The sequence below is a fragment of the Urtica dioica genome, chromosome 3 (assembly GCF_054948205.1).
Source record: "Urtica dioica subsp. dioica isolate 48M chromosome 3, U.dioica_male_clone48M_v1_H2, whole genome shotgun sequence".
Lineage (NCBI taxonomy): Eukaryota > Viridiplantae > Streptophyta > Magnoliopsida > Rosales > Urticaceae > Urtica > Urtica dioica.
The window spans coordinates 50,376,350-50,445,641 of record NC_142758.1 but is presented as its reverse complement, the minus strand read 5'-3'; the positions used below and the strand labels follow the sequence as shown (position 1 = coordinate 50,445,641).

Here is a 69,292-nt window from a genome sequence, read left to right as displayed (position 1 = left end):
CTGTCAAAATTTTATAAACCCTCTTCAAAGTCAAAGGGGTTAGTACACAAAAAACTTGCGAACTTTGAATATACCATAACACTTTCATATGGTGCGAGATTTTGAAGATTCTTGTTTTTTTAGAATGATGGTTACCATATTTTGCATAATAAATAGGCATATAATCAGTTTTCGATCCCTGTAAAAAGTTTATAATTCCTCTTCAAAGCCAAAGGGATTAGTATACGAAAAAATTACAAAATTTGAAACTATCATAATTTTTTCATATGGTGCGAGATTTTGAAGATTCTTGTCTTTTTACATTGATGGTTACCATATTTTAGAGAATAATTAGCCGTATTATTAGTTTTTGATCCCTATAAAAAGGTTTAGGGATCATTCTTCGACATAAAGATTAGTCTTACAGTTTATTTGGTGAGAGAATTGCAGTTGTGCAGACTTGTGTATCGTCGATGGATGTATCGTTTTGAGAGATTCATGCAAGTCTTGAAATGATATGTTAGAAATCGAAATCGACCTGAAGGATGTATCGTTGAAGGGTACTTGACCGAAGAATCTGTGGAATGTTGTTCCGAATATTTGCACGATTTGAAAGCTGTTGGACTTCGCACTGATGCTGTTCGAGATAGTGTTATAAGTATATGCATAAACAATGAGGTTTTTGGTCGGTTTCCTACACACAACTTTTGCAAGCGCGTCATACGATCTTAGAGAACTCCGATTTAGTTCAGCCATTTATCGAGTAAGTTATATATCAAACTTTATTATATATCTTAACTTCTAATCTTATAAAATGCAGAGAACACATGAATTTCTTGCAACAGACGTCGATAAATAAAACTCCAAAATGGATACAAAACGAGCACGTGCGCACATTTTCCAAATGGTTACGAGAAAGAGTTCTGACAAAAAATGATGTTATTGGCGCACTTCGTTGTTTATCAATAATACCAGTACATAAGTCATCAAGCATTCAAGTTACATCAGTTATGGTGTACGGTTCAGCACAGAAGAACGTGATCGTAAGAGAGTCACGCAAAATAGCGGGATTAGTTTGGTTGTGAAGACTATGTAGATATCGAGTGCAAAAGTCACAAATCCCATATATTCAGACATGATATATTACGGAATTATCAAAGAAATATGGAAAATCGATTACGTGTCATTTCGTCATCCGATTTTTTTGTGTGACTGGGTTGAGAGTAATAATGGAGTTAAAGTGAACAAGAATGGATTTACAGTGGTAGATCTAAATAGAATCGGTCATCGTAAAGAACCGTTCGTGATGGCGTCCCGCGTACAACAAGTGTTCTATGTTTGTAGTTAGACCAGTTCAAAATGGTCATACGTATTCACTACGCAAAGTAAAGATTACGTAACTGAACTTCAAGATGAAGTGCATGATAGTGATATTTTAGCTAAAACGTTAACTCCTACCAAAGGTCTATGTTCGGATGATGATATCATAGTTGACAACGAGAAGTTATTGTATTTACGTGAGAATGGAGAGGGCATTTATGTAGATTAAAAATATGATGAAGTAAGTTTGTTCGTTTAAGAGAATGATGAATTTGTTAGAAAAGATTACTTCAGAATATTTATTTTCTGGAAAATAAAATGACAGCTTAGATGTAAGGAAAATAAAATTACAACACAACAATATTATGAGCGGGGAATAAATAAAACAAGATAGGAAAGCACAGGCCGAGGACCGTTCGACGGTCTCCTTAAAGTAATATTGCCCTCCCCGTGGGTGCCGGAAACGACGAGCAATTTACCTCCCAGGATACAACGGCGGAAGCGAGAAGAGGTTTGCACCAAACGGACTTCTCCGGCGAACTAAACCTGTAACAGAGCTGAGCACCGACTACAAAAGAAAGAACAATTTCTGGAGAGAGGAGGAGCTGAGAGAAGCAGGGAAAAAGTCTATTCGAATGAAATGAGCAAGCCTCTATTTATAGGCTACTATCTCAGAGGTTACATCCTTTACCCTCACACAAACAGTCCGGACATTATGGCAATTAACCACCATTAACAGCCACTAATGCTCCGGTTACGAACGTTAATACCCACTAAACGCAGGGATACGAATGGTTGCTACGTTAATACCCACTCAGTATTATTGCATGCGCTCAGAATTATTGCATGCATTCATGCATGGTACAAAATTAATTCCGACCATAATAACACAAGTTATTTGTGGAATTAACAAATTATTGAAGTGGAAATTTCAATAAAAAGATATAATTGGCCCAAGGCCCAAGCCCGAGACCGAGACATTCCCGAAACCCGAAACCCGAAACCCGAAACCCGAAACCCGAAACCCGAAACCCGAAACCCGAAACCCGGGCCCGGGTCCGGTCCGGTCCGGTCCGTCCCGGCCCGGCCCGGCCCGGCCCGGCTCGGCTCGGCGGCGGCGCGCGTGTGTGTGTGTGTGCGCGCGAGGGGTTAAGAGATAACCCACCCACACTCTCCTCTCTTGTACTTGCTTGACCACTAAATAAAGAGGAGAGTATATAAACACTACCAAAACACTCATTCCCAACCCATGTGGGACTCTTGATTTCCACTTCAATTACACATATCTAATGTGTTCTTTGAGCATACTTTAACCATCAATTTCTCATTCATTCTAGCTCCGATTTTGGCAAAATTATAATCGATATTATACCCCATTCCGCAAGGAAGAATAATACGAAAGAATTATCAAATTCCGTTGAGTGGACCCCACTCAAACTTTTGCCTAAAGTCAGCAGCTTAATAGACAATAAATATTCAATATTGTCTATTTACTTCTCTAATACTCCAACAATCCCCCACATGAATGAAATTGCATGACGACAACAAAAAAGACTCGACACGACTCAATATGGTGATCAGTTCTACGGTCAATACCAGTATAGGATAGGTAGACAAAGTCCTTGAACCTTCCCTTGTAGAAGTATGTCATGTTTACGGACTACTCAGTAGACACGATGTCCTTGAACTGTTAGTCGTTTGTATATAAACGATGAGCATATATCTCGCTGATATCTTCCTGCCACAGGTTTTAGTTCTCATGGTTATGTTCATTTCGGCCCTGAACATGCGCCTGGTTCTGTAAGAGTTTCTAAAGAATTACGCCCCTTTAATTCTCTTTCGAAGCGGCCTCACTTCTCTCTCACATAGGTGATCCTTACACCAAAGAGTAATCCCGCATTACTCGTTCGGAATCTCAAAAATCCGATTTCAAAGAATCATTAAAAGCACAATGCTTAGCCTCGTACGGGTGTCACCGTTTTTATCATAGGAATAGGACCGGGGTTTCCCCCCCCCCCCACAGTGACCTCACTTTGTTTTAGCAGTTAGGTTGTCCCTTTGAACCAAGTTCTTGGGATCTCCAGTCATCATGGTTGGGTTTCCTTTGCTAAAACTTTTATATCATGGGCTTTAGTCCCATTCCTATTGACATCTTCTCTACTTGGTCCCTATTTAACCCCTTGGTTAGCGGATCCGCAATATTGTCTTTGGACCTTACATAGTCAACACTTATGACTCCAGACGAGAGAAGTTGTCTTATGGTATTATGTCGTCGACGGATATGTCTAGACTTACCATTATACATAACACTTTGTGCTCTACCAATTGCAGATTGGTTATCACAATATATACATATTGCAGGCACAGGTGTTGTCCAATTTGGAATATCCTCTACGAAGTTTCTTAGCCACTCAGCTTCTTCACCACACTTATCCAACGCAACAAACTCAGATTCCATCGTGGATCTAGTTATCACGGTTTGTTTTGAGGATTTCCAAGACACAGCCGCACCACCTAAAGTGAATACATATCCACTTGTGGCTTTAGAGTCTTGTATATCAGATATCCAACTCGCGTCAGTGAAACCTTCAATGACTTCGGGATGTCTAGTATAGTGTAGACCGTAATCACGAGTGAATCGTAAATACCTCAGTACTTTCACGATTGCTTTCCAGTGTTCAGAACTTGGATTACTCGTGTATCTCGCAAGTCTACTTACAGAGTAAGCTAAGTCAGGTCTCGTACAATTCATCAAGTACATTAGACTTCCTATTATTCGAGCATACTCGTTTTGAGACTCGCTATCTCCTTTATTCTTAGACAAATGGTGACTAGTGTCGATTGGAGTTCTAGAGACTCCACTATCATTCTTTGCAAATTTGTCTAGAATTTTATCAACATAGTGTGATTGACTCAAAACAAGTCCATTAGATGTTCTTTTAATCTTGATCCCCAAGATAACATCGGCCAATCCCAAATCTTTCATATCAAATCTCGAGTTCAATATATCTTTTGTGGATTTAATCATGCTTTCATTACTTCCAACAATAAGCATATCATCTACATATAAACACAAAATCACATAACCGCGTTCGGTCGTTTTAATGTAGACACATTTGTCACACTCGTTGATCTTGAAGCCATTTGACATCATGACATTGTCAAATTTTTCATGCCATTGTTTTGGGGCTTGTTTAAGTCCATACAATGACTTAATCAGTTTACATACTTTCCTCTCTTGCCCATGTGCAACACAACCCTCGGGTTGGTCCATATAGATCTCTTCTTCGAGATCACCATTTAGGAAAGCAGTTTTCACATCCATTTGATGGATTTCAAGATTGCGCAAAGTGGCAATGGCTATAATCAATCTTATAGATGTTATTCTCGTCACGGGAGAATAAGTATCAAAATAGTCAAGACCTTCTTTTTGTCTATAACCCTTAATTACAAGTCTCGCCTTGTATTTATCAATTGAGCCATCCACTTTCATCTTCCTTGTGAATATCCACTTAGAACCAAGAGTTTTACTTCCAGGAGGAAGGTCAACTAGTTCCCACGTGTGGTTATGCATTATCGAGTCAATTTCACTTCTTATGGCATCCTTCCATAAGTGACCCTCGACTGAATTTACAGCCTCTTTATAACTTAGAGGTTCTGCCTCTAACATATAGGTAAGGAAATCAGATCCAAATGACTTCTCCACCCTAGCTCGCTTACTTCTTCGAGGTTGTTCAAATTCTATCTCATCCTCGGATTCCTCATCAAACTCTTGAGATATTTCTTCTATATTCTCAAATTGTTGATTTGAAGAACTCGGTTCATCTTCCTTAGTCTTATACGGAAATACATGTTCAAAAAACGATGCATTTTTAGACTCAATAATAGAACCTTTGTGTATATCAGGATTCTTAGATTCGTGCACAATAAAGCGATAAGCATTGCTATGATGTGCATAACCAATGAATACACAATCTACGGTCTTCGGACCGATCTTCATCCTTTTAGGTGCGGGAGCCAAAACCTTGGCCAAGCACCCCCACATTCGCAAGTATTTATAGGAAGGCTTCGTTCCTCTAAACAATTCAGACGGGGATTTATCCTCTTTCTTCCGAGGTATCTTATTCAAAAGATAATTCGCAGCCAAAATGGCTTCCCCCCACATTTCTTGTGGTAACCCCGAGCTTAGCAACATTGCATTCATCATCTCTTTGAGAGTACGGTTCTTTCGTTCGGCAACGCCATTCGATTGAGGTGAATATGGTGGAGTGACTTCATGAATAATTCCATGTTGAGCACAAAACGCACCAAATGGTTCCACATATTCACCTCCACGATCACTACGCACCATTTTAATCTTTTTCCCAAGTTGATTCTCAACTTCCAATTTATACATGGTAAATTTCTCAATTGCCTCATCTTTGCTCTTAAGCAAATACACATAACAATACTTCGTACTATCGTCAATAAAAGTCACAAAGTATTTGTTACCACCTATTGTAGGCATGAATTTCAAATCGCATAGATCGGTATGGATTAATTCAAGTGACTCACTTTTCCTTTCAACACTATGAAAAGATGTTCTCGTTAATTTGGCTTCAACACATATCTCACATTTGTGTTTAGAATCAATATTAAATTTTGGTATACAATCCAAATTAATTAATTTGCGCAAAGTATCATAATTCACATGACCAAGTCTACCATGCCATAAATTAGATGACTCAAGCATATAAGCAGAAGAGGAAGCATTCTCATTATTATTCTTGCCAGTAATGGCGATTACATTCATCTTCCACATATTGTCTTTGATATAGCCTTTACCCACATACATCCCATTTTTACTAAGAACAATCCTTTGAGACTCAAAAACCATTTTAAACCCATGGTTACAAAGAAGAGTTCCAGAAATAAGATTCTTCCTAATGTCGGGCACGTAGAGAACGTTGGTGAGCTTCATTTCTTTCCCAGAGGTCATTTTGAGGATGACGTGGCCAATCCCCATGACGTCGGAGGTGGCCAAATTTCCCATGAACAGCTTCTCCCCAGTCGGGCGCATGTCGAGCGAGCAAAACGCGTTCTTGTCGGAGCAAACATGGCGGGTAGCACCAGTATCTAACCACCACTCCTTCGGGTTTGAGTCTACCATGTTTACTTCGGAGACCACGGCGACGAGAAATTGGTCATCTCCCTCGGTCTCGACGGCATTGGCCTCACTCTTCTTCTTCTTTTGCGGCTTTCGGCAATCCGCGGCGCGGTGACCTTCTTTGTCGCAGTTGAAGCACTTTCCAACAAACTTTTGTTGGTTCTTCTTCTTGAAAGCAGCCCCTTTAGCCCCAAGCTTGTTGGCGGGCTTCTTGCCTCTCGAGCCTTCACCATGCTCGACGATGTTGGCTCTCTCGGACGTGGTTTTGAACCTCTTGTCGGAGCCACGGTTGTCTTCCTCTATGCGAAGGCGAACCACCAAATCTTCAAGACTCATTTCCTTTCGCTTGTGCTTCAGGTAGTTCTTGAATTCCTTCCAACCCGAAGGTAGTTTCTCGATGACGGAGGCAACTTGGAAAGACTCGCTAATGGTCATTCCCTCGGCTTGAATCTCGTAAAAGATAAGTTGCAAATCTTGCACTTGACTCACGACCGTCTTATTGTCCACCATCTTGAACTCGAGGAAGCGGCCCACAATGTATTTTTTCGAGCCCGCGTCCTCGGTCTTGTATTTCCGATCGAGTGATTCCCAAAGCTCTTTAGAAGACGCCTTGGAACTATACACGTTGTATAGGGAGTCCGCTAGACAATTCATCACATAATTCCGACACAAATAGTCGGAATCCTTCCAAGCGAGAAACGCCATTCTCACTTTCGGATCGGTCTCGTCCTCTTGGAGAATCGGAGGATCGTCGGTCAAAAACCGTACAAGGCCTATGGTGGTCAAATAAAAGAGCATCTTTTGTTGCCATCTTTTGAAGTTCAAGCCATCGAACTTCCCCGGTTTCTCGGCCGGCATCATCACGGGAGGCCCTCGGACCGCGCCCGCATTTTGAACATGACCCGCGGGTCCGTTCACGGCCATAGCCGCCATCGATTGAACAAGACCCGCGGGTCCGTTCCCGGCCGAAGCCTCCGCCGAATTTTGCACGACAATGTTCGGGTTCGTGGCGTTGGTCGTCAATACCTCCATGTTGGAAGGCAGCGGGATGATCGGATTCCCCGAAGCATCCACTCCGTTCACAATGTTGTTGTTGTTGTTTTCCATTACTACAAAGAAAACAAATCAAGTTAAAAATTGTTGATAAAATCAACACAAACAGTAAAAAAAAAAAATTTTAAACCTCCTTCCACGAGCAAGCTGTCTAAGAACGAATATTACTTTAAGATTGTTAGAAAAGATTACTTCAGAATATTTATTTTCTGGAAAATAAAATGACAGCTTAGATGTAAGGAAAATAAAATTACAACACAACAATATTATGAGCGGAGAATAAATAAAACAAGATAGGAAAGCACAGGCCGAGGACCGTTCGACGGTCTCCTTAAAGTAATATTGCCCTCCCCGTGGGTGCCGGAAACGACGAGCAATTTACCTCCCAGGATACAACGGCGGAAGCGAGAAGAGGTTTGCACCAAACGGACTTCTCCGGCGAACTAAACCTGTAACAGAGCTGAGCACCGACTACAAAAGAAAGAACAATTTCTGGAGAGAGGAGGAGCTGAGAGAAGCAGGGAAAAAGTCTATTCGAATGAAATGAGCAAGCCTCTATTTATAGGCTACTATCTCAGAGGTTACATCCTTTACCCTCACACAAACAGTCCGGACATTATGGCAATTAACCACCATTAACAGCCACTAATGCTCCGGTTACGAACGTTAATACCCACTAAACGCAGGGATACGAATGGTTGCTACGTTAATACCCACTCAGTATTATTGCATGCGCTCAGAATTATTGCATGCATTCATGCATGGTACAAAATTAATTCCGACCATAATAACACAAGTTATTTCAATAAAAAGATAGAATTGGCCCAAGGCCCAAGCCCGAGACATTCCCGAAACCCGAAACCGGGCCCGGGCCCGGGTCCGGTCCGTCCCGGCCCGGCTCGGCTCGGCGGCGGCGCGCGTGTGTGTGTGTGTGCGCGCGAGGGGTTAAGAGATAACCCACCCACACTCTCCTCTCTTGTACTTGCTTGACCACTAAATAAAGAGGAGAGTATATAAACACTACCAAAACACTCATTCCCAACCCATGTGGGACTCTTGATTTCCACTTCAATTACACATATCTAATGTGTTCTTTGAGCATACTTTAACCATCAATTTCTCATTCATTCTAGCTCCGATTTTGGCAAAATTATAATCGATATTATACCCCATTCCACAAGGAAGAATAATACGAAAGAATTATCAAATTCCGTTGAGTGGACCCCACTCAAACTTTTGCCTAAAGTCAGCAGCTTAATAGACAATAAATATTCAATATTGTCTATTTACTTCTCTAATACTCCAACAGTATGATATTATTATAAATTATTACCAATTAATAACTATTGATTGTTTGTGCAAGTTTAAAATGTCCGATAACGAATCTTCGGATTCCGGTGATGCTTCGACTAGTGGGAGAGCAAAAAGAGGTCCAACGAAACTCCCGTCGATAGTACATGCCAGGAGTCAAGGAACTAGACTCGGAGTTGACGTGGACGAGTTTGGAGCGCCTATCGGTGATACGGCGAGAAGCTTTGCAAGCTTTTTGGTTGTTCGAGCTAGAAGATTGTCCATTCTTTACGATGATTGGCACGAAGTTCCTCTGCACCTTAAGAATATTATGTGGAACGATATTCATGTAAGTTTTTCTTTTAGTATAAACTATTTATATGACATTTACATAATTGTTTATTATCTAATAACATTCATTTTTCAGACAACGTTTGAAATCGATGTGATTTATCGACCTGCGGCACTGCAAAAAATTGGAAAAACGTTTGAAATCGTCGTATTGTCAACATTTTTTTTTTTTAAATTGCTTTAATGTTATCAATTTATCTATTTTTGGCTCAAACTAATTCCTTTAATGGTATAAAAGCATAATGTTTACGTGGTTTCCAGTTTTAATGGAGAATGTTGTTGACGCATATTTTTTTTATTTTTTTATTTTATAACAGAGTGAACACTTCGTTCAAATAATTGTAGCCAAATCGGCATCTGTTGTTGATGCATATTTGCAGAGACTTGACTTGGCCAACACACATAAATTTGACTTAAAATTATACGTCTTGAATTAGTCCAACTCACATATTTTGACCTACTATTTTCCTTTAATTATGCCTTTGCGAATTGTCACTATTAGTGACGAGGTAATACAAAGAAACAGCCTATTTTCACACAAAAAAATAAAAATACAAAGAAACAGCCTAATCAGCAAACACTTTTAGAGCGTTTCGACAACTCCTCACGCAACGCAACGAGAGCCGAGTATTAAAAAAACAAATAATTAGTTGTTTAGCCATCTAAAATACTAGCAATTTAGTTTTAGTCAACCTTTCGTTAATTTCCCGTAAATAGCCATCTTGCTTACGTGGCAGCTTATTAATTGATTTAGTTTTACCTTTTTGTCCTTACGCTATTTTAATTAGGCATTTTTTTAAAAAAAATTCGAATTAAATATTGAAACCGAATAGGGAAGTTTTCAAATTTGAATTTTGAGCAGATTTTGAAAGATATCAGCCATTAATTGTTATGTATTTGGAAATTTTCAACGTTGACTTTAGGTAATTAGTTTCTATTTTCGTTTGCAATTCATTAGGTAATTAATTTCGAATTAATTCTTCATTCATTGATATTATTTTGTCTTCAATATATTCATAATTTCCAGACTTTTCGTGCTCAAAATATTTCCAGAATTTTTCAGTTTATTTACACGAATACACTGTAAATAGGCTTTGTATTTACAGTGAATATACTGTAAATAAGTTTCGTATTTACACGAATATACTGTAAATATAATATCTATTTACACGAACATACTGTAAATAGGCTATCAATTTACACGAACATAATGTATTTAAAAAAAAAAAAAAAAAAACTCAACTCCTCTCTCACAGGGACACAAAACAGGGAAAATGGCGTCCAGTTCAATCTCGCTCCTCTCGCCGCCGTCGCTCCGCCTTAGCCTGCGCACCCGGACGACCCAAGACGACCTCAAAAGGCTCGCCGCCGACAAGGCCGTCGAGTACGTCAAGTCCGGCATGATCCTCGGCCTCGGAACCGGCTCCACCGCCGCATTCGTCGTCGCCAAGCTCGGCGCCCTCCTATCCTCCGGCGAGCTCTCCGACACGGAGGAGCAAGCCAGATCGCTCGGAATCCCGCTCTCCGTCCTCGACGACCATCCCCGCCTCGACCTCGCCATCGACGGCGCCGACGAGGTCGATCCCGACCTGAACCTCGTCAAGGGCCACAGCGGCGCTCTCCTCAGGGAGAAGATGGTGGAGGCGGCGTCGGAGAAGTTCGTCGTCGTCGCCGACGAGACCAAGCTTTCCAAGACCCGGAAGCATCCGAGCCCTTCTGGCGACCCCGACGCGGTCGGTTCACCGATACTGGCGCAAGTTCGACGACTCCTTCATGCGTCCCGTCTTCGGCGGCCGCGGATTCGTCCCCTTCGTTCCGAACGAAGGGGACGAATCAACTTTTTCTGTTTGTTATGGCAATGATATGCACAAACAGCTATTCAGGCCAATTTCGAACCCAAAATATGTAAATGTGGGATGTCATGTTTTGAGGTCCAATTTCTCATCTTACCATTATGTTGAAATTTTGTTTTTATGGTAAATTCGTTGTAATAATACTGTATTTTATTATAAAAATCCTCATAAAAATAGTAAATACTTAATTTATTTTAGTTATATGATGGAATGAAAAATGTTATCTCTTCCGGAAACACTTTTAGATTGGAAAAATAACTGTTTCGACATTTTGGTAAAAAAAAAAAACATTAATTTTATTATTATTCGTGTCCATTTCTATACTTTTTTTGTTGACATACCTGATTTTGGATGAATAACAAATCTTAATTACCAACATGGGACGGCAAAATAAAATCAAAATTAAATGACGGTTGTTGCCTAAATTGAAGGCCACATCATAGTTCTTCACTCAAGTACAGTTTATTTAATCTACTTGGAACTCAAATAGTTATTGGTAGGTATGGCTTACTCTGATCATAATTAAAGTAAAATAATCTCGAATTCAAAGGACAAGTTTGAAAGAAAAGACAAAAACAAACCAGACAAATGTTGAATTTGGATCCCCTGCACGTTGTTTTTTTTTTTTCTTCGTTTATTTCATTTTTCTTTTCTTTTTCAATAAACTATGATACGTTTCATGTCATTATGCCTTTATTTTTCTTCGTTTTCTATTGATTCAGACGGAATGAAAATGTCTTAATTTAATTAAATAGACATAGAATGAGAGTTACAAGAGAGTAATAGAGATTCATCTATAATAATTAGAGATCTCTAATAATTATGAACTCCATTGCATGTGGTTCGTACTACGATGAACTAATTTCAAAAGAATATATAATGCATTAACTGTTGTAGTTAGACAAATGTCATTTCACTTTGTCATTCGAGTTCAAAATAGAAAGAAAAAAAAACATTTATTTGAAACTTTAAGTAGTCTGTTGTGTGGTCTATCACCAAATAAACTGTCATATTTGTTTGTATATACGTACGTACTACGAAAATGCATTTATGTAATTTTTACTTTTTTTGAAACAGGGATGTATCTATGTATGTATACATTAAATGATTCCATGGTTAGATTAGATATAAAAATGACGCCACGTTTGTACTTTTTGCGTACATGAACATGATATCGCGAAACACGTGAATATTTACATATTTTATTTAAAGTTAAACTGAGTGAGAGAGAGAGAGAGAGAGGATTCAAAAGAAAAAGAGAGGAAAATTAACGTGTACAACTCAAAATGCACGTGACTGCTTGTACTGAACCCACGTGTTTTATATTTAATAAGTATTTATTACGAAAGTAATTCATCTCCTCCACCATTTATTTTACATCATCCCTTATTCCAATGGGAGGAGCGGGTCCAAAACCAAAACCGCTATGATATTTACAATAATAATAATCCTCTTAGCAATATAATAGTAATAATAATGATTACTTATACTCATTTTTATTCATAAAAAACAGGAGCAAAAAGTAAAAAATAATATAAAAACAAAAAAAGTACAATAATGATGAGTTCATATCCACTATAATATGTTATATCATATATGATCCTGGCCCTTTAATTAATTAATCAGGCTAAGCCATACAAAGAAAAATATGCATTACGAGCTTTGCGAGCGAATTACAATTCATTAATTAAACAATCTTGAAACCATGATTTCGGTCCTCTTTTTATTTCTGGCATAAAGGAGTGTTATTACTCGTGCTCTACGTTGTTTGCGGTGATGTGTAGAGAAAATAAAATGTTTTTTGTTTGCATGTTTTATCTTATCAAAAGTTTAAAGGTGTTTGAAATTGAATTGACATGTATAATGCAAAAATAAAAACAAAAGGACAGATTTACCTAAACGTATAAAAATAGATTATTTATTTGTCAAATTAGTGTTAAGACTAATGAAAATATTGATGCTTAAAGACTATTAAAAAATACTATAAATTTGTGAAAAGAAATGGATATATATAAAACAAAAAACTAATCAATTAAAACGTTTGAGAATGCTATATAAAAACTCACATATACTTAATCATAACTTATTTTTATACAATTCTTTCTACTTTATGATACTTGTAAATAATCTCTTCATATGTGAATACAAAGTACATTTTTTTTTCTTCCAAAAATCAATTGAAATTTTCTTTTTCAAAGGTTAACCCATTTTAAAAAAATAATGAAACTTAAAAAACTCGTATTTACCTAATCGTAACTCATTTTAATAAAATTATTTCCACCATACAATACTTGCATAATGATCTCTAGATATGTTAATAAAATTTAATTTTTTTTTTTAAAATCAGTTGAATTTTAAATTCCAAAGGCTTACCCTTTTAAGAAAATAATTAGATTTTTAAAAGAATTTACAAGCAACTAAGCCAAATCAAACTTATTATTTGCTAAATAGCCAACGTTATGTAAATTAGAGTTAATTAGCCACTGGTTTTATTATCTGTAATTAAATTAACAATTATGTCCGAATAACTCAAAATTTAAGCAAGAATTATTTGGAAAAAATTGTCAATTTAATTGTAATTAATAAAATCAAAGGCTAACTAACTATAATTAACTAAACGTTGGTTATTGTGCAAATTTAAAGTTTCTTTTATGGCTATATAGCTAATTAGCTATAGAACTCTTTTTAAAAAAACCATATTTACGTAATTGTAACTTACTTTTATATAATTATTGCTACCTTCTGATACTTGTAGAAAGATCTCTCACTGAATAAGAATTATTTGAAAATCAAATGAAATTTGACTTTTCAAAGGCTATCCCCTTTCAAAATATTATATTTAAGAGTAACTAATTTTTATACAATTCTTTCCACCATACCATATTTGTAAAAAGATCTCTTGATATGTGAATAAAATTTATAAATTTCCAAAAATCAGATTAAATTTTACTTTTTAAAAGCTATCCCTTTTAAAAAAAAAAATTAAACTTCAAAATATCATATTTACTTAAGCATAACTCATTTTTATACTATTCTTCCCACCATTCTATCCTAGTAAAAATATCTCTTGATATGTAAAAACAATTAAAATTTTCTGAAAATTAGTTTAATATTTACTCTTCAAAGGCATTGTAAAAATATAATGAAACTTAAAATCATATTTACTTAATCGTAACTCATTTTTATACAATTCTCTCAACCATACGATACTTAAAGAAAAATCTTTTGCTATGTTAAGAAAAATTAAATTTTTCCAAAAATTAGTTGAAATTTTACTTTTCAAAAGCTAACCTCTTTCAAAAATAATGAAACTTGAAAAAATTATATTTACTTAATCGTAATTCATTTGTATATAAGTCTTTTCACCATATGATACTTGTAGGAACATAAAACCATGATTTCCAAAACATAAGTATATAAGCATCTTTTGTAATTGTGAACGAATGAATCAAAGAGCCGAGTATACAACCCTGACTTCCAAGAGTACCTCATGATTTAAGTCGATCGATACAAGGCTATCAGTTGTGATTGCGATATGTCACACCCTAATGGTCACTCAAACGATATACATATAATTGCAATCTATCCAAGTCATGTACAGATCAACTGTACAAAGTGCTCCCACTCAGTGAAAATCTATCAATTGGCGAGCGACATATGTGATCTCAAATCTAGCTACCTAGGTATAAATTGATCACTTGCCAGTTTAAGTGCTCCACCCGAGACATAATTTAGTAACTCATCAATTGTGGATCGCATATTAACAATTCTTTTCATTATACGATGCTCATGGAAAGCTACGAAATTCTAATTATAATTTTTCAACAGTCACCCGAAATTACTTTCTTCATAAAATACGGAATTTAGTTATGTAGAAAGCTTTTCCGTGCATTTGTCTATAATTAAAGGTGAATTAGAAAGAAAAAAAAAGTCTTTGAAATAAAAATTTAGTATACTAACATAAGTCTTTGAATATTTGTTTTAATAGTTATTCATTTTGCATAATAACTTTAGTAAATAATGGCTTACATATATTTAAATTTCTATGGTAAAATATGAAATTTAAAATAAATTATAAAAGAGTTAATTTTTAATCAATATTGTATGTACCGCTTTTTATTGCTTAAAATATAAAAAAAGCATGCAATCTTTCTTGTTCTACTATTTTACTATACACAGTAAAGCTCTTAATTCGATCATAATTTTTTACCCCTTGCCATGTTCATTTTGCCATCATAATTATTTGAAAGTTGGTCTATTAACTAGAAAGTTTATCATGGGAGACCTTCATGAGTTGACGCGACATATAAAGATGCATGTAATTTGTGGAAAAAAGATGAGCAATTTTTTTTCAAAAATAATTAGTATCACAGGGCATGGATACACGTACTCATTGATTCGGGCTTCCTTAAAGCTTCAGATTAATATGGGTTGGTGTCGAACTAAAAAATATGTCAGGTGAAAAAAAAAAGTTCGTGTAGGCTTGTTGGTGTCAAATTTTACAAATATAAGTCTCTTTAATCTTAAATGTTTATAGAAAATGTACCCTCTTTTTAGGAGAGATCTGTAAGCCTTTATAGTTCATACTTCAAACAATGTTAGAAATTTTAATTATTTATACAAAATCTACAAGGGTGCAGATAGTATACACATATCAATTACTTGACTAGCAGATGGAATTTCAAAGATAATAAATAAATAAAAGCTTGCACAAACAATACCAACAATTAAAATAGATTTCACACCACCAAATAAGTAGCAAAAAAAAACTCAAAAACACAAAAACACCAAAGATTAGCTTACACAAACAATACCAACAATTAAGAAGATTTCACCACACCAAAAAAAGTAGCAAAAAAACACGCCACATGTTTGGTTACACAAATACCACCAATAAATAAGATTTCACTAGTAAAAAAATAAAAACCACACCAAAGATCTTACACGAACATTAGCAAATCAAGTTATTTTCACACCATCAAAACAAGCAGCCAGTTTTTTTTATCATAAATAACACCAAAGATAACTTACACAAACAATACAGGAGAAGAATATTTCACACCACCAAAACAAGTAGCAAAAAAGCTAAATTAATAAAACCACCACAAATTAGCTTACACAAACATTACCAACAATTAAGTAATATTTCACTCACCAAAACAAGTAGCCAAAAGAAAAACATAGCACGAAAGATTTCATACCACCACCAAAACAAATCCGAGCCAAAAAAAAAAAAAAAAAAATTGAAACAGTAAGCAGGGAGTAATCTTGGTAAAAAATGTGCGGAACAATAGAAACACCATACAAATACGAATCCAAGAAAAAACATGAATTTATAAGAATTCACACAAGCACCATTAACAAAACACCAAAATAAACATGAGCATAAGAAAAAACAACAATCCATAAGAATACATACAAGCACCAGAACAACTACACGAAGACTTCATAAAACCACCAAAATGAACATGAAAACCAGAAAATTCAACAATCAGAAGCCATAAGGAAACACAACTCAAAATAAAAAGTAACCTGAGAAAAATCAATAACTCAACGAAAAGTCCCAATAGATATGTGAATTTAGTTCAAAGATGCAAACTTTATGGTTAAAAAACGTTAAAGATGGGATCTTTTTCGTTTAGGGTAACCTTGTTTTCCAAGCGGTGCGGGTCATGTCTTGCAATCCATGAAGCTTCTCTATCCAATGGAGTAACCTTGTTTTCCATACCCTCTCTCTCCTTTTTAGGAGAGAGATAGGGATCAATCCTTTGTAGTTCATATGTTCACCGTACACAAGTAAAATGTGTTAGTAATCGGATGCCAAAACAATATATACGGTGACAACACATCAATGCTTAATCTTAAAATCTTCAACTCCAACCTCCAACATTAGTTTCTTCGGTAGAAATTATTTTTGGGGAATATAACAATACACATACTTCCAGCCAAAAAGAAAATTACATACATAGTTTTGTTTGAAAATCAGAGGTTGCTTATTCTCCCCCAACAGTTTGACAAAAAAGAAAGGTTTTCAAATTAGGCCGGCCGGCACTTTTATTATAAAAAAAAAAAATAAAAAAAAAAGAGCCCGTCAAACAAATAAAGGGGAGAGGGGAGGATAACCAATTTTTTTTTTTTTTGTACTAAAAAATAAGAAAGCCAGAAAGAATATGTAAGTTATTTTCCCTTTTGTAATCAATTTAGGAATTTCATAAAGTCGGTCAAAGTTGAGAATCCTAAGATTATGCATGGACATAAAATTTATGTTAGTGAAAGAGGAAGCAGCTTACCTGAATCAGTGGTGGTGGGTCAGCTCATCGCCACATCAGAGCTTCACACACAGCAGAAGCAATGTGCACCGAACACTGTAGCCCCCAAAAAAACCTAAACAAAAGTTAAATTGTTATCATGAGACTAAAAAAAGCATTTAAGAAGAGTTGTCTAACTGTATAAGCAATGTCCCTCAGACCTGAGCGGCTGTCAGAATGAGGCCTTTAAAGCCGACCATCACGAAGTTTGCGGGCCAAGCAACCACGATCCACATCACCGACTTTGTGTCGGAGTGGGAAAAAACCATCGTGAAGATCATCTCACTCCGATGATCATGCTCCGAGAGAACACAATCCACAGCGTGTCTCAGTCACTGAACGTCGTCCAAAATCCAAGCTACATGCAAATGAATGAAAAAGGTCGTGATTACAAAGTCATACACAAGTGTCCAATCAAGCACCAGTTTACAATGAAAATCCTATTTGAAATAACACTTAAATAGCATATCTAGAGAATTACGTACCATAACATCAGGGAGCTGAAGATCAGCTACTCCAAGAGGTTAAAGTTCCCAGTGATTAGCCAAGAGCTGGTCATCGCGGCAAAGGAGAGCATCTGCGCAGTTAAGAACAATCCAAACCACTTAATAAGAAAACCTAAAGATCTCAACGAATTTAAGAGAGAGAGAGAGAGAGAGAGAGAGAGAGAGAGAATCTGCAATTGTAGCTTGAAAGCCAAGGCAGTGCTAGGTGGCTGTTATTGAAGCAAAGCAATAATCTTTTTAAGTGTTTCTTCCATGCATCTGCAAGTATGGCTGCCTACATACCCTCTCTCTCTTCTTTTTAGGAGAGAGAGAGAGGGATCAAGCCATTGTAGTTCATATCGACAGGACATGAAGAGTAAAATATGCTAGAAATCAAATGCAAAAACAATATACAATGACAACAATACATCAACACATAATCTCAAGATCCTCAACTCCAATCTCCCAACATTAGATTCTTCGGTAGAAATTATTTTTGGGGAATATAACAATAAATATACTTCCAGCAAAAAAATATATACATAATAGAGTTTTATTTGAAAATCAAAGAGGTTGATTATGCTCCCTCAACAGTTTGACTAACCAAATAAAAAAAAAAATTTAAAATGGGCTGGCCGGCAATTTAAAAAAAAAAAAATTAGAGCCAGTCAAACAAATAAAAGGGAGGATAACCAGTCATTTTTTTTTTGTATATAAAAAATAAGAAAGCCAGAAAGGATATAAAAGTTATTTCTCTTTTGTAATCAATTTAGGAATTTTATGAAGGAAGTCAAAGTTGAGAATCCTAAGACCATGCATCGAGTATTAATGTAGAGGCGTTAGTGAAAGATAGCAAGCACTGTACCTAATTTTGTAGTCGTGGGTTGACTCATCGCCACGTTAGAGCTTCATGCAGAGCAGATGGCATAATCCACGCCGCGGCTGAAGAGCATCCCAACCAGAACGTCCCACGGGTTCAGATAGTACACATCCACCGGATCCAAAGACTGAAACAACAATCAGATGAGATGAGATCAGACCCTAGTCTCATATCACCTCTCAATCATATATTGTCTAAATCAAATCAAGTACCTATTTTCTTTCAACTGAGTGGCTCTGGTGTCGGAACGAGGTCTTCCAGAAAAGTTCCTGATTAATGCAGGTCTTCATCACTGCAGGGAAGACAGAGCAACATTAATCATCAATGCTTGGTTTCAAGCGTAGAAGCAGAGAAAATAGACGGCGTAAAGTCTTTTACCAATGAAAACAAATATTATTGAGCAAGCAAAAATCACAGATCAAAGTTAAATACCATCTTCCCTTAATCTTAGTATAAAGAAAACAAGCAAACAATAGATACTAGGACTTGGTAACATAGTGTTTTGCTCACTGGCTTTTCATTTCTGTTCAGAAGATTGAAACATCAGAGGGTTGTTGCTAGAGGGTTTCTCCGATTTCAAGGGCTCACAAGTCAGTTTTCAAGACACTCAAGATAATAACTAAAAGTTCTTATACACAGTAAGCGTTCAACAGAAAATTGCAAGGGAATTAAACTTTACCTGTGAGTACACTAAATCTCGAACCTTGATGATCCATTACCTCTTGATCGGCACCAGTAGCAGACCTAAACAGAAGAAAAAACACAAGAATGGCTCAAATGACAAAGTATAAATGACCGAGATAACCTAAAACCTTTAACTTTAACAAAGTATTATGGTTTGAGGAAGCTGACCCTTCAAGTTTTTCAAAAGAAAATTACCTAAAAGCATTAACACGAATGCTCACTTATATGGTTGGAGTAGAAAACCGATAGACAACATAAAGACAGGATAAAGAAAATGAAAACACGAGAACATAGATAGAGGAGCCAAAATAAGAAGATATGTACCTCTAATGCAAGCCAGTGGATTCAAAACTCAGGAAATAATCTGAGAAACCAAATCTGAAAAATCTTGCCCATCTGAATGACCGCTAGATGATTGTGGGGGATTCTACCTCAATGATTGCTTTCTGGGATTTCAACGATACATGATGAGAGCTTCAAGCAGAAAAGAAACATTGTAATTTATTATTTTGAAACAGTAACACTTTATATAAACAAAGGCCAAAGTCTGATTTAGAAAGCATTATAATTGAATATCATAAACACCGAGATTTAATCTTTCAACTCGTAGCATAATGATATGATCATGCCCTTAGAGTTCATAATGGTCAGTGGTCACAACTCGCAACGTAATGTGGTTTCAAGTGATACATCAGATCTTATGGCTAATCAAATCAATAATGTAAGCTTACCTCGAGAAATTCCCAAGAATGAATGAGGAAAACGCCTTTGCATACTGGAATAAAAATACACACATTAGAACATATAATTTGTTCGCCATACACATTAGCATGTAGTTGTTTTAAAAACTACCATTGTCACATGCTCTGGTGAGTTAAGAGTTCCGTAAATTCCCAGCGAGTGTTACAACGCACTTGGATATCATAGATGCCCATCTATATATCATCTTCAAAAGAGATTTCCCAGCAAGCCTGAACATCATTTTATTTAGAAAAAATCAAGAACAAACAAAGAATTTATAGACTGGTATGAAAATGACAACCATGGAAACCCCGAGTGAGCAAGATATTTTATTAAGGACGAACACAAGTCTTTTAGTAATAATTAAAATAAAAAAATTATCAACAAAAAAAAAAAAAAGAGTTCTTGGAGACAGACCGTTACCTTTTAGGAGAGAAAGACAGACTGTGAAGACCAGAGATCAGGGCAAGGGAATCGATTCTATCTTTGACGAGTAAGGACTTTCGCTCGAAGGAACATGAGATCTTTGCTCAGCGGCACTAATTATCCCATCCAATCTCTTGTATCTGTGTCCGAGTTCAAGTTAAGATGCTAAGGACCACAGGTCAATTTTCAAGAGACTCGAGATGCTAACTAAAACTTCCTATACAAAGTCTTCAACAGAAAATTGCAAAGGAATTACTTACCATAACATGAGGTGGTGAAGATCAGCTATTCCCGTAGGTTAAAGTGTCTGGTGATAGCAAAGTGTTGGCCATGGCGGCAAAGAGGAACAACATCTCTGCAGTTGAGAACAATCCAGACGGGAGAAACTACTTAATATATGTAAATGTATAGAGAGTGAGAGAGAACAATAATTTTTTTTTATGCAAAAAAATAAGAACGCCAGAAACAATATGAAAGTTATTTCCCTTTTGTAATCAATTTAGGAATTTCATGAAGGAAGTCAAAGTTGAGAATTCCAAAACTATGCATAGACGATTTATATAGAGGCATTAGTGAAAGATAGAACACATCAAACGACTTAACAAATTTACTGCTACATGATTCCTAGTTTAAAACTACTTTTCCCTTAACAGGGTCTGAGAGAGAGAGAGAGAGAAAGCTCAAGTATACCTATACTGATCAACTGGATAATAAAGAGCAGACTTCCAAGGAAGAACCGCAGCAGATGATCTCCAGCTTTATTAACATATGAATTGCCAAACAGTTCATCAACAAGACTTAGAGCCATAGAAACAAAAAGAGTTTACAAGTAACAAATGCAATTAGAGGTATGAAACAATAACAAATAGATATCCAAAAACCTTCCAAGATGGACAATTAAAAGCAGAAAGGATGGCTTCTTTGAGATGGTCCTTGTCGCGTAAAAGTGTAGGACCGCCATAAGTAATTGCAGCTGATAATTTTTTTCAGTTGGTAATCAATTGCTGTTTATAGAGCTGGAGATATTGAAGGTTTTTCCTGTAATGCAAAGAGCTCAGTTTAACCTTTGGTAACAATAGGAATTTAGCGCGGCGTAAAATCATTATAATAATGACACTATGAGAGAATGGACCTTGGGAGGAATCGGATACTCCGCCAAATCCAGTGGCTGGTAACCTTTTCAGCAATTGCACCAGGAAGAATATTTGTTCTGACAAACTTGGAAACCTTCTTCAAAACCTGTATTTCAAATCACGGAAAAATTACAATACTTGTTTTGCGGGTGTAATATACCATGGACAACATATAACATCGACAACCTAAGTTGATTAAACAAGGGTCTAGAGAGTCTTCCAAATAATATCTCGAGCATGCAATAAAATTATGTACCATCCTCAACTAGAAACTTTCTTCATGTTGCTGATGAATGCAGAGCAGAGCATTATTAGTCAACTTGGTCAAACTAAAGAAGAAAAATGGAACCACAAATGTCAAATGACTTCGTCACTTACACTGTTTGGTTCCAAGTGTAGAAACAGAGAAAAGAGACGGCATAAAAACTCATCCAACCACTCAGAGAAGCAGATCATTGGCATGGTGTATATTTCATCCGTATCATCATCCAAAGATGCCAACTGCAAAATTTAAGCTGGTAAGCAAATTATTCACATGCAGATTGAGATGATCGTAGAGAGAGAGAGAGAGAGAGATGTTGACCTTACATTCGATACCACAGAACCAATTAGTTCATGCCAAGCAGTGCATTGGACAACGAAACTATCATAACAAATATGATCTCATCACCATCACCAAGATCAACATCAGTTTTTGCTGCAGAAGCTGACAGGGACATCAGAAACAGTGAACGCCCGACAAATGCTACGGACACGACGGCAATTTTTAATTGATGGGTGGTCGTTATCTGACTAGACATAAAAAAAAAAAGTAAATAAAAAGAGAGAAGTTATTTCAGTGAAACAAACTCTATTTACAGGAGGAGTGTTCATACCTTCATCAATGTGGTCAACTCATCGCCACATTGGAGCTTTCTTGAACTAAGCCCGTCAACCATATGCTATTAGCAATTGTTTTGGGACCGAACAAATAATATTAAGTATTAACCAAGAGTATGCTATTAATTAGTAGTAAAAGATTCAATACCTTCTCCATTTAGTTGGACAACTTAGCCTCCATATACCTCGTCAAAAGTAGTAAACTAGGATAAGCAATTGCAATGAGAGAGTGTGATATACAATAAGAGGTACCAATACAACTAATGGTTAAGTGAGTTAAGGCTACAGTAGTTATAAACACTAATTTGGTTCTCCAATTGTTATGGCAGCTCTTAGGTACAGAGAGTGAAATGGGGAACTGTGTCCCCCCAAAAAAAAACTCCATGTCTACAAAAAAAAAAAAAAAAAAAAAAACCTCATTTTAGTCGCTAGGCAAAACTTGAAAAAAAGGAGTTATGCAAACAAGGCTGAAATGACTACGTCTTAAGAATCTATGCTATTACATGATACATGCTTTAGAACGAATATAAATGGCGTACCTTTCTTTTTGTGGAACAAGCTATTTAACACAAAAGGATTCCTCTTTATTATTAAAGGAATTTGGTTTAAATTTTTTCTGTGAACACACTCTCTCTGGTTTAGGCTCTTGTTAAAATAAGAAATATGGATTGAGGGACGATAAATCAGAAAAATGGCTGTTTTAAGATCTATAACCCAAACACACGAGAGCGAGTCGAACTAGCAGATATTTCACATAAAAAAAATGACGGAGAAAAAAAAAATGTACCGCTTCTGAGATTGTGCTCACGCAGAGCGAGAGAGGCTGGTCCTGATCGGCGGCGATAACCATCGACTTTGTAGAAAAAGCGATACACAGACCTCGTCTCCGATCTTTAACCTAGTTAGAGGGAAACAACAATTTAATCAGATACGATAATCGAGGTCCAAAGAAAACCCGAGGTAGAATGTTGAATAAACCTAACCATGGGAAATAGATAAGAACTCTAACACGCTGACAAGGCTGATTTGCGTCGAAACCTAATCGGCCGATTTCATGCTTGACCTTGCTCTTCGTCGTTTATTTCCAGAGATGGATTTCCTCGCGATTGAGATGTTTTCCTTCGGTTCAGACAAGCTATTCGTCGAAGATCCAGGACTATGAGAGAATTCTCTCTCTCTCTAGAAACCCTCTTTCCTTTTTTTTTTTGTTCTCTCTCTCTCCTGAGAAGCGTATGTATTATATAGTCTCCGATCAAACTCTTTCCTAACGGTACAAAAGTCTCTTCCTTTTGGTTTCCATTTTCTGATTACGAATTCTTGTGTTTCTCTCTCCTTCCTACTTTCCTTTTTCTTGATTTCGTTGGCGCTCAGGAGTTCATTTTGGCGCTCAAATTCCGATCTTTTGGGCCTTGGCCCGTTCGGACTGGACTCATTGGCCTATTACTGAAAACAAAGCAAGTCCACACCACTAGTCCTAACATCTAAATAATAAATTATTAACTTATTCATTTTCCTTATAATCATGGGATTGGGCTTTAATGATATTTCCCTTAATATCATTTCCTTATTCATTTCCTTAACTAGGACTAAATTAAGGGACATTTCCATTTTCCTATTTTTTTCAAAAATTTACCAAACTAGGACTAATAATAAAAAAAAAATCGTTTTTTCGATGAGATGAGCGGGAAAATAGAAAGAAATAGAAAAAATAAGAGATTTTATTGGGGAAGATTGTAGGTTGGTAATTAGTATGATGGTATAATAGGTAGATTTTTGTGTATCTCTCATTTGACTTTTGTTTGACCGGTCATAGTTTGGTAAATTTTTGAAAAAAATAGGAAAATGGAATTTTGCCTTAATTTAGTCCTACTTTTGGCAATTTGTGTATTTTTTAAATTATCTAAGAACGTCAAAGTTATATTGTGTATGGTCAACACATCTAAATTGAGTCGTCGTCTTTGATAACTATGTATAAAATGACTATGAACCTCGTCATGTTAGACTTTTAGTACTCGTTATATAGTTTACAAATCGATGCATTATTAGACACACTGACATGACTATATATACCAAAGATGACAAGGTTAAGTGGGAGAGAGAGAATGTTAATCGCGTTTATTGGATAAACACTAAGAACCGTTTGTGATTCGATTAGGTCCGGACCCTATGACCGCGTGTAGGTTGAGTTTGGTGAAATTCTCCATCATTTCATGTCAAATCGTATCAAATCAAACTCAATATTTTATTCCCAGTAAAGTGCGCTCCACGTGGCATTGCGCAACATTACACTCAGACTCAGTGTTTAAACGAGAATGGGTACATCGAACCATCTCTTTGTTTATCCACTATCACGTATTGAATAAACTGGGGGACTGACTGCTGATGTTGGACTTCGTCCTCCATTAATACGCAAGAGTATGGGCCAAATACAGTTGTAATTGGGTCCAAGCCCATAAAATTGGTTCATCTTTGGAGTTTGGGTGAGTTTGATCAGCTCGATGCACGTAATCACGAGCTGACCTTCGAAGCGAAGTAAGCCAGCTCGACTTAGTCAGATACCATAGCCGTACTCATGAAGACCCGGACAACGTGTAGCCACAACGACATTCACCTCGTAACCGCCTCGCACAAGACCAAGCATGTAGCGACAAGTGTCCATTTGGATAACGACGATCTCCCTCGTCCGACTGATGACTTGTCGCGACTAGGTCTTGACGAGCTCCCTCAAGACCAGGCAGGAGATAGATTTGATAGTTTCCCTAATTTGCTAAACAAGCCATACAAAACCAAGCACACCAACAAACCAAAAACCAACTTAAGCGAAACCATTTTCACCGTCTAGCCCACATATACACAAAGCCTTTATGATGCAACTATCACATGGTCCTTGGGTTCTAATAATTAATACGCGTTCATGCATTTATATACACGATGCTCAATTATTTGGTGTTTCCACATAAATAACTCTTGTTTTTATATGTCCACCAAACAAATTGTAATGTCTTATTGCCACACACACATATCACATCTAAAGCTCCGTTGAAGAAGAGCCTATATAAAAAGAAAAGAAAAAAAGGAAATATATGGACATATATTCCAATTGGTGAGAATGAATACAAGACATATATCCAGTGATGTTGTTGGTGGCGCGTAAACAAATAGGCCATAACGTAATAAGAGGTCAATAATCATGCATGTTCAGGGTTGATAATAACTCATCAGTACAATAACCAAAGTTGGGCAACAAAAAAGCAAAGTGGTGAATAAGAAGGGAAATTGATTGGTGAATTTTTGTGGGCCTTAAACTATTGCCAGATCCACTTGTGGTCCACTCAACTTGGCCTCTTGGACCACCTCTCTCGTGGGCCTTAAACATTTTATTTTTATATTTTTTTAAACATCCATAAAAATAATTGTTAATAACTTGAAAAAAATATATTTTCATGATAAAAAAAATTAGAAACTCAAGTTTATCATTTAGTTTGAAAAACAGTTTTGAGTTATTTGAAATTTGAGATCAAGCTGTAATAAATAAGAAAATATCGTTAAACCCTATCTTATCTTTGTCTGATATATATATGGAAATTAATGCACATGATCAACCCCAGGCTCTCTGTCACATTTTTTCTGCAGACATATACGTGCATTTCGTATCATGAAATGTTGCGATATTTGTGCACCGTGAAAATATTATCAGGTTTGAGTCTCATGCAAATAATGCACAACAGTTTTGACCTACATGCAAAAACAAAACAAAAATTGCTATAGAGTTAAAAAAAATTGGACATTTTCTATCACAAAACGATACTAAGATGTTAACCTATCAACAAAAGTGAAAATAAGATCATTATACTTCACTCTTTGTTCCATTCTTTTTATTTATTGGTAATTTACCAAACCATCCCGGACAACGTAGCTTTTATATGTATACTTGACGTACCGTACTTTTCTATGCACATTTATATACATATGAGGATATTAGTGGGATGGGATTGGGAAGCTATTTCTATATTATAGTTTTTTAACCCATACTTGATTCACAGAGAGACAGCTTTATAATATAATTAAGTAGCCCTTGAGAGACAGGTAATTAAAGAAAAATTTATGTGTCAGTGTGTCTCCATGTGGCTATCATGTGGGAGAGAGGACAAAGGATTTAAGTTGTTTTTTTTTTTTTTTTTTTGCTCTGAAGATAAAGTAAAGTTTTTTTTTGTTTTTTTTTTTATGGACAGCTGTGAATAAATGTCAATTTGAAAACATGCAATGTCAATTTGAAATTCGGAATAAACTAAATAAATAAATGTTTCGACAAACGTTTCTTGATTATCTCCCATTTTGACTAACACCAGTAATAATTTTCCACACTTGTCACGTAACTTCGACCACTTCAACATGCGCTGGTCGAGACTTGAGACCTTGATCAAATTACTGACGATAAAAATGAATAAATTAAGTATTGGGAAATTTTGGAATTTATATGTATAGTGAGTTTAATTTAATTTTCGTGTAAAAAAAATTAAAAATCTAAAATATATGTATAATTTTATCTAAATGTCTTTAAATATATAATTTTGAAATATAAAAAAACTTAACCTTCAAACTTTCAAATCGGAAGGAATGGTTCCGTGGTCAAAATTAACACATTTTCATATTTATGATAAATAAAAATTATAAATTGAATTTTGTACACTATACAAATACTTTCTAAAACATTTCTAACTATTTTACTATGACTAATTGAACTGGATGAAGCAATCACCAAAATTCAGTGCCCTTAATCTGTGCGTTTTAAAATTTTCAAATAGCAATTTGGTAAAAATAACATGTGAAATTTGAGTTGTATATCCAAAAGTATCATAAACTTAAAAATATAATTCGTTAAACTAAAATAATCTTAATGATTAAAAAAATACCATTTCCGATTGTTATCTGTAATAATTTTTTTTTTATAGATCAAATAAAATTATAGTTTTCCTAATTAGTTTATTCGCTACCGACATTTTGATACAATGAATCACATTTTTATGATGTTTGACATGGTAAAAAAAGAACTGATATGCAATTGGTTATATTTTATCAAAACTTAATTGTGAAACCATCTAAATTTGCCCCCCTAATGGATGAGAACATAAAGTGCATGTTCAATTTATTTTTTCTTTCTTCTTCCCTATGAATTTTAAAAAACCATTAGAAACATATCTACGTAATAGTTATAACTTATAACTATATGTTATTCTTACTCCAACAAAGAAGGGTGAGTGAGAGAGACATACATTATTTATATTTCGGACTCTTCAAAGTATGGTATAATAAAAGTGAAAAGGTTATGCCCCTGGCTGGATGGCCTAGACCATGAGAAAAAAAAATGACTCAATAAAGCTTTTACGTGAAAATTGGGCACAAATTTTAAAGGACATGGTCAATAATAATAATAATAATATGAAATCCAACCACAGCATACTCCCATATGATACTTTTAATTTTTTTACACATTTTTTTTCAGTTGACAAAAGAAGAGTGACATGTGATAAAGGAGAGGAATATTAAAAGTACATAATGTTTGGTAAAAAATTAAGCATCCAATCAAATCAAAATCAGAATTGGCTGAAATAGAGAGGACAACAGAATTCCTATATTTTCTTATTACCACACAATGCTATATAAAATTGTAAATATAAACATGGACCAACATCGTTTTGAAAAATTAATTACTTTAATTTTTTTTCTTCCTTTTTATAAAATTCCATGTTGGGAATCGTAAAACGGCAATAAAGATCAAACCTCTTTATTAATTTATTTGTTTCTAAATAAGTGTGATTAACTAGAGAATTTGACTTAAAATCCCAACACAATTAAGAGATTCCGAATCATATCCGCGAAGATAAAAGCCGAACAAACTCTTTCTATTGTACACTTGTAAAGATTTCAAGATAAAGATGATAAGGGTATCTTAATGTTATTGTGTTATTAATATTAGGGTTCCTTAATATTATTGGAATTAAGCCCCTAAAACCAGAAGGATATAATTTATTTTCCCGATTTCTGCTTGTAAAGCAAGAAAGAAAGAGAGTCATGGAATTTGCATGCAATCCCAATAAAGCTTTTGATATCGCCTACCAAAATTAACACATCGATAAATGCGCATAAAACTTTTTTTTTCCCCTTATGTATTATTAAAATCTCCGATCTACACAATGTACATTTAACGTGTCAAATATGCAGTTTATTCACGCATTTTTATAGGATTGATTTACGTACGCTATATATTATTAGGGTATTTATGGTTAAAAGAATCACGTAGAATTTTTAAGATTATAAAGGAACCATAAAAACATAGACTAAAACAAAACAAATAAATGGGAAATCTAAATAATTTTATTTTTATTCGGATGAAGTAAATTACGTTTTTTATAGTCTATTGGTGATTTTTTTTTGGCTGTCGGATGATGTATTTTATTTTTATATAACGGTATTTTAGTCTAAAGTAACCAGCACAATCGGAGGGGACTATATATGTTCTATCCGAATTAAAATTGTACAAATCTATTAATTGTTCTCTTTTGAAAGCGATCAAATTTTTCGACCAAACTTGAAAAAATAAAATAAAGAAAGATAGAATGAAAATTTTATCTTGCTACTCTTTGCGGAACTTAAATATTTCGTTCATGATCCATTCCGAATATTTTTTTTCCTACTAATTTTGCTATTAAAATTTGAAATGAAACTTATGTACAAAATCTTATTTGAAGAGTTCTTTTTGACATATAGGACCTGTTTGGTAGTTCACTCAAACTGTTTTTGTTTTCATGTAGTTGTAGTCTAAATTTTTTTTGCAGTTGCTTTCAAATAATTGTTTGGTAAAGATTTCAATTTTTTATTATTTAGTTTTTTTTTGTAATTGTAGTGTAATAATTCACATAAGAATTAGACATCGAGATATATACTAACTGAAAGTCCTTGCTGAGAATATAATGGTCGTACCTTTAGTGATAATGATTGTTCACAAATTCATCGGAAAATACCGTTTGTTTTTGTAATCAATACAACAGTGCTCGATGAGAGGATCACGACCAATTAACAGTTTGTAAAGTGAAGTTTCAATTGTTTAAAGTTTGTCATAATTGTAAAACTTAAGTTTTCCAGGGAACGAAAACAAATTCGATAATCAAAAGTGAGGAAGATGAAATGATGTTGATGGGAGAGAAGTAGATGTCAAGAGTAGATATTAAAAAAAAAGTTAAAAAAATTGAGTGAAAAAATTGGAAAACACCTAAAAACTGTTTTATGATTTTCTTCATTAAAACAGAAAACAGTTTGAAAACTTTTTGAGTCGTATTCTGAAAAGAGCAATGCTATTTGTCCCTATTCACGATTAGTGACGATCCACTCACGTGTTGACACGTGGCAGTTCGTTGCCACGTGTCAACACGTGAGTGGATCGTCACTAATCGTGAATAGGGACAAAAATCAATTCCCTTCTGAAAATCATCAAACAAACAGTGAATTCAGTTTTTTTATAGAGTTAGAAAAATAAAAAACAGTTTTTAAAAAACAAAAATCTTAGATATATGAACCGTTATCTCTCTCTCTTCCTATTTACTTTCAAGTGTTATTCTGTAATTTTTTTATTTATTTAATTTTGGAAAATATTAATATATATGAGCGTCCAGCTCAGAGCCAACACAGCACACCAACCCAACACACTCTTCTTTCCTATCTCACAATTTCTAAGTAACTGACACAAAAAGAACAACAAAACAAAAGTCACCCAAATAAAATAAATATATTGTTAAATCAAAATATAATAAGGATTGTGAGGGAAAGGAAAACACAGTCAGCAAACAAACACATATTTCATCTAAATTCCTCGCAGACTCTTTCTTCTTCTTCTTCTTCTTTCTCTTTCTTTTTCATTTTTCTCTTCTTCTTTTTTTTTTTTTTATCTCCACCGGAAAATGGATTGTTGGTCTCCCTCACTCCCCAACGGCGACGAGTTCGAGAAGCTCATGATGAGAATCAACCCTCCAAGGTATCTTCTCTTTTTAATTAATTAATTAATTAATTATTGCCTAGTGTTTGACTTTTCCCATGTATGATTAAAGTTTTTATTTATTTTGTTAATAAGAAATGGATTATTAATCTCATTTCCAGGGTTACGATTGATAATGCCTCTAGCAGAAACGCCACTCTGATTAAGGTATGAAGTATGAACTCTATTGAGTGTTTTTTTTTTTTTTTTTTAAGAACAAGATTATTTATTTAATATATCTGATATTTGACAATTGATTTTAGGTTGATAGTGCAAATAGGCGAGGAAGCTTATTGGAAGTGGTTCAGGTTCTGACGGATTTAAACCTCATAATTCGGAGAGCCTACATTTCATCCGACGGAGAATGGTTTATGGATGGTTCGTTTTTCAATTCTAATTTCTGTGTCTAATATCTTTTAGCTTTCATCTAAATCCCTAATATTTATATAATTTTTTTTTTCTTCTTGCCAGTGTTTCACGTCACCGATCAACACGGTAACAAACTATCTGAAGACGATGTCGCCGAGCGAATTCAACAGGTTCTTTTTTTTTTTGACTCTTGAAAACGGGTTATTTGTCAAGCGATCCCTGAATTTTACAAGTTGTGTCATATCAACCCCTTATTTCTTTGCATCTGCGTCCTCTGAACGTGGAGAACTAAAACTTGACATTTAATAATAATAATAATAATAAAAAAAAAGAAAGCTTTTTCGTATACGTTGTCCCTAAATTATCAGATTTTACCAATTTAGTCCCTTTTTATTTTAGTATCAGCATCCCCTGAACTTAAGAAAACTTGACACCAATGAAATATATATATTTTTTTTATTTGTTACAGAAGTTCAATCTTCACACATAATCTCAATGGTGACAAATTTTGTAGAATTCAGGAATTCGCTCAATATTTAATAATCTCATCTTTACCAGTCCAAGTATTACATTGTTAATTCATCATAATCCTAGATGATATATATATATATATATATATATATATATATATATATATATATTTGTTTTTATTAATTTATTATAGTCGTTGGGAGCGAGGGCTCGGAGTTTCCGAACGGTGGGGAGAGAGTCGGGGATCGAGCTGAGCGGGACGGACCGGCCGGGGCTGCTTTCGGAGGTGTTTGCGGTTCTGGCGGACCTGAGGTGCAACGTGGTGGCCGCGGAGGTGTGGACCCACAACACGCGCATGGCCTCGGTGGTCCACATCACGGACGATTCCACGGGCTGCGCGATCGACGACCAGGATCGCCTCTCCAACATCAAGCGCACCCTCCTGTACGTCGTGAGGGGCGATCTCGACGACCGCCGCGGCGCCAACACCGCCGTCTCCGTGGGGTCCACGCACAAGGACCGCAGGCTGCACCAGATGATGTACGCCGACCGCGACTACTCCGCCGCCGCGGAGGATCACCGCCGCAAGAGCCCCGTGGTGACCGTCGAGAGCTGCGCCGACAAAGGGTACACCGTAGTTAACCTGAGGTGCGCCGATCGCCCCAAGCTCCTCTTCGATACCGTCTGCACTTTGACCGACATGCATTACGTCGTTTATCACGCCACACTCATCGCCGAAGGACCCGAGGCTTCTCAGGTTTTATTTTATTTTCTCGCTTCTGCGTCGAATGTGATAGAATAGATACTGTATTTTCGCGTTAAATAATGTTATTTTTACAGGAATATTACATAAGACACATGGATGGTTATCCCATCAGCTCCGAAGCCGAGAGGCAAAGAGTCATTAACTGCTTGGAAGCGGCTATCCGCAGACGAACTTCCGAGGTATACATATATTATATGCAGGGTCTGTTAAGTATATAGTCATATTTACAGTTTCACATTGCTGTACAGTCAACGTTTCATAAATCTTAGGTAAATAGTCACGTCCAATACTCTACCTTTTTATTTCAATGAAATGATAAATCAAGAATGACACGTCATCTTTATGACTGTCTAGCTAAGATTTAAAAAACGTTAGCTATATAACAATCTCAAACGTTTTACTTGACTAGTTACTTAATTTTTTGTTATATATGTGTAAAATTTACAAAAACAATGTCCAAGTACCAAATTTCAATAATTCTTTTTTACGCTGCGACTAATAGTTACGACAACGCAAATTTGGCTACTTTGTTGATTAGGTATGAGTATTATTGATTTGATTATGATACGAATTGTTGGGGAGTGTCAGGGAATAAGGCTCGAGTTTTGCGGGGACGATAGGGTGGGTTTGCTCTCGGACGTGACTCGGATATTCAGAGAGAACGGGCTTTCGGTGACCCGCGCTGAGGTCACGACCCGCGGGTCCCAGGCCGTGAACGCCTTCTACGTGATCGACGCCTCAGGGGTCGCCGTCCGAAGCGAGGCCATCGAGGCCGTCCGAAACGAGATCGGACGCGCCATACTGCGCGTCAAGGACGCGGACGATCCCGGCTCGCCGCCCCGACGCGATAGGTTCTCGCTCGGGAGTCTCTTCCGGTCCGGCTCCGAGAAGTTTCTCTACAACTTGGGATTGATCAAGTCTTACTCTTGAGTCGGAGTGAGAGAAAGAGTGTGTACTGTGAATAGTAAGTGAATAGTACATTGTTAGGAACAGTGTTGGTTGGATTTGGGACCGTCTTTGGTTGGTGCTTTTGTGTCTCTGATTTTTCAAGTGTATATATAAAATGTCTCTTCTCAATGTACATATTTCTTTTTAGCTTTTGGCTTCATTGACATGTTCTTTGTCTACTTGGACTTTGGAGTTTGGACTAGGGATGACATTAAACAAGAGAAATGAAATTAGAGAGCTCTAAAAGAATTATAATATGAAAGTGAAATTTAGTCGGAGGCGTGAAATTGACATTATTATTGGCTGTGATTTTTATTGTTTAGTAATTAGTACTTTGCTTTTTAGAAATTGAATATTGGAAGGGGATGTAAATGCAAATGAACAAAAGTCAATATATTTTTTTTTTATTACTATATTTGTTCAGGTGTATATATAAATGATTGACAGACAAAGCAAATGAAAATCCAGATGTGGGCTCCAAATAGCCGCCGATATTGACTATTTGTCCCAAAAAAAAAAAATGAAATAAAGTATTTGTAGTTATAAATTATGATGCGATGAACCAAACATACACATACCCGCCCTAAAAAATATTAGAAAGCTTTTATATTTTATTTTTTAAAATCATAATTACGGTTATTAATTTCTACAATTTATTTTGGTAGGTAAATGATTTTGTCATCAAAGATTAGGAAAATGAAAAGGAGAAGAGAGATTTGAAAATGTATGGTCAGAAGTAAAGTAATTAAATACGGTGGACCGACAGAATCTCAACGGTGAAGAAATGTCCTCTTTTAACTCTTTTTTTTTTCTTTTTCCTTCCTGTTCTGTCGCTTTCCGTATTACTCTATTTCCCTTTTAATCAATATCTCATTCTCATCCCCAAATTAAATATAACAATTAATCAAAATATATTGTATTAATTTTGGGGCGTGGACGCGTGGTGGATATAAATTTGATTAATCAAACGGAATAAAGCCATCGGGTGTGGGACCCACTGGACAAATAGTGGAGTTGGTCGATCACGTGCTCAGAATCCACGAAATAGAATCGCCTTCGTACCACGTGCCATCTCGTTTCGAAGCACCCAAAAGTCACGAGCAACTTTCTCTCTCATCAACTTATTCCGATACTAAAAAAATATCATCTTATGTAATCAAAGCCAAATTGGGCAATAAAGAATATTTATTTATCCATCATCTACATCAATGATAATCAATATATTTTACATATATCAATATGCTTTCTAACGCGCGTACAAACACGTCTAACTAGAAATGATATTTATCTGAATACTTAAGTCGCAACGCTATTACTTTTTAAAAAAAATATCCCAATATGTCGGTCAACTAGTTTTGAAAAAATAAACAAAACTTCCCACATTTTGGTATTTGAATTTTTTTTGAAGCAATTCATGTCAATTTACAGTGAAATAAGCCCATAAAGACAAATCCTTGAGAAAGAAAGAGCCCATATTAGGCAGGGCTGGGTTTCGAAACTAAGTGGCCATTTCAGGCAAAATCAAAGTATTTGTGTAACATTCCAAACCCGTATAGATAGAGAATGGAATGGGCTATTTATTTATTTAAGGGAAAATATCTAGAGTAAATGACATATATATCCCCTCAAAAAATATTATATTACAAATATCACCCTTTTCGTTTATTTTTTACAACAAAATAATTTGAACTCCTGAAAATACACTTAATAGAATAAATATTTATTTACTATTTTAATAAAAAAAAATCAAAATCTCTCTTTTATATAAAAAAAACCTTAACTTTTTATAAAGAAATTTTTTTAATTTAATTTTTTTGTATATAGAATAGAAGATAAAAAATTATTTCATTAAGGGTATTTAGGGGATTTCAAATTATTTTTTTGTAAAAATAAACGAAAATGGTGATATTTGTAATATAACATTTTTTAGGGGATGTATATGTCATTTATATTAAACTGGAGGGATATGTCTGATATTTCTAAAAATAAAGGGGATAAATCTCGCATTTCGATTAAACACAAGGGATACTCGTGCTATTTTCCCTTTATTTAATTTTTTTTTTTTTTTTGGATAAATAACAAGCTATAGCATATCTTTCGATCTGTTAGAGTCGCACTTTCTGACCCCCTTTTCTTCATTCTGAAAACACAACATTTAAGCACAAGTGATGTTTAAGCACAAATTACAAAGAAATTCCTCAAAACTTGAATAATAACAGACATTTAGGCATTTTCAGAAATTGAATCAGACACCCTTGCAAAACCATACAAATAGGTTGTGCCACTCAAACTAAACTCTGCGCAGACAATTTCAATTAAATTTAAAAGGACAAGACTGATTAATAAAAATCGGACTAAGCGGGATTCATAAATTTTTTAAAAAAAAAACAGCCAGCCGGAAAAAAATCACTACTTTTGTTGGTCAACCCAAAAGTTTCATCGTACTCCGATGCATGAGATTTACCTCATACTAGTTTATCTACTAGAACATCAAAACCAAAACGCCCTATATTTTGTTGGTTGACTTAGGCGATAGGAAGTTCACCGCAGTCAAAGATGACGACTTTTTTTGTGGGGCGATCGCCGCGATCGGTGGGTTGGGACTCGATGGACCGCACCACTTCCATTCCTTCCAACACCTGCCCAAACACCACGTGCCTCCCGTCCAACCACGGCGTCTAAAAAAAAAACCCGACCCACCAAAATATTATCATCAATCCAAAGTAATTTCATTTCTAAATGCGAGATGTAGCTATATAGCCAGTTTAAAGTTATGAATTTGAAAAATAGCCAAGGTTTGTCTGAATTTAGTGAAATAGCCAAAATGTGCAGTAATCTGATTTCAAAAACTTTTTTGACCCGAAGATTAATTTTTTTTTTAAAGTGATAAATTGTATATATTAATCGTCAAAAATTTTAATCTTAGCTGTAAAAAAAAATTTGAAAATGTAAATTTGGATACTTTGTTGAAAAATTAAAACTTCGACTATTTTGCTAATCAATAAGTTTCAAATGACTATTTTGTACAATTTTTCCTTTCTAAATTGCAAGTGCAAGTATGTTCGTACCTTGACCGTGCATATGAAGAACTGGCTTCCATTTGTATTAGGTCCCGCATTTGCCATGCTCACGGTTCCCGGACCCGTGTGAACCACTGCGATCATAACATTTTATTAACCGCAATAAATGATTTTTTTCAAAAAGAATGAGCGTCAATTTATCACCCACTTGATAATTAAGCAACGATTATTTATTTCAACATACATTTGAAGTTCTCATCCTTGAACGTGCGTCCGTAAATACTCTTTCCTCCGGTACCCTGCAACGCAAGTAGAGCATTAAGCCTCAATAACCGAATTTTAGCTCCGCAATACGTTCGATTAAAAAAAACTTGCAAGCTTTTTTTACAAAATGTATTATAAACAAGTATATGGTGGAATAGGGGCAGAGGTACTGCGCACGTGTAGTCCTTTTAAATAGTTTTCTATGTACAATGAAGTTAAAATTAGTTACTGTTATCTTTTATTGTTGATTTTACTAATTCTAAATTACTTATTTATTTATTATAACAAAATTAAATTATTATTAATCTTGATTTTACCCACATTGCCTTTGTCGAAATCCCCTCCTTGAATCATGAAATCCTTAATCACACGGTGGAACGCCGAGCCTTTGTACCCGAAACCCTTCTCGCCTAATCAAACGAGACAACACTTGTTTTACACCCAAACATATAAAAAGATTCAAGTACGACAAGCAAAAAGAAAAACCTGTGCAAAGGGCTCGGAAATTCTCGGCGGTTTGAGGCACATCGTCGCCGTAAAGTCCGATCACAATCCTTCCGGCGAGTTTCCCCACAGGATTCCCAATGCTTACGTCAAAGTAAACCTTGTTCGTCACTTTTGATTGTGTCTCCACTTCCTGAAAATTTCAAGAGACAACCTGTTTAGTTTAATCGCTGCGGATATCAAAAGCTTCAAACTTTACACAATAATTTAAGACCCAAACCCCCGGTTGTCTCAAAAATCGATAAGAAAATCCGAATTCCATTGATTAACGATATAAAGTACAAGATAAACCCCGTATTCGAGAGATCTAGACTTGCAACTCTTAATATCACCATGTTTAAAGCTACAGATATCAAAAGCTTCAAACTTTATGCAATTTCTTAAGACCCAAATCCCCGATGTCTAAAAAACTAATAACCTTCGAATTCCATTGATAAACGATATGAAGTATAAGATAAACGCAGGTATTCGAGAGCTATAGACTAACAACTCTTAACATTACACCATGTTTAGAGCTATGGATATCAAAAGCTTCAAACTTTATGCAATTTCTTGAGACCCAAATCCCCAATTTCCCGAAAGAAGCTGATAAGAACCTTTGAATTCAATTGATAAACGATTTATACATGTAATTCCGGGTATTCAAGAGACTTGGAATTCAGTTCCCCAAAAAAGGCACCTAAGCGATTATTCACAGCCTCTTTTTACAGACTAAAAACTCCCAAGAATATTAAACCAATTCTGACTCCAACAATCAACTAAATATTTCAAAGTCTAAAGGGCAAAAGACAAAGCTTTCTCATTTAACCCGAATTCTCTATATTCTCATCACAGAGTCAATAATAATACATGTATACATATATATACCTCTGCGGTGGCTCGGACTGGAGAGAGAAGAGCGGGTTTCCTCCGAGAGGAGATATCAGAAGATGACGTCAGAGAGAAGGTACGAGAAGACAAGAAGTCCGACGAGGGAAGCGAAACTCTGGAACGGGGCTTGAAGGAGCTGCAAGTGGGTCCCACGGGTCCTCCGATCTTAGGCACGCTTCGAGTGCCCACATTGGACTACGATACGATGCGATGCGAACGAGGGCAGAGAATCAGATAGATTGAAACAAAAATAATAAACGAAATTCGAAAACAAAGGAGGTATTTTCTTCGTTTGAGAATTTCGAATAAATAGCTTACCAATGCTGTAAATGGAGTGGCCATGGAAGAAGAAAAGTTCGGAGCTTTGTTTGTGTACGAACTCTAGGGATACAACTTTTTGGGTTGTACTAGGTGAGTGAGTGTGTTTGTGTTTTGTTCAGGTTTTGTGGGATTTTTGTTCCAAGGGTTTGGTCGTGGGGGTAGTGTCGTAATTTACTGATTTGTCGTTTTTGGCTTTGGTGGTTGTTTGTATTGTTGGCATTATAATATGAATATTAGGAGAGAATGAATTTAAAATCAAAGCACAATTCAAATGTCATAAGTAACCATATAGTTCTGCAGAATTCTACCACTCGTAGTCTTATCTTATGATTCTTATCTAGCGATACACACAATAATATTGACAAATAAATAATAAATACATAAAAGGTTTTTTGGGTATTTAAATCAAAGATAAATGAAGTTCTATCATAATTGAATGCATAAATGATTCGCTACTCGCTTTAAAACATTCTCTCAAAAGTAAATTCAAATAATATTCCAAGTACTTTGGGCCTCGGCCAAACCTCACTTTGGCACATGCCCATTTATCTTCCTAGGCTCATCTTGGATCTCCTTGATCTTAGCTTCATGGCTTTTCTATAAATACAAGAAGTAATCTCTCTTCTCTCTCGAAATTAGAGACGAGCTAAAGCTTATTGCGTCATTCAATTTGATTACTGTTATTGCGCCTTTGATTACTGTTATCGCGCCCTAATAGCTCACTTTGAGTTTGTTTACATTTTTTTGGATAAACACGTGAACTCTAGTTTATCCGAAAAAAAAAAGAATTAAAATATGGAAGCATATATTATATTATAAAACTTATACATACTTTTGATTATTCATCAATCTACAACTACATATGCGTATATTAATCAGTGTTACCAAAATTTTCACAAACTCCCGTTTTTCATGACAAATTCCCATTCTCTTCCGTGGGCCAAATGAATTGTAACCCAATGGCATCCAAAGAAGTGGGCCAATAAGTACATCAACGATGGCCTTTCCTTTCCTTTCCTTTCGTGCCACGTAGTCCAATTTCTTGGTTGCCATTAAAAAAAAATAAGTAAAGTTCACCAATGGCCGAGAAGCTCAAACTCGTGCTCTCGTTCCCATTTCGCCCCTGCGATATTCATCGTCGTTTTGGGCCATTTGCGTCGTTTGGTAGCAAAAGCAATCCCAGAGCTTCGTGGTCATCGACAATGGCTTCCAACACCAGAACCACCAAAGTCTTCGATTCCCATTTGCATGTCTGGGCGTCCCCAGAACAGGTCAGACTCAAAAAGCTCACATCTTTCAATTAAACCTTTTTTTTTTCTTTTTTTTTTTTTTAAATTTTAGATTTTTCTTTCTCTCCTTTTCAGGCTGTTAATAAATATCCTTACTTTCCCGGCATCGAACCCACTTTACCCGGCAATGTCGATTTCTTACTCGAGGTAGAGATAAAATGGTAAATAATATACATGAAAGGTCGAACAATTGTGGTGAAGTTTGTGGTGACGTGGCAGTGCATGGAAGAGGGTGAGGTTGATGGAGCGCTTATAGTACAACCCATCAATCACAAGTTTGACCATTCTCTTGTGACGAGGTTGTCTTTCTTTCCCATGTTCTCATATTATTGATTTGGATTTGGTGATCATCACATTATTGGTCACATATTCTCATATAATATGTCAGTGTTTTGAAGAGTTACCCATCAAAGTTTTTGGGGTGTTGTCTTGCTAATCCTGATGAAGATGGGACTGGAATTAAACATCTTCAACAACTTGTTTTGGAGGTACATTCATATCAAGGATTAATGAACCAATATCGAATTTCTGAGAGAGAGAGAGAGAGAGATGAAAATGAACTAGTCACTGGTTTAAATCTCCGAGTATTTAGGTTGATCTGATCGGTCTCTAATGATGCTAGGATGGTTATCGAGCTGTCAGGTTCAATCCGTATCTATGGCCGCCCGGTGAAAAGGTATAAAGTTGTTGATTTTAGCTTGTTTGAATTGTAGGCTTTATCATTGTTTATTTAAAATAATTGGATCACTTTTAAAAAAAAATGTAGATGACAAATGAAGTTGGAAAGTTGTTATTTCGTAAGGCCGGAGAACTTGGAATTCCAGTAGGTTTCATGTGTATGAAGGTAACAAGATAAATATATATATATATATATATATATATCATATATGTGTATGTGTATATACGAGAGAGAGAGAGAGAGAGAGAGATGAACACTCTGTTTTTTGTTTTTGTTAACAGGGTCTAAATCTTCACATATCAGAAATAGAGGAACTGAGCAAGGAATTCCCGTCCACGCTCGTTCTTATCGATCACTTTGGTTTCTGCAAACCTCCGACGTTGACTCTCATCTCTTTGCTTTTTTGTTGACTTTGACTCTGCAACAAATGGGTTCACATTCACATGTTAGTCTGTTTGCAGGAATGAAGAAGAGACTAAAGCTTTCTCAGCGCTCCTAGACCTGTCTAGATTCCCACAGGTTCAAAGCTTCAGATGCTTAAAAACGAGAAGCTCTTTGCTTTTGTGGTCCCTGAACTTGTTTAGTTGAATTGGACAGGTATATGTGAAGTTCAGCGCGTTATTTCGGGTATCAAGGAAGGGATTTCCGTATGAAGATTTATCGGACACTCTTTCACGAGTCGTGTCCACATTCGGTGCTAATCGCGTCATGTGGGGAAGGTAATTCAGTGAGTGAGTGAAAGAGAGACCGTTTTCACGACGAACAAAAAGAAAGGTCTGTTTGAAAAGTGTATGAAGATAAGAAGTCAACCTTTTTTTTTGGTTGTTGGTGCAGCGATTTCCCGTTTGTGGTTCCGGAATGTGGTTACAAAGGAGCCAAAGACGCTGCGATTCTCGTAGCCAATCAAGTGCCTTTATCGGATTCGGACTTGGATTGGATCATGGGAAGAACAGCGATGGAGCTTTTTTCTACCAAAAATACCCCTGCATAGGCTCACTTTTGTTGCAATAATGTCGTTTGTGTTAAGTTGTAAGCTACCAACTAAGATTGTTTTTATGTTCAGTGTTTTGAATAATATTCTATTATAAATAAGTGCCAATAGAGTTGGAAGAACAGCGATTGAGCTAGTTATCTCTGCTCTTATTTATCTTGTCCTAAAGCCTCAAAAGAGGGCTAAATGGAAGGAAGAAGAAGAAGAAAGAAAAGATTGCATTTTGAAACTGCAAATCTGATCTAATAAATTTTATTAGAGAACTCGTAATTCTGTACAAGCCTATATCCGACACTACTGCACACTCATCATCATGATATTTTGAACAAATTTGACTATTGAAAGAAAAAAAAAAGATTCTAGTTTAACCCCTCTAAATAACCACAAGGATTGTACAGAAAAAGCTATAAAAAGGTGACATGGGAACTCTTTGACTAACTAACTAATCTTCGATGCGTTGAATTTCGCCCATCATGATGCGATTGCTAGTGACTTTGAAGCCGAGAAGAGCAGGGTCGATTTGCTTCCCTTTCTTGCCCTTCTTCTTTCCGCGCCGGCTTTGGTCGGAGTTCAGATCCGCCGGAGTCGGAGTCGGAGTCGGAGAAGTCTTCCTAGCGTTGTTGCTCTTGAGCATGTCGCTGAATGAAGCCTCGGAAACGTCAACCTCACTCATCGACGAACTTCGTATGAAACGCGCCTCCCTCGCTGCTTGTTGGTTACTTGATTGATTTCCCGTTGCTTCTTGTCGAACCCCTGAAACTTTTCGAGTATCAACACATTGCAGAAGATAATAATCCATAATTTCTATATTGGTGGCATTTTGGTCCCATAACACCTTTATTTGAAGCATTTTAGTCTCTAACCTATTGATTTAGTTGCATTTTGGCCCTTTACAAAAGAAAATACCTTTTTTTTTATGGGTACAAATAATTTAACACCTATCTTAGTTTTTAAATCCTTATTTTATTTTGATGGTATTATATAGTTTGTAAATATTTTTTTAAGCTTATTAGGTCTTGAATTTTTTTTTTTTTTTTTTTTAATTATGAAAAGGATCAAAATGCTACTAAGCCAATAGATAAGAGACTAAAATGCTAAAAAAATTGTTAGGAGCCAAATTGCCACAATTATCAAAATTTATAGACTTTAAGCCAAAAAGTTTGATAATAATAATGTCGTGTACCTTCACGCGGGGCAGTTGAAGCTTTCCCTCTCGAAACTGAATCGGAGACCATATCTGACAACCCGTCTTGGGACGATGGTGTTCTTGGCACGGGAGGGCGTCTCAGCAGAATATTCTCTTGCCCTTTGAGCATCACCGGTACACTGTTGAGATTGAGAATCACGTCGAATATGAGAAAACAACAGACTAAACTTGTATCCAACAAACAAAACGCACCACTTTCACCGACCAAATTCCGGTCCCAAGTGGTTATACAGACGATTCAAGGCACTCACCGATCCTTTGTTGCGATATCATCCAAAAACATACTGGACGGTCCACCCAACTTGTTATCGTATATGCTTCCACTTCCGCCTGTGAACAGGAAAAATACAATTGAAGAAAGTATATTATTATTAACTAAAAGGGTAAGCGAAATATTAAACGTAGACATTGCGTGGAAAATAAAATTAACCTGCGTTGACCCCGAGGGAAGGATGCCTAGTGAGGGCATTCATTGATCTCTCGTGATCTAAAGCCGCAAAGCTTTCTTGCTGAATCTCGAAACCACCGCTCCGGCTTTTTGCCCTCGGACCACCTTCACCGCCCTGAACGCCCAAGCGTTCTTTGTCTAGAGAGGAAGCTCCGGAATCGGATCTGTGCATCAGTTTTTCGTTGCTGGACTGCTCTTCTCGGGACGGGTTAGAACCGTACGCTCTCACGTTAAACGAACCGCTCATAATGGCTTCTTGGTCCGGTTGGACGCCGAAAGGCATATCCGCCGACCTCGTCATCGGAAACTGGCCCGGCAACACCCTACCGCTTTCGGAGGCCAAACCGCCGTTGCTCGAGTCCGCCATATCGCTCAGCTGATTGCTCGACTTTGGCTTCAGCAGCTCGAGGAACAGCCGTTTGGATTTCTCCTCGTTGATCCTCTCCGACATCCACAGCGTGGAATCCTCGGAGCCGACTCTGGCGGGCTCTGATTCCCTGTCCTGGCGGCGCGGCGCGGCGTGGGAGTGCTGGAACCGCGGGTCGACGTAGCTGTTTCCGCTCTCATCAAAGCCGTCCATGTGCGAGACGTGGAACTGCCCGTGGGGGTGGGCCCCGGAGAGGAACTGCCCGGCTTGCCCGGGGGATTTCAGGTGCGAACCCGAGTCTTGCATGCTCAGAGCGTGGGCCCGGGCCATGGCGGTCTCGACGTCGAGGCCGGACATCGACCGCTCGAAAAGGCCTTGCTGCTGAAACCGGTCGCCGCGCTCGAACTGCTCTTCGGGGGACAGCCTTTGCTGCTGCTGCTGAAACACGTCCAACGGGTTGAAACCCGGCCTGTGTCCCCTGAACAGCTGGTTGTTGGTCTCGTCTTGCCTCATTCCCATGGACAGCTGTCGGGCTTGCAAGAGCTCGTGTTGCTGCTGGTGCATCTGATGCTCCAGAGACTGCAGTTGCGAGTGCTGTTGCGACCGAGACAGAACCTCCAACAGGTCTCGTTGGTGGTCCGGCGGCTGAGCGTGGCCGTATTTCGCCTGCAAGAGCTGCTCGAGCGACGGCCTGTGAGGGTGACGGGTCTGTTGTTGTTGTTGTTGTTGTTGCATTTGGTGTAACAGCTGTTGCTCCAAGAAGACCTGGTCCAGAGCGGTGTTCATGTGTCTCTGACCGTGCTCGACCATCTGACCCTGCAAGAGCTGCTCGAGAAGCAACTGCTGTTGCTGTTGCTCCTGCAACAGCTTCTGCTTCTGCTGGAACTGTTGCTGCTGAAGCTGGTGGTGTTGCTGGAGCTGAATCTGCCGGTGCTGAAGAGCCATCAGGTGTTCCAGCTCCGGGGAAGACAGCTGTTGGATCGGATCCGGCGCCATGTTCTGAGACGACAGAAACTTGTGTTGCTGGAGTTGGTGGTTCATCAGCTGATCGGCGAGGTCGAGATGGGTCGCCTCGCGTTCCATTCGCGAGAAATTTCGACCGCTCGCCATTTCCTGGTACGGCTCGACCGGGACTCTGCTTTTCATCTGAGCACCTTCGAGCTCCGACCACAGCAACCCGAACGGGTGCAACTTCGTTTCCGCGTAATCCGCCGCCTGCTTCAGCTGTCTTCCGGAGCTCGAAATCGGGTCGGAAGATTTCGCCGTGGGATATCCCGTGTAAGCATTTTCTGGAAAATTAAAAAAAAAAAATTATTAGTGAATCTATGGTTACAAAATTCGAGGGAGCGTGGTTTGAAGCTTTTAAAAACCTTCGCCGCCTTGCCCGCGGTAATCGAGGTAGCTTTGACCTTTGAAATGTGGAAGCTGCTGTTGTTCTTCGGCTTCGGAAATTCTCAGCTGAGCAAGCTCGGCCGCTGGGAGGCCATTAAACTCTGAAAGTGACGAGCTTGGCTCGTTGCCGATCGATAAATCATTCATCCGAGGAAGGGGAGAAGATGAAGGAACCATGTTCCCGCCAAAAGCTTCATATTCTCCGCGCTCCGAGGTTTGATTTACAGTCTCACTCTGTCCACCTAAAGACTTCAGATGCGGCATCATATCACCCAAGTATTGGAAAGGTGTTTCCTCGGGAGCGTCGGCTAAGCGAACAGGCAAGTCTATCCCGAAAAATCCTTGTTCAAACCATGAAAGGATATCAACCCCCAAGAACGGTCCCTGGACCACCCCTTGAGGATCAAGGTAACATAAACATAAATCCTCAGGCCACACGTCGTCTTCAGTCTCTTTTACTTCCCCCGTAAGCTTTTCATTCTGTTCATGCTTCAATGAGTAAAGGAAAACGTCGTGAGATCTTGCACGATCGAGAAACTTAAAAGTTGAGACTGATATTGCGGGAAACAGAAAAAACAGATGTCACCAAGATATGGACATAAAAAAATAAAAAAGATACCTTTCGGTAAATTGCATCGGTAATTGGCTGATCTGGACCACCAAAGTTCATGTCACCACACATACCATTATTTTCCAGATATACAGAATTTGATCCTTCAGGACCATTAGTGAAGGTGGCCTTATCTTCAAGTTCTTCAAAAAGAACTTCCTTTCCTGATACATTATTCAGTTCACAAACAATACAATCTAAGTTTTATGATTAAAAAAAATATATATCAAGGTAATAACGGATGAGGAAAATAAGAAATATAAATATCAATCAACCTACCATCTCTCATACTCCTATTATGTGCATCGAAATTCCAGAAAGAATCACCATCAACTCTGAGATCCTGCACAGTTTCTTCAGCCTCCTCAACAAGAGTTAATGGAAGATTATCCCCAACTCTATCCACAGATTTCAGTTCTTCGCCTACGAAACGAAAAATGGTTAAACCACAGATTTCATTTTATCTAAGACTGGATGTCAGAGATACATGGGCTAAAAAAAATACCTGTCACATTTTCAGTTGATCTGCCCTTATAGGCCACATCACTACCAGTAATCTTTCCCTTCCAAATACTGCTAAGCATTTCCTATTATCATCCACATACAACACACAAAAAAAAAAATCAATAACGTTACGCACAAGAGGCTTCATTAAAAAATCTTCGAAAATTCAGAGAAGGATCATATTGCTAACCTCCTCGGCAGCATCAGGGGCAACAAAAGCCAATGGTTCGATCAATCCCACTTCGGTTAGAGGGGGTGACTCTTCCATGTCTTTTGGCATCACAGCGAAAACAGGATCGAGATTTTTCAGGCGATAAAGGTCGAGAAGCTTTCCCCTCGGATAGCAAAAAACATCAGCAGAGTATCTAGACTTCCCAGGAATGCCTTCAGCGGATGATCCCAAAGACGACGGCTGATTTCCCCTTCCCCGTCCCAGGGAAAACCCCACATACGACCCCTCAGCCTTACCGCCTCTTTCGGGCCCGAATCCGGGGGCGGCGCGGTTCTTCGCCGGCCCGCCCGTGTGGACTTCCATTCTGTGGCGCGGCCTCCATTTATCCCGAGAATCCGAATCACGCTCGGCCTTCGCTCCGGCGAAAGTCTGACTGTCGGAGTGGGGTTCTTCCTTTTCCGGGTCGGTTTTCTTCGACTCCTTGTCTTTCTCCTCCGGGCCCCACCTCGACGACCACTTGCTGTCGCGCCTGGCCTCGTGGGCGGCGGGGTTGTTGCCACGGCCATCGTGCCACCGCTCGGAATTGGGGACCGCTCGGTTCTCGGCCGCCGACTCCCTCATCGCGCCGCCGTCCCGGCGCTCGGGTTTCCGGCGATCTCTTCTGCCGGCGATCAGGCTGGTCTCTCTCTCCTCTTCGCGCCAGCGGCGACTGTTTTCGCCGTCGGCGTTCAGCCGCCTCCAATCCTTCTTTTCCTCGGACCCTTCGAGACGCCAAGCCTCCTTTTGGTTGTTCTCTGTCGGGTTTCCGAGCGAACTTGGAGGGCGCGGTTCCTTTCGTAATAACATTAGCAAAAAAAAAATTCCAAATGAGAATCTCCCGCGATCGAATAAGAGAGCCGTGACTTGTTTCAAAGGATGAATCGGCGCACTTACCATTTTAGACTCAGTAGGTCTGGCGTAAAGCCACTGGGGAGACAAGGGTATGCTGTTGTCTGATGCCGCGGAATCTTCAGCCACAGATAAACGAGAACCGAAATCAGATGAAACGAAATTGAAACAATGTTATGAACCCCCATGTGGATCTAATTATATATATATATATATACATATATATGTAGGAATACCTTTGGAGTCATCAAAAAGCACCTTTTCCAAACCACTACCCACAGAGATTTCAACTGAATAAAAACACAACAGAACACCTTTACTATAACATTTGTCAAGAACAGAAAATATGGTAGTCAGAGAGAGAGAGAGAAAGAGAGAGAGAGAGAGAGAGAGAGAGAGAGAGAGAGAGAGAGAGAGAGAGCAACTATATCATCAATAGAAAAACAAACTACAAAGTTTCAAAAAAAACTACACAAGCACATCATATTATTACTTATCTGCCAACTATCATTCCAAGTGGGGAAAACAAAAACTTCAAACAAAGAAAGAGAAGGAACTTTAGAAAAAGTTCAGAATTGTTCAATATCTTTCACATCCAATACAAAAAGGAAACAGAATAAAAACTACACAATACTACCTGATTGAAAAAAAAAAAAGGTAATTGTATTCTGAAATGGGTTTTAATTAGCTAATTAACCTAGTTTCAAGCAAAATCCTAATTCTCATAAAGTAACAGCCAGGTATATACTTTCATAGACCAAAGATACCAAAACCACATGCCTCGAGCTTAAGAGATGAAATTAAGAATTACGAGATTTGAGACAAACACGTAACATTATTCATTCGTAATATATCAATTAAGAATTTAAGATCCAACCAGTGCTGAAAAAAAATTATCTGAAATCTAATTCGATTCATATGTAAATTTTCAAATTTCATGTTATTTCGGATTAATTATCACTATAACTCGCGAAGAAACAGCTAAGAATAAAAGGCAATCCGCAAACGAAAGAAAGAACAAAGAAAATTCAGTCAACGAAACTTAATATATAGTAACGAAGTTCAGTTACTCGGATAATTCAGATTCGATCGAAACCAAGGGAATAAAATCAATCTCGAATCTCAGCATCGAACAAATCGAAAGTTGAGATTAATTTACCTTTGGCGGTCCAAAATTGATCGGACTGTTTCTTGGAGAGATCGTCCGGTAGATCGAACTTCCCTTCGTCGGCCATTGGTGAAGCTGAGAGAGAGCGAGAGAGCGAGCGAGCGAGAGAGAGAAAGAGAGCGAAATAGATATAGAGATCGAGAAAGAAGGAGAAGAGACGGAGACAGAGAGTGGACGATTGAAGAAGATGGCGATGAAGCGATGGCAATGATGGTTGGTCTCGAAAGCTAGGGTTTCAAAATTGCAAAATTAGCGAAGTTGCAGAGAGAGCGAGAAAGAGGACGAGAGAGAGAGAGAGAGAGAGAGGGTTATAATCTCGATTTGAAGGCAAATTTCAGAAAAGGAATACCTCAAAAATGCTTTCTTTTTCAAATATCGCAAGATTATGATTTCGATGCCCAATCTTCAAAACCCTTATATTCTATGTTCACCCTCGATTCCCAAATTACCCTTCATCGAGATTATTGTTTCATTTTTACCATAACTCCATTTTAAAACAAATCAAAGTAAATTTCATAACAGATCATCTGCAAATATACTTGGATTAACTATACAAATTCATAAGATTAAATTTTAGCACGTCTATTATAGTAGCTATAAAAATATATACCTACATATGTAACAAATTAAAGAAACGTTTTTATTGTAAGTTAAATTTTGCATGTAAATGTGATTCAAGTATTAAAGGTCAGAAAAAAAAAAAAACAATAGATATTTCATTAAACATATAATTTTTTTTTCTTTGCCTATGTTTATTTTCTTTCTCAACCAAATCCGAGATCCAACATGTGCACGGTTTGGTTTCTTTTTTTCTCCCTAATTATGTACACATTTATGAATAAATTCATTTGATTTGTAAATCTTGTCATCATGTATACAAAAGCAACCGAGTGCACACTCAAGTTTGTGATACAAAATGGCAATTTGCCATAATAGCACAACTAAGATGGCAAAGGGGAAAAATAAATATGTATGATTTTTAAATATTTTTTTGCGAGAGCATGAATTCAATAATAACATATTTATTTCATCGAATAAAAAAAACTGTAATTTATACTTAAATATTCAATATAATAAGCTGATCTATATATATGATATAAAAATGGAATAGGTAAAACTAGAAGGAAAAAAATTAATGAAATAGAAATAAATGAACAAAATACATTTACTTCATAGGTAGTCAAAAACCCTTAGAAGAATTTGGATCATTTGATGCAATAGTTTTTGCTTTGGAAGCAAGTTGCCATGAACATCAACAGAGGGAGTGACATATGGTAGCTGGGGGAAATAAGAAAATAGTAAGGAGCCTAAAATTAAATTTCACGGTCACCGTGGCAAAAATCTTTGGAAAATTGTCAGCGCAAACAATAAATATCTAAGTGCACTTCGAATTGGCATCGCCGTCGATTTATTTTTGAGATAGCGAAGATTCAGATACTCCATAGTTATCCACTCCATAGATCCTCTCGATTCAACAAATGTATCGCAAGATTAGGCATGGATTCGATCAAAATTGCAACGGAGGCACATTTAAACCGAGCGCGAGAAGGAGTGAGAGATGAAATATAGCACACATCTTACTCCAATGGAAAAATTGAACGAGTTGAAGATAGAGAGCTTACCTGCTGAACGTTTGAAAGCTAACTCTTATGGGAAATCGGGTGATTTCAATGGAAGATCGATTGGGAAATTGAGATCGACAATCATGGATGAGTGAACGAGAAAAGACTTGTTGCTGACAAGTGTTGACTCTCGATTTTAATGTTGGACATGGCACTAAACATTTTAATACCAATGAGAGATGCTATTTATCACGGGTCACGAGCCCTAACGATCCACACATTCATTGACACGTGGCAATTTGTTTTTTGTGTTTAATACTTTGGTCGGGAGTCGTGCGAATCGTACTCGGGCTGAAAAGCATTTATGAATACCATTAGAGTTCTCATTTTTTATTTTCTTATTTTTTATTATTACGTGAAAGAGCTGTATACTCACTTCAGTTGGCGCTCTGATAATTAAAAAAAAAGGCGCTATTAGATGATAATTTCTTTTTTTTTTTAAGGCGGCTTTGCTGCAGTATGGATTGAACCCACGACCTCCACACATGAGGTGGTGTGGAATTACCACTAGGCTATCCTAGGTACCACTATTAGATGATAATTTCTTGCCTAATTATTCTCTCGTACTATTTCCATACTCATTTATCTAGCAATCTCTCCTATTCGTAAGCTAAATAACTTTTAAGTATTATATATTTCAACCTCTAAGTATCTCTTATTACTTTCATACCCTCAATATATCTAGTTCCTAAAAGAAAATTTATGTCTCAAACCCAATTGACAATAATAAAATACATCTTCACGTAAAAAAAAAAAAAAAAAAAAAAAAAAAAAAAAAAAAAAAAACATTCTTATTTTTATTTTATTTTTTAGACAACACTTCTATTGTTTTTGGAATGAAGTCACTGAAATGTTAATTTGGCGATATTTGGTTTATATGCTAAGTATATAGCATTTGGCTTATTTTCTTGAAATTCTCCAAACATTGATTCCAACTTAGCTATATATATTTAGCTAGATCCCTTTACTGCAATATTATCTGAGCCGTAAATCTTCATAAGAACAAAGTTTGTCGTGAGAAATTCGTAGTCATAAACTCATAATGCAATGTAAACTAGTAAAAACTAGAGAGACTGAATTAAAAAATTGTTGTTATATTAATTGAAATCAGAAAACAATTCTTTACAAAATAGCTTCTGTAAATCCCATACATGAATCAAGAAAAGACATCGGACAAGCCGCTCTTATTCAAACTGAATCACAAAATCTTCGTCTCTACAAATTCACAAAGCAGCAAAACCACGAACTACCAGTCATTCAAATTCAAAGCTGTGAAAATCTGTTCCCAGAATTGGCCTTGTAATCGCAGCCTCGTCGCTGCTTCTTCTTCTTCTTGCCGAGCTTGTCCCACACGAAAGCTCTCTCCAATTGCTCTACTCGCTGAGAGAGCGAACTCAGGAGCCGAGTCTGAGCCGCGCTCCGTTCGTGGAGCTCCGACATCATTCCCATCAGCTTCTCGTTGTCCTCCAACATCCTCTCCATCAGCCTCCGATTTTTCCCGCCCTTTGCGATCACCGACGAAGAAGATTCGTATTCGCTCTCGGAATCAGAGTCGGGATTTGAAACTTCGATTTCGTCTCCATGGAGTCCCTCGTCGTTTTCGGTCTCCATTACTTCCTTCTCTTCTTCCTCTTCTAATGCTTCTTCTCCTTCTTCGTTAGCCTCCGGAGAGGATACGAATTCACTCTCGGAATCAGCCTCAGTTTTATCTATCTCTTTCGGAGAATCAGGCAGATCAGGCAATGAATCTGCTTCGGAGAACTTAGCTTCTTCCTCTTTCGCTCCAACCTGAACCGAATCGTTTTCAGGCTCTTTGGATTCAGATTCCTTGCGGTCTTCGAGTTCAGAGACTGCAGATTCGGCGTTTTCTGCAAAAGAAGAAGAGGCTATGGCGTCGATTCTCTCCTGAAGAGCTATGGCCTTTCTGATCACAGACTTCCGACACTCTCTGACGCCGGAATAGACGCCTCTAACGGAATCGAGCCTCAGAAGCAAGCTCATCAGCGTCTCGTTGAGTCTCAGCCTCTCCTTCTCGTCTCGCCGGAGAATCTTCGCCGTCTCAGGCGAAGAGATCGTCCTCTCGACGCCGTCGACCTCGCGCTTCACTGCCGCAATCTTCTTCACGCTCTTCCTCACCACGAAGGCTCTGAAAACCTTCTGGATCGTCGCCGCCGCCGCCGCCGCCGCGCCGGATCTCCGCCGATCGTTGGAGACGAAGCGCACCGGGACCGAGACGACCTTCGGAGACCTCCTCGCCGGAGAGAGCCGAGATCCGAAGTAATTCTCCCACGCTCTTCCTGGTTCGAAACCTTCCATCGTCGAAGCAGAGAACGAACTTTGATTTTTCTTTTTCCTTTGTTTTTGGCTTTTTCGATCTTCTGTTTGGCTAATTTGCATATGATGAAGGAAAAAGCGGTGGCTCGAAGTATTTATAGGAAGCGGAGATATTGAGAGTAGAGAGACTAGAATGATAATGAAGGTTCTGGAACTAAATTATTTGGAGGGAAGATTTTTTGTATTCTAGAATAGAGTAGATGGTTCTCTTCTTGCCTTGGTATGTGACAGCATTGTGGGCCACGCTTCTCTCGTGGACTCAGTCTGATTGACAACTTAAATATTTTATAAATTATATATTTTTTTAAGGGAATTTTATAAATTATAAAGAAGAAAAATATTCTTTAAGTCTTAACATTAATATCCCTCGCATTTTCCATAAAAAAAAAATAGTGCAACTTGACAGAATTTCTTTTGCATACACCAAAAGAAAGAGAAAAAAAAAACCATAATAAAAAAATACCCAAGATATTTCATTTTTAAATTTTAACATTACAGTTTATCTATTAATTGCAAGTGTTAAGAGTATGTGATTATTATTATTATTATTTTTTTTTATCAAATTTGTCTGATAAAAAAAACAAAGAAAAGTGAGAATGTCTGACCCCAACAAGCACAATACTAGCACACGATAACTGGCCCACTAAGAACTAGAATATTCTATTCATTTATCATTAATTTTAGTAACAGATTCATTCGGCGGCCAGTGATGGATCTAGTTGGGTAAATTTTAAAAAAAAAATAGGGGGGGTAATTTAAAAAAAAATCTCAAGTGGAGTTAATTTGTAAACTTTTAAGGTAATTTTTTTAAAACAATTTTTAAAATGGACTAAAAATGTAAAAGAAAAAAAAAATTGAGGGGGTCACGTGACCCTTAGGCCCCATGTAAATCCGTCATTGCATCCGGCATGCAACATAATTCTTCCATTCCGCTCACCATTTAAACGGAAAACTCCGTTCCAAAAATTTCATTTGGCCAAATTTCCATTCTCACCATTTATTTTTTAATCAAGGCCATTTTTCAGGTAGAAATTTGTTTTTTCAGAAACGTAACTCAGGTTCCGTTTCGACCAGAATCCGGCCAAGGAACGAAACGAGATTTCCCGGGGTTTATTCGAAACTTTTTTGAGAGTGATGAAATTTGTACAACAAAGTGGAAAGTTGGCAATGTAATAAAAAACAGAAAATGGTGATCCTAGTGAAGAAGAAAGACCAGAAAGACCTTGAGTACTGTGTGTGGTTTGTGGTGTCAAAGGAAGTTCATTCTGCTCGGGATTTGAATCCCAGCCCTCTTCAGAAGTTCTGCTGAAGCAATCCTTGCCAATGAGATCACCTCTTTCTGTGTTCACATTCATATATTATACATCAATAATAAGTAAGACCAAAATTGTCAGCTATTTGAAGCCAATGAACAAATTTGAGTTTCTGTACCTCGTCCACATTAACAATCTTCTTATCCTTCATAATCCACTCACCATTGCACATCACGGAAATGATGTTCTCGGTTCTCATACAATACACGAGGCTGGATATGCTGCGATTTTTTTTTTTTTTTTTTTATGTTAAAAAAATGTCGCATCAATCTTCATGTTTAGTAATGAAAAGATTGGATTCGTGCGAAAAAGTTCTCACCAGTCGTGGACGGGCATCATCGACCACGATGAAGCATCGATCACGACCATGTCAGCCTACAGAGTTACGAAGCATCATATTTTAATGCCGATATATGTTTTTACTCATTAATTGAAATATAAACGAAACGAAATACTGGACTTTCGAGAGATCCGTGCTCCTCCCACTAGGACTCCCATACAATTTTACTGTTTTATACCTAGGCTCCTAAAATCATACAAACAAGCTAAATGGATAAATAATTATATAAAAAATTAAAAAAAAAAAAAAAAAAAAAAAAAGATCAGAGTTTTGGAAACGTTGACTTTCCTAGTCAACGGTCGTAACCTTTTTGCCGACCTCCAGCGAGCCGATCTCGTCGTCCCAAAGTACGGATTTGGCACCGTTGATTGTTGCCATTTTGAGAATGGTTTCAGATGGCAGAGCAGTGGGATCAGTAGTCCCTTTTGCAAAGACTTCTCTTCCTTTATTTATCAAAGAAGCCACGTACATCTCATCAACTGCGAGCCAAACCAACCAACTCGCTGTATTACTATTAACCCAAATGAGTTTAATTTAAACAACGACATTTAGCATATAGAGATCTAGAGTATAAATGGATAACAATTTGCAGTCAAATCGCAACACATCATTTAATTTTCCAATATCATACGACTCGGGGTAGCTCTCAACAAGAGGTGAACCTGTGGAATTAAGCTATTTTAATCTTGCAATTAGCATAATTGATACTGCAATTTTATTATCATACATCATCATTTAATTTTCCAATATCATACGACTCGGGGTAGCTCTCAACAAGAGGTGAACCTGTGGAATTAAGCTATTTTAATCTTGCAATTAGCATAATTGATACTGCAATTTTATTATCATACATTTAGGATTTTAATTATGTTACTCCGTACTCGTCCCTAAACCTACTTATAAATTAGTCTCAAATTTATTAATGAAGTAGCCTCCAACCAAATAACTTCATCTCTCTCAAAGCGAGAAGAGATTAGGTTCCAGTGGAGAATTTTCATAACACCATTCTCTCTCTGCTCACAACCCCAATGACCTTTGTTTTACACTAAAAAAAAAAAAACTTAAATAGATAAATTACTATTAAATAAGTGCGTTGACAAACCAATGCTCATTCTATTGTTTGACGGCGCTCCATCGGTTCCGAGGGAGACGCAAATGCCAGCATCGATCATCTCTCTGACCGGTGCAAACCCGAGCATTCTCATCGCAGCAGCCGGGCAATGAGACACTTTCACTCCGGCCCTCGACAGAAACTCAATCTGGCATCAAAAAGACAACAGAAAATTGTAGCTATCGTGAGCGAGAAAGAAAGAGCATTTTTCCTCATCCGATTCTGTGTTGTTGACCCAAACCTCGGCGCTGTTGACCCAAACTGTGTGAGCAGCTAGGAGATTGTCCCGCAGAAGTCCTATCTTCTCCAGATACGTAACGGTCCCGTGATCGACTTTTTGTCGCTCGACGACAAGCTGGTTCTCATAGGGTATCTCCGCTACATGCTGAGAATCGAAAACTCGTCTACGTCAAATATCGGGAACCCTCATGGCGTGTGATACTGATAAAATCCTTTCTATTTTCCTTGTGCTGTTTGGATGGAGTGAAAGTAGAAGATAAAGGAAAATGGGAGTGCAAATGCATAAATAACGAGTAGATTCCATTTTCCATGAAAATTCGGGTGGAAAATGAAATTCATCCAAATTTCTAGCACGTGGGGCCCGCGTTTGTTTCCATTCCCACTTTTCCCTCTTCTTTCATTTTTCATTTTTCATGACTTCCAAACACAACATAGAATTTGACTTTCCCTCCTATTTTTCCTATTCCCTCGTATTTTCACCTTCCCTTACATTTCGTGTGTTCCAAACAGAGGCTAAAGATTATGGGAAAAATAATGTATTGGCTAGGTAAACATGTGTTTGTCTGGAAAATATAGAACAAGGACACTGCGATCTTACTCAAATGATAAAGAAAGAATACGAAGCATACGAAACAAATCTAGAGAGAGAGAGAGAGAGAGAAGTACCATGTGGATTCCGGTTTTCAATTCTCTAGCAGCATCTCTCGTTTCGACAAGTAAGCGATCAGTCGAATTCATGATTTGCCTGATCCCAAACCACACTCTAACGCGACCATCCGCGGTATTATGGTGCTTCGCATAAAGCTCCTTCTGAGACTGCGTGCGAATAATCAAACCAACTCAAGCAATGCCTATTTGACTACCAATAGCTTTGACGTTTCAAACAGAAAAATTTGATCCATCCACGACTTCTAATTCTATATATAAGTATAATTAAACAAAGAAGAATCGTGGTTTATTAGCTTAAAATTCCATTTTTAATTTGTTTTGTGTGCGTGTGAGCGTGGAGAACTTAGAAGTTACTGGTGATATCTTTACATTAATTCTTAATTCATGTATTGGTGATAGGCCTAGAAGTATAAAATTAATGTTGGACCTGAATACAGTCGTGCGTGGTTCGAACGGCCCACGGAGAAGGCAGACCTTCACCGGCGTCCATGGTTGACTGAGCCAAACACGCACGAAGGCCGAGCAACTCGACAGCCCTCACCATCGCCGCCACGTGTTGCCCTCCCGCTTCTGCAAAGCAAGTCACCTGTTTCAAACACTTCCGTAAGTGATTTGAATTGAACAGAAAAAACTCAAAGCTAAAGCGAGAGAGTATATATTGGGAAAATCGAATTTTGTTCCGAAGATAGTTTTGTAAAATATATCAAGCCCCTGATTACATATATATAAACAGTTTCATAAAGGAACCGGAAGGCCGTAAATCTCTGGAACAAGCCCACGCTTTTACACCCAATTTCTCAAATTCAAAGCAAAAGACAAGATACAGAAAATGTAGAATTTTTTACCCATTGGTGAGTCATAGAGCAATCCAAATAGTCCTAAAACAGCTGAAAGCTAAAGCTAAAATTCCATTGCCTATGCGGAGCTACACATTAGTCCAAGTTTTCATTCCGGAAAGAGTTTCATAAAACCTATCAAGCCTGATGATACATTTCAGATAGGCATACAAACAGTTCTATAACGAAACCAGAATGGCATAAATCTCCGGAACAAGTCCACAGTTACATTCCCAAATTCCCAGGCTCAAAACTGAGAAAATTTAGTATTTTTTACCCGTCTGCGAATCAGATAAATCCAAAGAGTCCTAAAACGGCTTAAAATCTAAAGCGAGAATCACATTGCCAATACTATACACGATAAAAAAAAAGTCTTAAACAGTCATCCAAAAAAAGTTTTAAACATGAAACTCGGAGCTAAAGCACACATGACTACGAACTTTCATTCAGAAAAAGTTTCACAAAACCTATCAATCCTATGATAACATTTCAGACAGATATGCAAACAGTTCTACAACAAAACCAAAAAGGCCATATATCTCCAGAACAAGTCCACAATAGAACATACTTACATTCTCAAAGTCAAAGCAAGAAACAAGGGAAATTGTAGAAAGTTTTGACCCGTCAGTGAGTCATAGAGAAATCCAAAGAGTTCTAAAACAGCCCAAATGCTATAACGAGAATCACACTATCGATACGAATACGATACACATCAAAAAGCTGTAAACATTAAACTCGAAGCGAAAGTGAGAATATATTGGCAATACGGAACCACTCACGAGCCCATACTTCCATTCCAAAAGGAGTTCACAAAGCCTATCAAGCGCGTAAAATAAATTTCAGATAGATCTATAAACAATTACATACACAATTTCAATTTTTTTTTTTTACTTTGGCAAAGCAGCAATACAAAGAGTCTTAAAACAGCTTCAAAGCAACACTAACAAGCAAAAAATTGGCATTCATAAACATGAAGAAGCCATCAGAGCACAGATTTCAATGGAAACAGACAATCTCAATACATAAAAGTGAAACTTAAGCAACAATTCAACAGAAATGATAGTCTTCAAAAAAGAAAAAGAAAAAAAGAACATACACCAGAGTGAATGAGCTCAATGCAACACAGTAACGTGGATACATAGGAATCCTCTTCGGTCATGTTAGACTCGTACGGCCAGATCCGACCGTGCAGCCACGTCATCAAGTCCACGTCATCGGCAATCCCTCTCCCGAGCTGCTGAGAGGTATGAACATGAGTGTTCACGAACCCTAACCGTACAATCCAACCAAAATCAATTAAAGTAAAATCAAAGTGTTTGCGTTCTCGGAAAATCGAAAGGAGATCAATAAAATCGAGCACCAGGGAGCAATATTTGTTGGTGGAGATCGACGATCCGGTGCGGCTGAGCTTGAGAAGCAAAACGGCCGAGAATCGGAGAAGACTGACCGACGGCCACGATTCGGTCGCCGTCGATTACGATGGCTCCGTCGGCGAAGACTCGACTGTGGGAGTCCATTGTGACTATGGTTCCGTTGAAATATATCGTCATCGTCTCCGACTTTGCTTCCATTGTTGTCATTTTCCTTGCTTGTTTAGCTTCACTTCTTCTTTGTAATTGTGCTTTGTATACAGTCTTTTTTTTTTTTTTTCCCCTTTTGGAGGGAAATTTTATGTTCCATAATCCATTCCATCCAAAGTCCAAACATAATCTCATGAAGTCACTCTTTATGATAAAATAATACATTTTTTCATCATATACCATAAAAATGCTAACGGAAATGAAAACATAAGAGAAAAAAGAGGGGAGATTATGAGAGAAAAAACATATTAACATGGGTTCCACTTCCACTTTAAGTAAGTTAGATTAATTTTATTTTTTACGTAATTTTCATTATAAAAAAAATTGAAACTTCACCTTAGACACTTATATTTAACTTCTCATTTTCATTTTCCTCGAACTTTCTTCTATCCAATCAATACAAGTATTTTATTTAATTTTCCATGCTTTTTTAAGACTATAATTGGAAGTTTTACTACTACTCAAAAGAGGTTCAACTTAAGGGAAGTACTTTTTTTATTTTTTATTTTTTTTTTTATGTTACAATCATCCATATTTATTAGGATCTAGCTTTTGTAACGTCCAATCGTTAATCGGAGTGGTTTTGAATATTTTTTCAGATCCGAATCTCAAATTTAAAATATGATTTATTTATTTTTTTACGTTGATATCAGTCGGACAAGATCCCCTAAAATCGCAATCTGCAACAGACGAAGACCTACGTTTCGCTTGTAATTCGTGTAATAATCTGATAATGATTGATTACCTGCATAGACAAGTAACTCACATGTAATTTTATTGTATTTATGATTGTTTGTAATCCGCTTTTCATCTTCTTCTTATAAAAGTTTTTTAATTTCGTTTACGCTATTGTTATAATCTAAGTCTTTGACTTATATTGATATATCATTCGAGTAGCTTTTTATAAATAAAAAACAAAAAAAAAAACAAAAACGCTCAACCACAAATGTCTTATATTCTAGAATATCAACATGCTTAAATACCGAGACAAACTTCATATTTCCAGATTACAATTTCATTCAAATTCAAAAGCATATCTAGCAAAGATAATGAGCAACTCTATTCCAATCTATAAGCACACAAGAAAAGCTAACATTTAAAAAAAATGAGTTTGAATAACGGAACATGTAGATCTGGTCGAATCTAGACTCGTTCTCGTTCCTATTTAGTATGCCACATTTTCCAAATATTTAGCAAAACTGAATTTGATTATTGTAAACAAATATGATTATATAATTTATCTTCTTATAATTGGACTTATGTCCTGAGATTACCATGATAGTATTTGTAAACCGATATATTTTCAAACACAATTTTTTTTTTTCGGCTTTATAAGTTTAAGATTATTTTGCTAATGAAAATTGTAAATAGTAAACAAAATTAAATAGAGTCTACACCAATTAATTTTTTAAATATATTTTTTTATCTAAACATGAAAAATTTCTTGATATTTTACAACTTCATAAATATCATTTTCGTGATAAAGGCTTTAAACATGATACTTTGGGGATTAGTTTTTAAAAATGCTATCGAATGCAATTTCTACAATTTACAACAGAATTGAAACCCATAAGGATGATGTAGTGGCCCACGAATATAAAGCGGTTCATTAAGAGCCACTACCATTTTCATTACAATTTTTAAAATTATCACTATATTAAAATAAATATTACCTACTTTATGAAAACGTTTACATTAATATTGATTGCATTTTGAGATATGTAATCTTGAAATTATATAGGTAATTTTGTTCGGTTTTTTTTTTTCGATTAGTGGGTATGTCCATCAATGGGAAGAATAATTTATTTATCTTAACGTAGTCATATAAGTTGTTCCGACTAAATTTATACATAATTCGAACAATTATGTAGTGTGTGTAAATGTACATTAAATATGTTATTTGTGGTACATTAAATATGTTATTTGTGGTTCTTTCTTCTTTTATGTTCATTAACAAAAACATATGCGAAAACTCTTTTTATTACATTACATATGCGATACTTTTGCAACGTTTTGCGACATGCAATAAAATGGAAACTTTAAAGGTGAGTGAAACACCATGAATATTTTAGTTGTTCATGTTTGATAGATCCGAGAGACATAACTTATAGTTTGGACTAGGGTTCGAAACAAACATTTACGATCAATAGACTATTGCTCCACCAGAAATTTGGTTTATCCTTATCTTAAACCCTTGATTAAATAAAGAATGCATGTTAAAGTGACATACAATTTTCGTCATTAACTCCTATTTCAATAAAAAAAAATGAAAAAAAAAGAAGGTGATTATATATGTTTTCATAAATATTTTTTTCTATGAATAAGCAAAAGAATTTAGCTCCCACGTGGCACTGCGTGATGGGGTCGTTTACTTACAAAGTAAAGGCCAATGATGTATTGGTCTAAACTAATTGTATAGGTTTACTTAATTCAATGATGCTAATTAAGTCTATGAAGTCATCATCATCATCATCATCCTCATCCTCTTACGTAGGCCAGCTCATAATTTATAATGTCAATGGAGGTCGGTTTAAGATTAGATTCATCATGAAAATTTAAAACGTTCCTCTATTATTGTTGTGATTAATTTATTCATTACATGTCCTCTACATAATGATTATATTATATGTATTTTTTTTTTTTTGACAAGGATTATATTATATGTAGGTAACAAAATTGGACCTCACGTTTGGCTTTGAGCTAATGTATATATATAAATAAAGTCAGCTGAATAATAACAAATGACGTCAAACTTTTATTAGAAATAATATGGGTATAGTGCAAGCTAGCTTGTGTATTCAAGCATAAATTAATAACAAGCAAAAGCAATAATGATGTTTGAGCAAAAAAAATTAATAAGGATTTAATAGTAATAACTAGTTAGCGGAAAAATAAGGTATGCAACACATATATTTGTTAATGATCCTGACCGTGAATCAGTGGAAAATAGACTACATGTATACATTGATTAACTCACTTTGGCTATATATATATATATATATATATATATATATATATATATATATATATATATATATATATATATATTGTATAAGGTTGGCACATATATATGTATATATTGTATGAGGTTGGTATGCAAATATGACTTTTGTGAATTAAATTTAAGGGAATATTTGTTGCCAGCTTCTAAATAAAATATGTTGAAAACAAAGTAATTACTACATTAATATTGATCGCAACTTGTGGTTTTGTAACGAGTTTCGCTATGATTATGAGTTTTTTCCACGCGGGTTTTAATATCTCTTAACTCCAAATTATCCACGTGGAAAACAACTAATTATTATATGATCTATAAATTGGTGATGGTAACATGAAGAATCTACAGCAATTATATATAAACGGTGAATTTTAATCGATCAGATCGATATTGGACTTATACGTATAGATTTTCTTAATTGTTACAACAGGTATCACATTTAAATATTTTAATTGTGGGAATATTATCACTGAAAAAGTCAATGCACTGTTTTATTTCTTGTGGTCTCTTGTGATGTTATAATAAGTTAAAGACCATCAAGCGCGCAATTTATCATATTAGAGAAATTAAGTAAACTATAAAGACAAGAGATAAACAACTAGTAACCTAATTCGGATGATAACCTTTTTGATTTCCTAAACCTTCAACGCTATGACTTCTAACTCATACTATCCTGTGTTTGAGCTTTCCTCACTTCTCACTCAATATATTTACCAAGTGTTTAAACAACGCTTATAACAATAAATACACCCAAACAACTCTGTAAACATACTCTAACAATGGCAGTCAAGAATAATAGAGTATACACACAAAGAACAAGGTTTTCGGCGATGACGACCTACTCAAAACCTAAGTGTATTCCCATACCCAAGAGGGTAAACAATATTTTTATAGGGTTATTAAGTTATATAGCCACCCGGTCAATTGGGATATAGCCCACCTTTCGTTAATTTCTTGTAAATAACCAAGTTAACTTATTAATAGATTAATAAAATACTTATTTAATCCAGCCAAACATGTAAAAAAGGTAGTTAATAGGCTGCCACGTATGCAAGTTGGCTATTTACAAAGTATTTACCAAAGGTTGGCTAATTTACAATTCATATAGTTTAGATGGCTTACGTAACCAATTTTGTTATTTTTATATGACACATTCATAACTGTGTGTTCTTGTCTAGGTTTTTCCAATGCACCTGGAGAAACCTTATTGGAAGATCAGAAAAATCGCGAAAGCAAAAGCATACAAAAACTAATTTGCAGAAAGTCCTCATGACGTGGACAAGAGCACATAATGTCACATCAATGATGTTCCCAACATCTCTCGGAACAATATGTTTTACCAATAACAAAAACAGTCAATCCAAGTAACAACAATTACATTTAATCTTTAATATACAATTATCATAACTAAACTAAATAAATAGCTCATTACACAATAATTAACTTTTTATTTCGAGAAAATGTACTAACTAGCTCCTCTTGTAACGTTTTTTTTTTCTTTTCAAATTAGTCCTTCTTGATGAGCTTCTTTTGCTATGTCCCTGACTACATCGTAACAATAATTCAGTCACAACAAAGCTGAATTTTCGGTTAAATAAAAAATTTATATTTAAATTTTAATTGAAAATAATCGGTTAAAATTAATCGTACGGTTAATTTTAATTGAATTTTTACAATAAAAAACAATTAACCTAGGTTAATTGATAATGTTAAAAAACAATTACCCACTACGTTACAATTACCCACTATTTACAATTTCGGTTAAAACGATTAATTGCACTATTTACAATTTCGGTTAACAATTAATTTTAACCGTATATTTCGGTTAATGATTAATTGGAGTTAACCGAAAATTCAGCTTTAGTCGCAACAAGAAATAGCCACGACAAATGTCAAGGTCCAAAACCCTTGTTTTTTGTAGCGATTTTTTTATTCTTACAAAGAATGACATGATGTGTCATAAGGTGATAAGAGAAACATGAGACACCTAGATAAGTCAGATTACTTCGAGAGTATATTCACACTTCTAGTAAAATATATATATATATATATATATATATATATATATATATATATATATATATCTACCTAGTCGATCTAGAATGTTAGGCCTAGCTAGTGATGATCTCTTAGACCATTTGGCATATACATACCAATATTTATTTCAGAGATAACTTTGTGCGAGCTAGATTCGGTGATGTTGTATCCATATATGTCTATTCTTCTTATATATATATTTGAAGACAATACATCATCCATGACATACATAATCAGGACAGGCGTATTGCGCTATGTACTAGATTGAACCCTAACATCAAGTCAACTATACATTAAAATTGAGATCAATTGTCAACTTTGCATGATTTTTAATAATCAACAGTAAATAAGACCACGCAGGCACATTAATCGACCAAAACAGCTACAAACCACCCATTATCCATTCATAAAAATAACACACACAAACATATATATATATATATATATATATGTATGTATTATATTTATATAATGAAATATAATAATAATAATAATCAAGAGATGATCGTGAAGGAGTGGTGGCGAGAAAGACGGTGATAAGGCGAGGCCAGCTCGGAGGAGGAAGAATATGAGCTGTGGCGCTTGTTAGAGGCAAAGGCGGCGCAAGTAGTGGGGCCCAGCGTGACGTCATCGTCCAAGTCCATCTGGAGGATGACGTGGCGGAAGAGGGTGACGTCACAGGGGAGCGCGAGGGGTCCGTGGTTGTTGTCGTAGCCGAACTCGGACTCGGCGTCCTCGAGGAGGCGGCGGAAGAGCGGGTGGTTCGCGTGCTCCGCCTTCACGGAGAATCGCTCCCTCGCGGGGCCCACCTGCACCGTGAAACACCCTTCCGGGACCACCAGCCGAGGCCAAGACTTGCTCTTCTTCCCCAGCCTCGATGTCGCCGTTGACTTCCTTCCCCCGAGCGTTGACTTGCACCTCTCCCACGTCTTCTTCACCAAGCTATTTCCCTTTTTACCCTTCTCCTCCATTCTCTCTCTTTTTTTTTTTCTTTTTTTTTTTTTTTTGTAGAGGGAAAGCAATTACAAGGTGTTGCGTATATAGCTATAGGGATGTATATATCTATAGATATATATGTATATTTAGCCTCTGTCGTAAGCGAGATGTAGCAATACCTTAGCCCTAGGCCTCATCGTGTTGCTCATTCGGTGTTCGTATATTTCGAATGATCAAACTCTTCCATGCAAAGATTCACGACGAGCGAGATATGAAAGAGACGAAAGTGCGTGTGTTTTTGTTTTTGTCTTTGTCTTTGGTTTCCTTTTGTATTTAAAGGGAAAAGGATTAGGGTATCACGATTTGGTTATGGAAAAGGGAAATAAAGAGGGAATTACCATTAACAAAAACAATGAGAAAAAAAGGTTATATAGCTCTTTGATTCACGAGATTGATTATGCTCTCTTCGCTTCTCTCTATTGCGTCTGTTTTGGGGCAACAATGTACATAACACATGTAGCTATATATAAAAAAGCTCATCAAGTTGAGAACAAAAAAAATTAACTTTTTTTTTTATAAAAAAAAATTAAATAATTTTGTCCCATAATAATGAGACGTTGTTTATTCTCAAAATAATACCCCACTTGTCAACGATGGGAAAAGGCTTTGATGTTTGGTACTTTGGTTATAGATGCTATTATCCTTTTTTCTTTTTCTTTTTGTCAACTCTCTCATAGATATTGTATAAATGAATGATAGGCGATTCTTATTAATTGCGCAAATTGTTCAATCACACACGCATTCTATTTTATAATTAGTTGATGCAAGTCTTATACCATGCATTCTTTGTTTCTTTTATTTGTCCTAAAAAGACAAAACAGATCATCGTCATAGGCTTCTAGTTTCAACTTATCTGCTTTTAATTATTAATTAATCTCATTCGTGGACAGATAAATAACGTTGAAATTCACGAGCTCACTACACACGTATTAGTATATATAGCTTATATATTAATTCCATATGTTTTAATTTATAGGCTCAACCCAAACGGAAAAAGAGAAACATATACGGTATAACAAAGATACAATGCATCTGTAACTACTAGCAAAAGTAATATCTGTATAACTTTAACTACCCGATACATTAGATATTATATATATACATATATATATATATATATATATATATATATATGTGTGTGTGTCTGTGTTATTAGACATGTATAGTGTAATGCCCGTGACGGCTCTTAATTTAAATAAATTAGTGTAACTAGTTATTTACCAATATACCAATATATACATATATATATATATATATATATATATATATATATATATATATATATATATATATAGTGTTTGCATCAATGAGTGGTGGTCCACGTTTGGCAATTTGGAGAGAAATATCACGAAACGATGATGGACCCTCTATCCTTTTTTTCTCTTTTGCGGATAGTTTGGTTTTTTTTTAAAGCTACTCATAAGAAAAGTAGGAAGGTGAGGATCGCTGTAATAGAACGTCTATGCATAATGTGGGTGTAGAGTTCGCCCCCTATTTCATTCAGTATTGGTGGGTCAAAAGATAATACCTCGATTACTTTATCGTCTGTCATTTATGGATGCATACGTTAAACAAGTAAATTGATTGCTCTTCGAGCTCATCATTTCATCAGTCAAATTGATTGAGCTCGGCTTGTGTGATTGCGTTCACATTATTAATAAAATCGCATTTTCCTTATTTGATTTCATTATCTTTATTTTTATTCAGGAGTTTATATTGTTTATGCACAACGATTTTTGAGACTCATATCTTAAAATATAAAACGACACAAACACTTTTCATCTTTGTTTTTTCGTGATTGGTGATGCTCGAAAACGATTGCTAATGCCCTCGGCCTCAAGATTATAGAGGGTCGAGAACGATATTTGGGCTTGCCAATGGCGGTTAAAAGAAACACGGCTGAATTGTTATAAGCTATATTAAGGAGCGGGTTTGAAATTAAATTCGAGGATTGAAAGGCTCGTTCTTCTTTTTAGCCGAGAAACAAGTTATGTTATTAAACTAGTGATTCAAGCTATTCCGAGCTACATCATGAGTTGCTTCAACCTCCCAAAGAAATTGGTAGTCAACATTCATAGGACGGCCACAAACTTTTGGTGGGGTAGCGAAGAAGAGAAAGAGAAGATGCTTTGGGGAACGTGGGAAAAATTATGTGCTCGGAATGAGATAGATGACATAGGTTTTTGAAATCTTAAATGCTTCAATAAAAGCCCTATTGGCCAAGAGTATGTGGGGAGTTGTGTGTCCCTTCTTTGGCTTTTCAGGTTCTCAAAGAGAGTTATGTTATGTCGTCTTGCATTCTTGAAAGCTTCGGTCTCCACCTATATGCCTCTAGTCTTTCGCGGATTTGTGTTGGGGGCGGGAGGTCATTTATCACGGGTCGATATGGCATATTGGTTTCGATCACTCGACAGAGGCTCAGCATGACATATGAATTCCTCGTCCTGATAATTTTCATGTGTGTGCTTGATGGCTCGCAAATTTTTGATGGCATGATGATCTCCGATCTTAAGCTTCCTAATAGGGATTGGTACATCTTACTATATGGAGAATAATCTGTTGGCGGCGCTGCAAATCCCGTTAAACTCTCTTTCCGAATGTGATACTCTTTGTTGGCACTTCACGAAGAATGAAGACGGTGATAAGATATATGGGGTTGTTGGATCGTGACAATTCTATCACTAACTCATCAAACATATATATTCTACTATACTAATCATTATAAGATAAGAGGTAAATTTAATTTAGCCACTCAGTTAAAGAAATTTAAATCGAGATCATTAAGACTTGCGAGTTTCACGTTGGTGGCCGTGCATTTTTTTTTATAAATAACCACGAGCTAGAAATTAAACAATATACATCATCGAGTATATTATTGATCTTAAAATGCTTATAATATTGGAAAAATTACATAACTAGCATAAAATATGCGTCACTTTATATATCTCACCCATGTTTTCAAAATATTTCAGCAATTATTGTTTTCCTTTTCTCCGAACAAAAATACTCTTGTGTTCTAAATCTGATCAACAGTTATTGAAATCTGATTAACAATTATTGAAATCTAGTCAACATTTTTTGAAATCTGATTAACAATTTTTGAAATATAGTTAGTAGTTTGTGAAACCTTGTTAACATTATTGAAATATGATTAACAATTATTGAAATCAGTTTCAAAATATCTGTATATTGAAATTTAGTTTTGATAGTTATTGAAATATTGTCGACAACTATTGAAATCTATTTAGCAGTTATTAAGAGAAAAATGGAAAATAAAAATTCGAGCGGCAAATATTGAAAAAAAAAAAAAAAAAAAAACGGTTATTGACGGCTATTTCAACTATATATAATAGTCACGCTAAAGATGATAAACAAGGGACAACAATGGTGAATATCAAGTCCAGTCTAATTAGAGGCCCAAAAGCTTCTGTATTGGAAAGCCCAGTTAAGAAACAGGCTTTGTCAATGGACCCATATTGAAACCAAAGAAAACCACACGAGAGAGATAGAGAGAGAGGGTGTGAAAATGGCGGTTGGGTTTGGATTCGGTGCGTTCTGGGGAAGCCGAATAATGGAGATCGTGAAAAAGCACGACTCGGGTGGACTCGTCTGGAAGCGAGTCAAACTCACCCCAACTCGCCGCGCCAACGCCAAGAAACGCCTTAATCGACTTTGGCAGGTCTGATTTATTTTCTTTTTTTCTTCTTTCATTTTTAGGGTTTTCGTTTCGTTGCCTTTATAGTTTATACCAGGACTCCTAAAAGAGATTGGAAATTCAAATTGCTATAATGGTTAATGTGTAAGGCTTATCGCATTTGAAATTCCTAGTTTCTCCGCAGGTGTTAGTTAGTCACTAATGAAAATCTGTACAAAGCTTGAGCGATTGTTTCGTTTCAATCGAGTTTGATTATGTATTTTGTATATTGATTCATGGTGCAATGAAATTCCGCGAGAATAGAGATGTGACCTCTGATTATATGATGAAACTGGATTCGGCGAGATAGTCCCTCTGCTCTCAATTTCACTTGTTTAAGGTCTGTGATGAATTGAAACGAATCATCTCAAGAAACAATTGGCCATAATCCTTATTAAGTCTCATTTTCTTAATGATGTGCGATCATCTTTAACATCACATGATATGGTATCAGTAAATGGTAATCCAGATTCCATGTGTTCTTAATCTTACTCACTAACGCCTTAGTTTGCCATAAAACTAAGGATATTTGAAATCCGGATTTTACCATTGAGATTGAAATTTTCTAAGGAAAATATGAGTTTGAAACTGAAATTTTCTTTTGTGTTTGAAAGAAAAGGAAAAAGAAAAAGAAAAAAGAAGAAAGTAAGAATTTGGGATTAAATTTAAATTTTAGTTACTACCCTGAAACTTTCCTTCTACATTTTCTATCACTCGAATTTTCCTCAAGAAGGAAAAGGACATGGATATTCATTATTGCCCAAGATCAATGAGACAATTGTGAATTCCATGATATATGTACACACACACACACACATATATATATATATATATATATATATATATATATATAAATATATGTACTTGTGTGCTGGGTTATGATATAGAGAGAACAATATTTGAACGAATGTTCTGTTTATGTTTCAGAACGAAGCAGTGTTGAGGGCTTGTTCGAAAGATCCTCCGTTCAAAACTGGTGTGGAATCGGTGAAAAAGACGACAAAAGTAGCGAATGAGAAGTAAGAGAACGAGGAAAGCTTTGAAGGTCCTGCTCGGAATTTCCAGAGGAGAGTAAAATGTATGATTCAACAACCTCTGAACTTTCTCCTAAGATCAATGAAGATTAATTCTAATTCTAATCACTGTCCATTCTTTGTTTGGTTTGGATTCCTCTCTTTGGAAATTCCGTTATGGTATTCCTTAATTTTGTAACTCTGTCCATTTGCGACGTGCAAGCAATTTATGTTTAAGAAATTTAGAAGAAAACAAAAATATTATCAATATAACACATCAAATTTTGTTTCTATTCGATGTCGAATTGATTAAAATATTATTGAAGGCCAAACTATGATTTTATTGTCAGTCATGGCCACAAAAGTTTAATTATTATAATTATAATTATGTGTCCAGCGGTTATATAGCCCAATAGAACTTAAACTTTTGCAAAATAGTCATAGTTTGTCAATTATAAGCAAATTAGTCCAAGTAAAATTAGTTTAGACTGGATTAAATTTAATCCCAATGAATTTTAAAAACAGAATATAAGCTTTATGTAGGTTGTATTAAAATTAATCGAGGTATAATTAAATTTAATGAAAACCTGTACTGTCAATTGGCTATTTTGCTATACCTAATGAAACTATGGTTATTTTGCGAAAGTCATAGTTTGAATTAGCTATTTCATATCATTTTTCCTATAATTATTTGCAGCTATTCA

At 36.4% G+C, this 69,292-nt stretch overlaps 8 protein-coding genes, 1 long non-coding RNA gene and 2 pseudogenes across 14 annotated transcripts; 4 read left to right on the top strand and 7 right to left on the bottom strand.

Moving 5' to 3' along the window:
• The first annotated feature begins 10,413 nt into the window (after window positions 1-10,413).
• LOC149403624 (putative ribose-5-phosphate isomerase 3, chloroplastic pseudogene) lies at window positions 10,414-11,119 on the top strand (annotated as a pseudogene).
• Window positions 11,120-16,362: 5,243 nt separating this feature from the next.
• On the bottom strand, window positions 16,363-17,900 carry LOC149403623 (uncharacterized). Of its 2 annotated transcripts, none has more exons than XR_016295974.1 (4): window positions 17,786-17,900; window positions 17,439-17,658; window positions 17,283-17,376; window positions 16,363-16,684 (listed from the first exon to the last, which is right to left on the bottom strand). It is a non-coding gene; the product is annotated as an uncharacterized LOC149403623 (long non-coding RNA). The 2 variants fall into 2 exon arrangements; XR_016295975.1 differs by having other exon boundaries at window positions 17,462-17,658.
• A 55-nt stretch (window positions 17,901-17,955) lies between these two features.
• LOC149403622 (proteasome activator subunit 4-like) lies at window positions 17,956-23,882 on the bottom strand. 2 transcript variants are annotated; one of them, XM_089608162.1, is made up of 18 exons: window positions 23,512-23,882; window positions 23,316-23,426; window positions 22,677-22,915; window positions 22,525-22,590; window positions 22,233-22,437; window positions 22,028-22,150; window positions 21,649-21,755; window positions 21,398-21,554; window positions 21,207-21,272; window positions 20,777-20,871; window positions 20,514-20,656; window positions 20,202-20,320; window positions 20,081-20,124; window positions 19,674-19,823; window positions 19,345-19,409; window positions 18,878-18,957; window positions 18,651-18,792; window positions 17,956-18,100 (listed from the first exon to the last, which is right to left on the bottom strand). In XM_089608162.1, exons 6-8 carry the CDS (start codon window positions 22,109-22,111, stop codon window positions 21,503-21,505), a joined length of 243 nt encoding a protein of 80 aa, XP_089464288.1. In that variant the 5' UTR covers window positions 22,112-22,150; window positions 22,233-22,437; window positions 22,525-22,590; window positions 22,677-22,915; window positions 23,316-23,426; window positions 23,512-23,882; the 3' UTR covers window positions 17,956-18,100; window positions 18,651-18,792; window positions 18,878-18,957; window positions 19,345-19,409; window positions 19,674-19,823; window positions 20,081-20,124; window positions 20,202-20,320; window positions 20,514-20,656; window positions 20,777-20,871; window positions 21,207-21,272; window positions 21,398-21,502. The 2 variants fall into 2 exon arrangements, with proteins under 2 accessions (XP_089464288.1, XP_089464287.1); XM_089608161.1 differs by lacking the exons at window positions 17,956-18,100; window positions 18,651-18,792; window positions 18,878-18,957; ... (6 more) ...; window positions 21,207-21,272; window positions 21,398-21,554 and adding an exon at window positions 21,836-21,935 and having other exon boundaries at window positions 21,648-21,755; window positions 22,238-22,437.
• Window positions 23,883-30,387: 6,505 nt separating this feature from the next.
• LOC149403621 (ACT domain-containing protein ACR4-like) lies at window positions 30,388-33,258 on the top strand. Its single transcript, XM_089608742.1, has 7 exons — window positions 30,388-30,557; window positions 30,680-30,725; window positions 30,821-30,935; window positions 31,029-31,096; window positions 31,591-32,154; window positions 32,238-32,342; window positions 32,752-33,258. Exons 1-7 carry the CDS (start codon window positions 30,484-30,486, stop codon window positions 33,091-33,093), a joined length of 1,314 nt encoding a protein of 437 aa, XP_089464868.1. The 5' UTR covers window positions 30,388-30,483; the 3' UTR covers window positions 33,094-33,258.
• Window positions 33,259-35,240: 1,982 nt separating this feature from the next.
• Window positions 35,241-38,210, bottom strand: PNSL5 (cyclophilin 20-2). The gene is made up of 7 exons (XM_089608745.1): window positions 38,088-38,210; window positions 37,767-37,964; window positions 36,882-37,032; window positions 36,717-36,805; window positions 36,376-36,430; window positions 36,180-36,265; window positions 35,241-35,789 (listed from the first exon to the last, which is right to left on the bottom strand). Exons 1-7 carry the CDS (start codon window positions 38,109-38,111, stop codon window positions 35,637-35,639), a joined length of 756 nt encoding a protein of 251 aa, XP_089464871.1. The 5' UTR covers window positions 38,112-38,210; the 3' UTR covers window positions 35,241-35,636.
• A 934-nt stretch (window positions 38,211-39,144) lies between these two features.
• On the top strand, window positions 39,145-41,241 carry LOC149403619 (catalytic/ hydrolase). 2 transcript variants are annotated; one of them, XM_089608744.1, is made up of 10 exons: window positions 39,145-39,361; window positions 39,455-39,526; window positions 39,599-39,678; window positions 39,768-39,867; window positions 40,002-40,055; window positions 40,146-40,223; window positions 40,340-40,437; window positions 40,520-40,577; window positions 40,656-40,777; window positions 40,893-41,241. In XM_089608744.1, the coding sequence occupies exons 1-10, from the start codon at window positions 39,170-39,172 to the stop codon at window positions 41,047-41,049; spliced, it is 1,011 nt and encodes a 336-aa protein (XP_089464870.1). In that variant the 5' UTR covers window positions 39,145-39,169; the 3' UTR covers window positions 41,050-41,241. The 2 variants fall into 2 exon arrangements, with proteins under 2 accessions (XP_089464870.1, XP_089464869.1); XM_089608743.1 differs by having other exon boundaries at window positions 39,581-39,678.
• Window positions 41,242-41,250: 9 nt separating this feature from the next.
• LOC149403618 (GYF domain-containing protein) lies at window positions 41,251-48,186 on the bottom strand. Of its 3 annotated transcripts, none has more exons than XM_089608738.1 (12): window positions 47,797-48,186; window positions 46,874-46,927; window positions 46,683-46,756; window positions 45,768-46,580; window positions 45,579-45,660; window positions 45,353-45,496; window positions 45,083-45,237; window positions 44,442-44,952; window positions 42,687-44,360; window positions 42,508-42,586; window positions 42,233-42,375; window positions 41,251-41,808 (listed from the first exon to the last, which is right to left on the bottom strand). In XM_089608738.1, the coding sequence occupies exons 1-12, from the start codon at window positions 47,870-47,872 to the stop codon at window positions 41,492-41,494; spliced, it is 4,122 nt and encodes a 1,373-aa protein (XP_089464864.1). In that variant the 5' UTR covers window positions 47,873-48,186; the 3' UTR covers window positions 41,251-41,491. The 3 variants fall into 3 exon arrangements, with proteins under 3 accessions (XP_089464864.1, XP_089464865.1, XP_089464867.1); XM_089608739.1 differs by having other exon boundaries at window positions 41,251-41,802; XM_089608741.1 differs by having other exon boundaries at window positions 44,442-44,943.
• A 2,393-nt stretch (window positions 48,187-50,579) lies between these two features.
• LOC149403617 (uncharacterized) lies at window positions 50,580-52,653 on the bottom strand. The gene has a single exon (XM_089609203.1). The coding sequence runs from the start codon at window positions 51,822-51,824 to the stop codon at window positions 50,691-50,693; it is 1,134 nt and encodes a 377-aa protein (XP_089465329.1). The 5' UTR covers window positions 51,825-52,653; the 3' UTR covers window positions 50,580-50,690.
• A 125-nt stretch (window positions 52,654-52,778) lies between these two features.
• On the bottom strand, window positions 52,779-58,031 carry LOC149403616 (uncharacterized). The gene is made up of 10 exons (XM_089609202.1): window positions 57,631-58,031; window positions 57,367-57,539; window positions 55,862-56,020; window positions 55,432-55,581; window positions 54,767-54,910; window positions 54,517-54,673; window positions 53,721-53,893; window positions 53,394-53,449; window positions 53,193-53,295; window positions 52,779-53,100 (listed from the first exon to the last, which is right to left on the bottom strand). The coding sequence occupies exons 1-10, from the start codon at window positions 58,013-58,015 to the stop codon at window positions 53,011-53,013; spliced, it is 1,590 nt and encodes a 529-aa protein (XP_089465328.1). The 5' UTR covers window positions 58,016-58,031; the 3' UTR covers window positions 52,779-53,010.
• A 5,120-nt stretch (window positions 58,032-63,151) lies between these two features.
• LOC149403615 (indole-3-acetic acid-induced protein ARG7 pseudogene) lies at window positions 63,152-64,342 on the bottom strand (annotated as a pseudogene).
• Window positions 64,343-67,377: 3,035 nt separating this feature from the next.
• LOC149403614 (uncharacterized) lies at window positions 67,378-68,879 on the top strand. Its single transcript, XM_089609695.1, has 2 exons — window positions 67,378-67,560; window positions 68,503-68,879. Exons 1-2 carry the CDS (start codon window positions 67,408-67,410, stop codon window positions 68,596-68,598), a joined length of 249 nt encoding a protein of 82 aa, XP_089465821.1. The 5' UTR covers window positions 67,378-67,407; the 3' UTR covers window positions 68,599-68,879.
• The last annotated feature ends 413 nt before the right edge of the window (window positions 68,880-69,292 follow it).

Coding starts and splice junctions, on each gene's coding strand:
- LOC149403622 (XM_089608161.1), bottom strand. Junction 22,438..22,524: donor AGTTGACCACATTGATGAAG/GTATGAACACTC, acceptor ATGTCTAGTCAG/ATAACGACCACCCATCAATT.
- LOC149403621 (XM_089608742.1), top strand. CDS start 30,484: ATGGATTGTTGGTCTCCCTCACTCCCCAACGGCGACGAGTTCGAGAAG. Junction 30,558..30,679: donor ATGAGAATCAACCCTCCAAG/GTATCTTCTCTT, acceptor TCTCATTTCCAG/GGTTACGATTGATAATGCCT. Junction 31,097..31,590: donor TCGCCGAGCGAATTCAACAG/GTTCTTTTTTTT, acceptor AATTTATTATAG/TCGTTGGGAGCGAGGGCTCG.
- PNSL5 (XM_089608745.1), bottom strand. CDS start 38,111: ATGGCCACTCCATTTACAGCATTG. Junction 37,965..38,087: donor CCACTCCATTTACAGCATTG/GTAAGCTATTTA, acceptor ATCGTATCGTAG/TCCAATGTGGGCACTCGAAG. Junction 36,431..36,716: donor GGGATTTCGACAAAGGCAAT/GTGGGTAAAATC, acceptor CTTGCGTTGCAG/GGTACCGGAGGAAAGAGTAT.
- LOC149403619 (XM_089608743.1), top strand. CDS start 39,170: ATGGCCGAGAAGCTCAAACTCGTGCTCTCGTTCCCATTTCGCCCCTGC. Junction 40,438..40,519: donor GGTTTCTGCAAACCTCCGAC/GTTGACTCTCAT, acceptor GTCTGTTTGCAG/GAATGAAGAAGAGACTAAAG. Junction 40,778..40,892: donor AATCGCGTCATGTGGGGAAG/GTAATTCAGTGA, acceptor TTGTTGGTGCAG/CGATTTCCCGTTTGTGGTTC.
- LOC149403618 (XM_089608738.1), bottom strand. CDS start 47,872: ATGGCCGACGAAGGGAAGTTCGATCTACCGGACGATCTCTCCAAGAAA. Junction 46,928..47,796: donor TCAATTTTGGACCGCCAAAG/GTAAATTAATCT, acceptor GTTTTTATTCAG/TTGAAATCTCTGTGGGTAGT. Junction 44,361..44,441: donor CCGCGGGCAAGGCGGCGAAG/GTTTTTAAAAGC, acceptor TTAATTTTCCAG/AAAATGCTTACACGGGATAT.
- LOC149403617 (XM_089609203.1), bottom strand. CDS start 51,824: ATGCAAATTAGCCAAACAGAAGATCGAAAAAGCCAAAAACAAAGGAAA.
- LOC149403616 (XM_089609202.1), bottom strand. CDS start 58,015: ATGTATTATTTTATCATAAAGAGTGACTTCATGAGATTATGTTTGGAC. Junction 54,911..55,431: donor TGAAAACCGGAATCCACATG/GTACTTCTCTCT, acceptor TTCGATTCTCAG/CATGTAGCGGAGATACCCTA. Junction 53,101..53,192: donor AGATTGTTAATGTGGACGAG/GTACAGAAACTC, acceptor ATGTGAACACAG/AAAGAGGTGATCTCATTGGC.
- LOC149403614 (XM_089609695.1), top strand. CDS start 67,408: ATGGCGGTTGGGTTTGGATTCGGTGCGTTCTGGGGAAGCCGAATAATG. Junction 67,561..68,502: donor GCCTTAATCGACTTTGGCAG/GTCTGATTTATT, acceptor TTTATGTTTCAG/AACGAAGCAGTGTTGAGGGC.